We start from the raw sequence: 72,089 nt of genomic DNA, 5'->3' as shown, positions 1-72,089 counted from the left end.
GCTATTTAAGAATGCTACGTATTTCTATATCATTCAGAATTGTCGTTAGATTCAAAAGCGAATATGAGGAATATATGTGATACAGAGTTAAATGTGGAATTATGCGAAGAATTTTATTCACGAAATGAAGCTGATATTTTGCTAAATGAACTATCAAATTATGATTTTAACAATATTAGTTTTGAAATTAATGGGACTCAGTATGTTCCACGAAGAAAAGTACTCGGTTTTGGTGATGAAGGACTTAGTTACGAATTCTCTGGAACGAGCATTTGTGCAGAACCATGGACTCAAACTCCTCTAAATGTAAAAGATTATGTTGAAACGATAACTGGCAAAAAATATAATTTTGCTTTATTGAACTATTATCCTGACGGAGTGGCGAAAATTTCAACGCATAAAGACAATGAAACTTGTCTCGAACCTGAAAGTGATATACCTATCATCAGTTTAGGTGCAAAACGTCAAATGGTATTTACCAGGCGAAATTTCACATCTCGAAGCGTGGACTTAACTCATGGAACTCTCCTTGTAATGAAACCCCCAACGAATCAATTTTGGATGCACGGAATACCTTCTCAACCTGACGTTAAAGATCCTAGAATTAGTATCACATTCCGAAACATAAAAATTTCGAAAATTAAAAAACGACGCTTGGAAGATAATGAGGATGAACTTCCAGAGGATGACTGGTTTGCCCACTATATGAAGTCTGTTCCTGAAAATATCTTTATGCCGAATAATCGAGAACAGAAAAAAGAAAGTTCGAAGTTGATTGCACAGTGGACTCTTGGTTGGGGATATTTTGTGTCCATAAATCAGTTTGAAAACAGAATGAACATTCATATACGTGAATGTGTGGAACAAAATAAAATATTATACCCTACTACACGCGGTGTTGTTATAACTCCTGCAACATGGCAAGAATTTTCTTCAAAAATATATGAATTTAATCTTGTCTATACGAGTGCTAGCATCATTTGCAATAATGAGTTGGTAGTTTTCAACAAAGAAGGTGAGTGTATTTTTCAACAAGTTTTTAAACAAGATGAAAATTCTTTTAAACTAAAACCTACATACCTAAAAGTAAACTGTGATATTTTAAAAAAATTGAAAGAAATTATTCCTGATGTATCTAATACTTTATATAAAAGTATTTTTGAAATTATTTTACCGTTGCAAATCAAATGTAAAAACAATTGTTCGGATATGGTAAGTGATGATGATGAACTTTTTAAAGAACTCATAAACTCTATCAAAACTGAATTAAATTCAGTGATAAAAAAGCTATATAAATGCGAAGGTTGCATTGTAAATCATCCTTCACAAACAAGACATGATTGCATTATAATAAGTGTTGAGGATAGAATTAAATATATTGGTGAAGATATATTTTTATGTATTAATTTTAAAAATATAAGAGATTCTTTAAGGCAGAAAAAAATGTTTCATTTATTTTTTAATAGGTTTTTTGAATCGAAATGTTATGAAGATTATAAAAATGCACTAATATAAGTACAGCTATTCTATTTAAATTTCTGTCTTTGGTTGATGTTATGAGTATTTTTTTTTTTCCTTATGTTTTTTTAATAGAAATATATTGAAATTTTAGTTTTAATTTTAGAGCAAACATGTATATCAAATATCAGTAAATGGATATTGTTGTTAATTTGATATTAACTAATGAAAGAAAATTCTAAGTATATTTTATGTATAATACAGAAACTTGTTCTTTGGAAATAAATAAATGTATTTAAATAGAAAAGCTTCTTGGTGAAATGAATGTATTTTTATTTTTTATAACAATTTTTTTAAGTATTGTATGTTTACAGTGCAGTATATGCTTCAAGTGATTCACTCGTGTTCAAAATTTAAGAGTTTATGAAGCGATTATTCGCTGAACTTATGTTATATATTTGCGAGGTTTCTTGAATACGACTAATCTGAAGAGATATTTGAAATCTCATGAAAGAAACATCAGATGTAGTGTATGACCTAAGAAATTTAAGTTTATAGTTTGAAAAGTCGCGAAGCTTCTCGTCTTAGAATTTTGTAGTGAATAATCACAAGTTCTTTTCATGTAAAAAGGATATGAAAACTAATAAAGTTACTTTTAAGAGTAAATCATGATAAAAAATATTTAGTGAGCATAAGAATTTAAAACAATATGAATCTTTACATCGTATTGAATGTTCGGACATTTTTTTCAAGTAAAACAGAATTTGAAAAAAATCTCACGAACCTTTTTTTTTTTTTTTTTTTTTTTTTTTTTTTTTTTTTAATTTTGCTGGTGTCAAAAGAAACAGAAATATGCTGATGATGATGTTTTGAAACAGCATGATACTTCTCTTCTTATAAATTGCATCCATTGTTTACAAGTGTTTAAAAGAAAAAGTGATCTCTTACACCACATTCGAATGCGACATGGTTTGATGCGAATCTTACAAGAACGAAGAAACGATGAGATCGTTAATACATGCAAGTCTTCTAAAATCGCAAGTCTTAATAGTATGTTCGCAATTGAATCGATTTGCTAGAACATAGAAAATGATCATGTCTTAGATGTACTTCTTGAATATATAAAATTGTAGTTAGTAGGGAAAAAATGAGTTATGATGTAGTTTTACACTGAGTTATGATATCGGTGTTTGAAATGGTAATCAATAGTTACATTTAAAATGTGTCGTGAGTGCGAAAATGCAGAAATAAAAGAGCTATGGCGAATTTAATAAACGTGGTTCAATGTGGTTGATGGAAAAATTTGTTCCATGTGAATTAAATAGTGTAAGATATGAACCTCTTTCTCTCAATAGTTAATTATTCAATTGTAAGACAATTAAACTTTAAATATATATGCATATAGTATATGTAATGATTAATATTACATTGATTAATGTAAATAACTGATGATATGTGTATTAACATAGTGAAAGTTCGCTTTTATGAAGCTCTCAGCATTACTTTAAATACCATTCATAAAACTTTTATCTCATATATACAAACATGACAATATCTATTGACTTTTCGTTTATTCTTTGGAATGTATGAAAGTTTAAATATTTTTTTTAATTTAATGTAGATTGGAGTAAAATATCTGTATCTTTCTTCATTTCAATCGGTAATATCTGTATGCTGGTAAAGGTACGTATGTTCGTAAGAATTATACTGTGTCACATTTTTGACAATCTTCTTTCATTCATATCAGCTAATAAGAGAATTATTGAAGTTAGTAAAGTAATCAAAATCAACGTTATTGAAAGAAAACTCTAAAAGCATTTACATTTCCAGAAATATATCAAAGTTCCTTTTCTTAAAAACAGCAGGTGTATCGTAGTTTTTATTTCGTTAAAAGCTGAACTTGTAAAATAAAAATTTTCTATTAGTGTAAGGTAAACAAAAAGAAAATCAAGAGACAATCCGTATCATGAATGAAATTCAAGTCTTACATCGGATTAAAAGAAATATTCTGAATCTAAATGTTTATGCCTATTTAGCACAAAATGCGTTTATTTGTGTTATAAATTTAACTAAAACCATTCTTATAACAGTATGTTGCCTTTAAACTGGGTAAAAGTGTTAAGTATATTTTCTGATGGTATTGATGTACTTGTCAAAGAAATTCTAGAAACCTCAAATGTCGAAAGAGCATATGATAAGAATCTCCTTTCCTATCGCTACGTCAGTTACAGGTTAAGGGGTGGCTTGAATGGATAAAGGTAATGTTTGTGCAAAAATATAGTAGTTCTATTTTGAAATGAGAAATAATTCGCTTTTTGTCAATTAAGGAAACTAGTGGTATTATTAAACAGAATGTCAGTGAAAGACATTGCGTTTGCATAGTGAATTATGAAGGTACTGAAAGGTAGTAAAGAAGGTGAATGAAAGAATTAATTTTAACAAATAAGGTAAGGCTATCATTAAAAGAAAAAACTGTTCAAAAGATGTATGTTAGAATTAAAAGTAAGATGTTAAAATTTAAAAAGATGTAACAGAGTAAAACCAAAGAATACTGGTAATTCCCATCTGGAAAACAGTAATTTGAGTACGATATTGAAAAAGTTGGTTTTAAGAATTTCTTTATGCATGTGATGCAAAACAATTGCTAGTTTATCATGAGTGCTGACATAGATGCAATTAGTGCAGGAAAAATAGTAAAATTAGTATAGTTAGTGTCTCTAAAACATGAAAAAATAATAGTGTGAGCAGTGTAAATTCATTTGAAGTACTGAAATATGACATAGACTAAATATCAGAAAATGTAAGAAATATTTTGGTATGTGTGGATGAAACACTGAACGTGGTTGTAAAATTAGAAATGAAAATTATCAACACACTTAAAGGTAATCGGGATTTAAAACTAAACATGATGTTAGAAACTTAAAGAAGACCATAATATTATATGAGAAAGAAATACATTTAGATATAAATGGTATTAAACTGTAAAGTTGTGAATGGAAATTTCTGAGTAAAACCTGTAGATGATCCATTATGATCGAGGAACAAAACAAGTATTATAAAAATTGTAAGGAAATATTTGAATATGGAGTAAATGAAAACAATCCATATCGTTAAAATGGATAAAAAGGGATAAAATTTTGGAATTACGAGTGACGAGACGGAAATAAAAACATTATGATAAATAAGTTAAACTAGAATTAAGAAATATAAACACAGAAGGGAAATCGTGAACGTAAAAAAAGCAATGAAGAGTTATAGAATTAAGTTTTAAAAAAAAAAAATATTCCGTAATGTAAGGAAGATATTGTTGAACATGTGAAAGAAGTTAGATATTCTGTAGAAAATTTAGTAAAAGAACTAAGATCATGAAAAATAAACGTTTCTTTCTAAATAGAATTTCAAACCACTAAGTTAAAGTGTGTATAGAATACTAGAATGGTTTAAAAAATGTAAATGAAGTTAAAATTCAGAAAATATTGAACATTATAACGTTAAAAAAAAGTGTGAAATTGCATCTAAAATTAAGCAGTGTAACAAATAAAGAGCATGCGCGGGAACGTTTGTGAAATATAACATATAAATTAAAAATCAGGGTATGCTGAAATTTATGAAAGGTATGAAAAAAAAATAGTATGAGGAAATTAAATAAAATATTACAAATTAGAAACGTTAAGTATTAAAAAAAATATGACAGTAAATGAATATGTTATTATGAACAGAAAACCTAAGAAATAAGTTAAAGTTTCATTTAAAACTGGAAAGGATAAAAGTATCAGAATAAAATTGAGTAATAAAAACAAATTATCTTGTAGTTTCATTTTCATGACATGATGAACTATCATTAAAGGAAAGTCTTTTTTATATTTATTTCTTTTACATTGTTTTCAGAGTCGCGCATTGAATAATTTTAACACCAGACTTAAAAAATATATTTCTAAAACATATAATTCACTTTTTCGTCAAGAGAGGGCAGCATCGCTATATCATCAAAGTTAAGATGCAGAAAATATTTCCTGTTGCCAATATAAAAAAACTATCTTTAAATGAAAAGCAGGAGGTCTACAACTCAATCAGCAATCTACCAACACCTCAACTCCACTCGTCACCCCGCCTACTAGTGTGATGATATTGCCTTTGGCCCCGCCCTCTGTGTGACATCATTGACCACGCCCACACCCCACACCCCGTGCAGCAGAACCCCCATTTTCTATCTACTTGCATATTATGAAAGTGGTATTCCAAGCGAATTATTCACTCGGAAGTTCTGTCCATTCATTCTCTCTATACATCTAGTCGTTTTTTTACATTTTCCCCCTTTAAGTTTATCCAAATCACATTATGTTTTTTTTATATTTGGATATTTTTCTGTTTATACCGTTTTGCGCTAAAAGTATATAAATTCTTTACTATATACTTTTTAAATTGAAATATTTTGATTTGAGTTTTAATTTTATTCAGTAATGAAGATTTAGTTTTGAAAGTTATTTGAGGAAAGATATGAAATATTTGTACTTTTCTATAGGTATAAAATTTAAAAAAAAAAAATAATAAATGAAAAATTCTGAAAGCTTTCAAATTTTACGTTACGCCCAAAACATGTTTTTTTTTTTTTTTTTTTTTTTTTTTTTTTTTAACGTTTTGTTGGTTTTCTTTAATTATCAAATATCATGTTCTTCGCACTTAAATAATAAAATTCAATTCAACAGCAATGTCGCAACATAATTTAAAAATGAGCATATCTTTAGAATTTCCGATACACGGTCTCGCGCGTCGGAGATAATTTTTTTTCCCCCGTACAGTGCTGCCATTGGTTAAAATGGTTGCGTTTGTTAATAAAAAATTCTTTAATATCTAACAAATTATAAAATAAATAATAAATCAAATTCCAAATTAGGGCTTCCAGATGCTAATATTCGTTCGAGGATTACGCTATTCAAAATTTGATCGCTCTAGGTACCATTGTTTTATCACAATGCTAGAAACACACATACATTTATGCAGATTCGTCATTATTTAATTTGCTTAAATATAATACAAGGCAGTAATATTTGGTGGCAACAGTTTTAAAAGTGAATCAACGCAAAATGCCAGATCGAAATTAATAGCCCTTCTGGACTATCGTCCTTTGGCCTAATAACTGTTAATTCTACTTCGGGGTGTAGGACTGTAATCTAAAATTTATAAACGACAACTCTTTTCCATATTTCAAAAACTTTTTTTTTTTAAGCCCAAAGGGCGTTAGCCGAGAAGGGCTATTGATTTCGTTTTGGCAATATGCGTTTATTCACTATAAATGTCGGTTTACTTTTCAAATTCTTGCCATCAAGTATTATCGCTCTGTGTAATATTTGAAAAATTAAATAATGAAGAGTCTGCATAAATGTAGGTATGTTTCTCGCATTGTGATGAAACTACGGTACCTAGAGACATCAAATTTTGAATAATGTAATCTTCCACCGAATATGGGAATCTGGAAGCCCTAATTTGGAATTTTTTTTATTATCGATTTCATTTTTTTTTGTAACACTACAACGAATTTTTGATTAACAAACTGAACGATTTCAAAGCGAGGAAGGGCAACGCTGTAAGAAAAAAACCATTTTTATCTCCACCGCATGAGACAGTGTACCGGAAATTCTAAGGATATGCTCATTTAAAAATTATTTTGCAATATTGCTGTTGAATTGAATTTTATGGTTTAAGTGCAAAGAACATGATATTTAATAAATAAAGGTAACACACAAAAGGTTAAAAAAAGTCCCTTGGGCATAATTTAAAATCTGAAAGCTCAGAATTTTTTACTATTATTATTTTTTTTACGAGATTGTCGAGACATTAGGTATTTTGGAAGCAAGAGAGATAAAAAAATTGGCAATCGCCTTCGTCGGAATCGAACCACGGACCTCTGAAACACCGGCTCAGTGTGCCACCACGAAGGCACGCTAGGAAGGAGGGAGAAATGCCTTATAAGATCAATCACTTAAAAAATTTGATAGGTCTTAGACCGTTGCACGCGTAAAATCATGTCAAAATTAATAATCCTGTAAAACCAGCATGAACTTTCTGTAAATTTAACCTATTTGACGTAATTCTTGGAAAGTGTATAAAAGTAATTTCCTTCTTTAAACACTGAGATCTACATAAGAGTAAAATCATGTTGAAATTAGTAGTGTTTTTCTGCGAAAACAACACCAATATTCTACCGGTGATGTTATACTAATCATAATCTTCTATCTCACGTTATCTATTTCATATACAAAGCGTTAATAAAACGCCCCTTTGAGCGTAATTTATAACTTTAATTGATGTAATTTATAATATAACTAATTAATGAGATTTATAACATATTTAAGTGCTAATTTTTATAAATCTTTGCATTTTTACTGTAAACAAAAAATATTTTTTACATTACGTACAGAATGATCTCTTTCTCGCCTTTTAATAAGGAAGAATTTAAGCGGCTTAAAAGTTTAATAGACTCCGAATTGAGCTGCAGTACGATTTTTCACTTATCTAATAAAATAATTGACAATCTAATCTAATAATTAATACCTAAAACAATAATAAAAAAACTAATGCTAAAATAAACTTTTTTCACAATTTAAAAATTTATTAGCCCATTTTTATTTCCTTGTACGAAGTAAAAATGAAGTATTGTAATCGCGAAAAGTTTCAGGCAGCATATTTCAACGAAAATATCCATTTCGACCGCTATCGAATGCAATTTAACGAAGTTTTTGCGTGATATCTGTACGTAAGGACAGAATAAAAGACTCTTTTCCTCCAAAAAAAAAAAATTATAAAACTGCTTTAAAAGGAATTCTGAAGAGAATTTTTCGTGGCGTCTGTACGAACGTATGTACGTACGTATCTCTCATAACTCAAAAACGAGTAGCCTCAGAACATTGCAATTTTGTATATAGGACTGCTATAACATGTAGATGTGCATCTCGTATTTTGGTTGCAATCGGCCGCACCAAACGTATATAAATATATTTATATATATATCCACTCTGTTACCCGGCTCAGTGATCTCAGTTTCTTTACTCTTATATGTTTGTAAATTGTACATTTTTTGCTTTAAAAATGATTGAGCTATGTTGTTTTTATCTTCCGGTTAAGGTTTTTATGCCTTAAGTTAATCTGTGTGCAATATTTTTAGAATTATCAACAATTTTAAAGTTGTTTAAATGCCGCTAAGCATTTTTTTTTTTTTTTTTTTTTTTTTTTTTTTTTTTTTTTTTTTGACGGCGGCCATTGATTGTTTACATTTGAAACAGTAGACTAGTGGATTTGTTGCCAATCTAGAGAAACTTAGCTTCGCAACAACAAAGATAACGTCTTCATTTATTATTGCCAATTAAATAATGCTTAATCCTTTCTGGAATTTTTTTCGAGGAAATAAGTGTTTAAGAGTTACTTCGTGATTTTTAATGCAGATATTTTGAGTTTTTATGTATTTTTTTACCTTGTCGCGAAGTGAGAACTGAATTAATTGAATGAGAAATACTCAATCTTCTGGGAAAAACTTTTTCTTTTTTTTTGTTTGCTTAATTTCTTTTATACATCGTTCTAGCTTTATTATGGTATTTGAATAGAACATGTGGCAACGATTAGATAATTCTATTCTTTAAATGATATAAATTTTGTGCATTCTGAGTTATAATATGAACGAAATATAATACTTTTACGTGAATTTAGCGCCAGAGTGTCGCTATGGTAAACAAATAGGGTGAATTTTAAAGAATGCATTTATTCTATTGTGGTTTATGTGCTGTCGGCGAAGTAAATTTAATTCAATCCAATAAGTTTAAATGAAATGCAAGAAAAAATGCGTATAATTTAATATTCCGTACAAGGAAATCATATGGTGTACACATCAGATTTTTTTATTTTATTTTTTAAATTTATTTTTGCGTTTATTCACTTATTAAACGTTATCTGCTGTAGATCTGTTACTTCACTTTTAAATCGAGACTCATGTCATTCGGCAGAATGTAAGATCTTTGAAGTTTAATCTGTCAGTTACTGATCGGCAAAATAAACTATTTAAAAGCAGTAGCTGCAGTTCTCAAGAATATTATTTTTTGCATTTTAATTTGATTTTACACTTCACCCCTTTGGATGTTTCTCGGTCTGTGGCTAACATTCGCCACTCTCACAGGGATGAAATCTTTCGAAAGGTCTACTAATGAGCAGGCCACTAATACCTCTCTTAAGCTATTTTCAGAATATTCAATTAGTCCAAATCTGAAGCTATTTTTTTCTATGGATCCGGCTATTAATAATTCTGTCATCGGAGGGATGGTGACATCTATTTTTGTTGTTACTTGGTGAGCTGAGGGAATGTCGCTCTTTATTTCAAACACATTTATATCTTCTTTCGCAGAGTGCGTTTCCAACGTAAGTCCAACGTAAAGTCGTACTTTCGCAAAAAGTCCAATCCGAGTATTAATTCGTCAGCGATGTTAGCGACGAAAGCTAAATGCTGATAGGTCTCATTTCCGAAGGTAATGATGATGTTAATTTTACCTTCAGTTGGAATCTTATCACCTGTCACTGTTTCCAAAGTCACACAGGGCGGAGTCCAGTGCAAAGTTTCGCTCAATTCTCGAGCTACATCTGTTCTTACGATGGTTACATTTGCTCCCGTATCTATGATCATTTTACAAGAATGCTTATTCACGTAACCTTCGGCGAACAGTTCGTTATCTCCGCCGCTCATTGAACAGATTTGAAGAACTTTCAGAGGGGCTGCATCTTTGCTTGGCAACCTCCGCCCCGTCAGATCCCTGGTTTTGTTTCGCGGGAGCTCTCTTCCAGTCTTGATTCACGTGACAGTTCCTGCTGAGATGTCTTTCTAACCCGCAGTTCCAGCACTTGACAATTTTCTTCCCAGTATTGTTTTTATTAGGTCTTTTTAACGCCTCCCGAATTTCTCTTATTTCATTTTTTAGTTTCGAGATATCAAAATTTGAATCTTCTATTTGAGCCACTCTAATAGGATGGCGATATCTTTGAGTCGCTTGTTGAGCCGACTCGAACTTCATAGCGTAGACCAAGGCAGATTTCAGGTCCTTCAGATCCGCCAATCTGAGAGCTTTCTGAATTTCCGCATCCTTAACGGCATCGATGAAATACATCAAGGCCAGATTTTCTCGGACATCAGGTGGACAGTCCAGATATGCTTGATGCGCCAATCTCTCGATGTCAGTCGCCAGTTCCTGAAGGCTTTCCGTGTTTTTCTGCCGGCGAGATTTCAACTGCAGACGGCTACAGTCCTTTGCGCACTTTTCCCCGAATCTCATTTCCAGCGCATTCGAAAGGGCGTTGAAGTTAAAAATCTGGTATTCGGAGAGGACCCCTAAGATGTCTGCAGCATCTCCTCGGAGTGACGCAGCCAACTGCGAAGCCTTCATGTGGGAGTCCCACTTGTTATTTTCCGCCACGATGGAAAACTGGGTTTTATATACACTCCATGATGATTTTCCATCGTATGTGCTTGGTTTGATTACCGTATGAGAGTACATTGGGGGAACATTGAAATCTTCAGCTTCGTTCTTGGGCTCAGTCCGGTTTCCATTCGAAATATCTACTTCTTTTCGGAATTCTCCCAATTTTTTTCAAATCGTTCTTCCACAGCTGCTATTTTCGCTCCAGTATCCTCTCTAAGCTCCACGATCTCGTTTTTAATCTTTTCTTATCCTTTTTCTGACACCAAAATGTTGCGTTTTTCTTTCGTCTGACACCAGTTACGTTATTTTCTTCTTTAACATTCGTACGGAGTTCGTAGATTTGGAGTGAATAACGACGACACTGGATGAAGTATCGAAACACACTTTATTTATCAATATTAATCAGGACAGCTCCGAAACACTTTTACAGTCGTCGAAGATCTACTATAAACAAGCTAGAACAATCAGCGACACAGCTTTCACACTGTCAGGCAATAACGGTGGAGACAGCTTCCTGCAAAGCACCCGACTCTGCTTTCCGGAGTACAGCTCCCGACTCTGCTTGGTCGTTCTCGGAACTCCATGTACTCTCGAGACTCTCCACACTACTACTCGCAGTGCATTCGACGACACACGAGCACAGCTCCCGACAATTTTGATTCAGTCGTTCCCGGAGCTCAACACGCTCTCTCGACGATGCACTAACCGCGATACACTAAGAGACACCTTCGGTGCATTCGACGACCCACTCGGCACTTGTTGCCCGGCTGTCAACTCGATTGACTCCGCACGGCTCGCTAGTCGAGGCGCACTCTCTGAGACACACTCACTCGATGAGAGACGCACACTCTAACTGACTGCGGACCATATAGCTTTCGGCTTGTGTTCGGGAACATTCTGGGCTAAACCGGTAAGAATTCGTTCCAGAAGGTTCTCCAACCGTCCATTGTATATCGCCAAATGGGCGATTTCGAGCCAAATGTGGCAACTCTGCCCTTCTTTGCCATTTTATGGCAATCCTAAAACTGCTTTGCGGGGAAGCCATCTCACTGCGCTTTTACATTTCGTAACAGTATTACTGTCAATAGCAATGTTCTAGAATTGAATCCTCCTACCTTCTGTCGTATTAATTAATAATTCTGTCATCGGCTTTTTTGTAGCAGGAGACGTGAAAAATGGGCAAAGCCCTTGCCGGAATTCTAGCCCTGTACCTCTCGAATACGCGTCGAATATGTTTCTAATTACACTACGAAGGCATGCGGAAAGAAGGGAGAAAATACCTGATATACATTAGGCTACTGGGAAATGGGGAACCCAATTGCCAAATCCAGTTGCTGACGAATTATTGTCCACCACTTTTGAGATCACACACTACTTGTAGAGTCAATAGGGTTTTTTTTTTTTTTTTAATCGAACCCTGGACCTCTTGAATCTGCATCAAATTAAACCACAAAGGCATGCGGAAAAAAGGAACATAATACCGTATACCATCACCGAAATCCGAAACTTTGGTGTAGCTTTCGATTGCTTTCAGGCTTATTCCAAATAAAAAACACAATTTTGAATCTAACTGCATTTTCAGAAACTGCTCCTATGCATTGAATATAAGATGCACAACTTTTAGAAACGATGTCGACTTAATTATCTTCTTCTAAGGGCTTGTATTTTGAGAAGGTTCGTCTTTTCTATAGTAACGTTTACAATACCGTGGTCTAAAGGCTCAATGACAGAAGCTGTATTTGCAGAAAGAAACACTAATATTGTTCATCAAAATATTAGAGTAGAAGAAACACTAATAGTATTAATCGGTATATTGCAAGCATGGGTAGCAAATTCAAAAATACTTCTTCCAGTGATTTGCTCATATCCAAAGTTCACATTTCTAGTCAGGAGAAATATAGCACTTTGTCAGTTAGGTCGATCTCCCACTTCATGGTGGCAGACATAACCAATGTTTTCTGTACTTCTCTTTAAGCCAATACCGATCAATTCTACTGAAGAGCTTGACGTGATAAGATTATACCAGGAAAACATTTCTTAAAGTTTTCTTAGAACTTCCTTCAAGTTTAAAGTGTGATCCCAATGAGGAGATTTTTGAACGTAGAAGGATGTAGAGATTACACTTCCATCCCCTTTCAGCTGATGTTCGGGAAAGAAAAACCAACTTTGGTTTGGTATGAAACCTTGGTTTCATACTCTGTCATTTAGAATGTCTCTAGAAAACTGCTCTTGCTAACCTTAAAATAATGAAATTTTGTCATTGTCAGCTCCAGTCCGAACAAAGAATCTTAGAAACTGTGTCTGACAAAGATCGGGAAGGGCAGAATCTGATTTACGTTAATTTCCCACATTCGGAAATCAGTTACTTTGACGTTTTCTTAAAAAAGAAGATACATATCAGCCAACAGCCCCTTAGTAAGATATGTTGCTTGATATTCTGGTTGGTCAACATTGTTGGTAGAACCATACTGACTGAAATATTAGTTAAGCCCGCTTTGCTGAAGAATTACACATTAGACGGTAGAAAAGCCTTGGCCATCAGAAAGATAAATTGATGAATCTATGATACAGCTTTCATAGGTGTAAGTAGGATATTTTGGCACTGAAGAATCATCTTTTGAAAGTATGAGTTTTATAAACATATGAGTAATAAAAGACGTTTTATTTTACCTCCATTAGTATATATTTGTTCCGATTTCTGGACATTTTAACGTAATAAGCAGTTCATTTCAGTAAACAGCAAGTATAATACAGCGGGTGCATACATTAAATATCATTTAAGTTGTAATATGACTACCATTGAATTGAGGGGGAAAGGTTTACAAAAGAGTAATTATTTTAGCATTTTTAAAATAAAAAATAGCATAAAATGAATAAAACTTGTAAAAGTTAAGTTATTGTTGTTCTTTTATGCAATGTCTTTTGAAATCTTCCAACTCAGAGACGTTTCATAGCTCACAGTGAATCGTTTCATCTAAATTATAATGCAAATAATATTCTCAGTTTTTTACACTCATGACCATAAATTAAGGATAATTCGGAGTCACGCGGAAATCGAACTCTAAAATAAATATATCATCTGTAAAATCACTACACACATCTTCAAGAATCATATGCAAATTTCAGGAAGTAACCAGATGACACCGATGGTGCGTCACAATGACGAGAGTGTAAGAGAGTGATACATAAGGAATACAAGCACAGAAGTAAAATTGTTCGCATGCGCTTTATAAGCATTTCAGTGCAATAACGGAACAGTTATGACACAAAGGACGCATTTGGATGATTTTTTTACATGGTAGAATTATCGGCCGTCTGGAATGTGGGCGTACCCAACTGGAAGTATCAGACGAACTTGGAATTGCCCAGAGTGTCATCTCCAGGCTTTGGCAACGATTCCAAGATGATGGTAATGTGAGTAGACGTTACAGCACAGGTCGCCTCAGAGTTACAACGCCGAATGAGGACCGGTATTTGGCAGTTACTGCCAAAAGAAACAGGCGAAGCACAGCCTCAGACCTGTCTCGTCAGCCACGACAATTTCAAGGCAGACCGTTCGTACAAACGCTTAGGGCAGACTGGTCTATACGCTCGTAGACCTGTCAGATGCGTTCCACTTACTGCAATTCACTGTCGCCTGCGGTTAGCCTGGAGTAGAGATCATGCATTGTGGGCACCGCAACAGTGGGCTTGTGTGATGTTTTCCGACGAGTCCAGGTTTAGCTTGCACTCTGATTCTCGCCGGGCTTTCATATGGAGAGCTCCAGGTACCCGTTACCACCAAGAAAGCATCATTGAACGACACCGTTACGGTGGTGCAGGAGTGCTCGTTTGGGGTGGAATTATTCTGGGTTCCAGAACTGACCTGCATGTTCAAATTGGAACCACGACAAGCCAAATCTATCGGGACGTCATTCTGGAACAACATGTACGTTTGTTTCGGGGCGGCATGGGCGCACAATTTGTGTTTACGGATGACAAGGCCCGTCCTCACCGTGCAATCATCGTAAGCGAATGCCTTCAATCGGAGGATATCACCCGTATGGACTGGCCAGCATTCTCACCGGACTTGAATCCAGTAGAGCACGTGTGGGACATGCTTGGCCGACGAGTTGCAGCCCGTCAACCTCCTCCTACATGTCTACCGGAACTTCGAAGAGCATTGCTTTTTGAGTGGTGTAATATACCCCAAGATCAGATCGATAATTTGATACTCAGCATGCCTAGGCGTTGTACGGACTGTATTGCATCGTCTGCAACCATGTAATATTGGTTTTTGTAAATAGGTGTTTTTTGTAATTTGCTCCAGGGAGACAAAATCTCTAATTTTTTTTAATAATATCAAACATATAGCATCTTTTTTTGGTCTTTACCTTTTGTTTAATAAGTAAGCTTAAGTCAAATTTGTTTTGCTTCTAACTCTTCCTTTGCCTGATTTTGCATTATCCTTAATTTATGGACATGAGTGTATTTTTGCTTTTCAGTTACTCTCACTTAATAAAAATCGTTTTTTCTTTTTCTTTCTTTTTTTTTTTTTTTTTCTTTTCTTTTTTTTTTTTTTTTTTTTTTTTTTTTTTTTTTTTTTTTTTTTTTTTTTTTAATTTTTTTTATTGTTATTATTTCAGGAAAAATGAGAAAATAAAATGAGTCCTCAGTTTTCTTTTAAATAACCCTTGAATAAATGATGTTCAAAACTGTAAATAAAAATAATACTTCAACTCATACTTTTTAAAGTTCATACAAATGTGACACAAAACGAAGTTATTTACTAAGAGACAAGTAGAGGCTCAAATTTTATGTACCTACAGGAACAGTATTTTTCTTGCAAATTTAGCAAGTTTATTACAAATTATTCCTTTTCATGCAAAGGGCACAGTAGTTGTCTGGAATTAAAGGCTTGTTTTTTAAATAATTGCAAGTAATTATGGTCATAGTTTAAACGACGAACAACATTTTTTTCGTTGAACATTACTTATTTCTTTTAATTATTATTTTTAACGTTAAGTACAGTTTATGGAAAAAGGAGTCCATTCTTTTTAAAAATAATTAATGACAAATGTCATTCATTATTAGCCTTGACTTAACACGCTTTATCCAGGAAATTGCACTCTAATCTTTTTAGAATTTTAGGACTTAATTCTTGACCTGTTCGCCGAATAAAGCCAAAGCGTGGTTTTATCTTTTAAATAGCCCCAAAGAAAAAAAAAATTCAGCCATTAAACCAGATAATCACGATGATTAATTTAAATTAAAGATTGGGTAATAATACGATTGCGAAAAATTTGCTTTATTATTTGTCACATCACATTATTTATTATTTGTCAATATTGAATCAATCTATAACTGTTAGAGCACCATGCGTGTTTCGAACAAGGCTGTGGTTTGCTCGCTGAATAAAAACTATACAATTTTAACTTCTAAGTTAAATAGAACAGTTTTCTTTCTTGTTTGGTGGTGAATCTTTCTATCAGAAAATCTCCAAGTTTAAGCTGTACAGTAAAAGTAAAAATCATACAAGAATATGCAAGAATTTCTTATAATATAAGAAAAAATTATTTACATTTAAATAATAATGCTAACTAATCGCTATAAATGAAATACACGATAATGCAAAATGAACGATACAGAACGAAAACACGTATCTTATTTTTGTCAGGAATTTCTGTCACAAATGTAGATAAAACACGAAGGAGAAATTTCAGTTTTTATTTCATAAAACTGGAATGTTCGTCTTTGCGAAATGTTGACTACGTGATCCTCAAAATAGCGACATTATCCAAAGAAAACTTTTATTTGTGCTAGAATACGCAAAAACTTCATGATAATCTTAGTTAAAAAAAACTTTCCGAGCTGCTTATACAAGGAAAAAAGCACAAAAGACGGTTCATTCTTATGTCTGAAATCATGGATCAGCCCACTGATTTGCCAGTGTCTTGCTGCACACACAATTTTTAAATTGTTTCCAAAATATTTATTCTACATCCTGGATAGGTTAAACAGGCCACTGGGGGCTTTATGTTTAGAATGCGACATGCTAAACTGCCTGCTCTCGGAGTTATGGTTGTTGTTACTTCTAGGCATTACATCTTATCTTTCGGAATACTGCACATTAAATTGAAAAAAAAAAAGTGTGTTATAAGAACCATCTTGACAACGTAAGAGTCCGAAGATAATGATTCATTTATGCTGTTATATTTAAATTTGTATGATATGGTAAATATTATTTTTGATTCCAGTTTTAGTTTTTAAGGTTTTAATTTTAAGAAAAATTTAATTTTTAAAAAGAATTTTAAGTTATTCCCTTTATTATTTGCAGTACCATTAATTTGCTCATTTAATACGTATTTTATTGTTTGTTTTTCTTTTGCCCATTTAGCTTTAATTTTAACTTAATCTATATTTACAAAAAGAATTGTTTTGTAATTACGGAATACAATGAACAGCTATTAGCGCTTATACTATTTTAATAGTTTTACAAATTTAGGGAATAGAACTAACATCACAAAGACAAGGGTTAAAATTTTCCTCCATAAACTTTACCGTATATGATTATTTGAAATTTATTAATTATGAATTTTAATTTCTGGTCTTTGTGAAATATTAGTTGTAAATTTTATACTTTATGTCTCTACAAATTTGTATATATATATACAAACACAATTCAACAGCTGAATAGTATCGAATTGATAACTACTATAAATATAAATAAATGTCGTGCAAAATGCTGCGAATATTTAAATAACAGTTGCTATAAATGTCTCTTAAATTCTGCAAATAATTAATTGATGTCGCACAAAATGTTGCTAACATATATGTTTTAAAATTTAAATTATAATCATTATATAAAAATAATAAATTAATATATTATTTTCATAATTCATACTATATTATTTTCATAAACATTTATCGTTGTAGTTGAAGTCCTTATACGATTTATTTTAAATTTTGTAATATATTTTAATTATTTTAAATTTGAACTTTTTTTTTTTTTTTTTTTTTTTTTTTTTTTTTTTTTCCAGATTTGTTTCAACAACATGGTTCTGTTGATAATTCTTCTAACTACTCCATCACAAAATCCAGAGAATTATCAATTAAATTATGGGAACATTGTTTTATATTTTTATTCATTTACTTTTATTTCAGTTTCGTTTTTCATGTCATTCACTCCATTGCTTTTAATCTGTACTTTCCTGTTAGAATTTGAGTTTAAAAGACTGAGATATTTAAAAACATTATGTGTCTTAATAATTTAAATAAATATCAGTAATAGAATATTTAAAAATAATGCCCTTTGTATTATATATAAGGTTACAAATATTTACACCATTTATATAATTAATAAAAAATTTATAGCACCATACACTTCTGCACGAAGTGATCATTTTCTTGCGTAAGTAGTGCACGTAGTAGTTTGCATAAGGACTGCATATTAGTTTCTAGTCTATTCTTTTCTTTCCTTTCATAAGTAGTGCATATGTGTATATTATTTCTATTGTCTTTACATTCTTATTTTTAATCAATAGTCTTTTCTAATACAATTTCATTTCCTTACAAAATTTATTGCCTCCGCAGTTTTTCTGTTTCTTGCGAATCTCAACAAGGCACGACAATGCCAATCATCATGGCAGCGATGTTTTTTTCAAACAATTCTCACGTCCTGTTTAGTGAATTTTCTCAGCTACGTAATCCACAGGCTTTCGGAAAATAAACACTGCTGAACACTGTCTTCGGCTCTCACCCCTGTACGTACAGAATCCTGGCCCCTCCCTCTCTCATGCAGCTGGTTGAATTGGTATACCGTGTGGACCACCCCGGATGACAAACTCGGTATTGTTTATTGTCCTTAAACCCCTTTTTGATCCTTTTTCACCACCTCAAGCATGAGGTATAACTCAGTTCAAAGCGCCTGTTTATTATTCCGAACACTATCTGGCATTAAACGATCAGCGAGAATAAAAAATGTATACAATCCATTGTCATGGAATCTATTAATAAACTACAATAGAGAATTTATTGCCATGATAATGCGGCCAAAGTTAAAACAAATACAGAAGATAGTAGCTTTTAGCTTTGTTTAACAGTTTTAACCTGCGAAAACAATTCGCAACAGTTATAAACTCTTCTATTGCAAATAGTACAAAGAGGTTTTTCTTTCTTTTCCATAAACCTTGTTGAATTCACTAAAAGAGATTACAGAAAATGGAAATTTAAATTTTTACTTCCTTGCACGAAGTAAAGGAAGTATTGTAATCGCGAAAAATTTCGAGTATCGTATTTCAACGAAAATATCCATTTTGACCGTGGACGATGTTTTCACGTTACGTCTGTACGAACGGACAGAATAAAGAACTCTTTTCGCACAAACGGATTGTAAAATGAATTTAAAATGAATTCAGAAGAGATTTTTTTTTTTCCGTGACGTCTGTACGTACGCATGTATCTCGCATAACTTAAAAACAAGTAGCCTCAGAACGTTGAAATTTTGTAGACTATTATAACATGTAGACGTGCACCTCCCTTTTGGTTGCAATCGGCCGCCCCAAAAATATACAAATATATGTTTATATTTATATATACACATATATTTACATATTTTTGGGGTATGCATTTGTATATTTATATATATATATATATATATATATATATAATTTATTTACTAAATAATATTGATTAATTGGTTATATTATCTCCTAAGTTTAATTATAATAGGATTATCTTAAAAGAGTGAATCCATATTAGTAAGTTATATTTTGAAAGATGTTTTGAAGTAACTTGAAAGTAAAATGTTAAAAATGTTTAAACGGGTACTGGAATTAAATCATGAATAACAAAATTTCAATTGTAAAAGGAATAAATTAAAGACAAAAATTAAATTAAATGCATGTAATCATTGTCATTGATCGGAAATTATATACTATATGCATCCACTCTGTTACCCGGCTCGGTGAGCTAAGTTTTTATTCTTATATGATGGTGAATTGTGCATTTTTTGCTTTAAAAGTGATTGAATTATATAGTTCTTATGTTCCGGTTAGCGTAATGGCAGACCGCACATTGAGTTAAACAGTGTTAAACGAATGTCGCATACTGCGCATGCTCAGAAAAGAATTAGGCGTAATAACTATGTTGGCGCGATTTGAAAAGAAGATAAATACCGCATATGGTAGATGTACCGCCATCTGATTGTAAACAAATTTGGCGTTTAAAACTCCGTAGAGTATAATGTAAATGTAAATTAATTACTGTGTTAAAATACTATTTTTTGCTGTACTGCTCAAACGACTAGAAAGCTGAAATTATTGCGAAGTAATGTGAAGCAGTGTTTGCATTCAAAATGTAATATATAATACTTATGAAATTCTGCACATTCCTTTGGAACTGTACAAATTTTCTTTCAGAAAAAGACTGAAATTTAGGATATATTAGTTGAAAATTTATTCATTATACATTTAAGCAATAAAAACAATTCAGGATTTACCATACGTTCCATTCGTACATACATAAAGAATATAACAAGTGCTTGCAAATAACACTGAATTTTACAATTCCTTAATGCTAGTTATTAAATTCTTTAAAATGAGAAAATAAAAGCGCGGATATACGTTAACAAACTAAGCTAGAATCACCACTTTACAATTACTGAATTATAACATGTGAACAAATTACATCTAAGTAACGAATTATTACGAACATATGTTAACAAATTTTAAATGCACTGTTATTAACAAATTAAAATGAAACATATAGTAGAAAAATAAGCAAGTGCAATCGGTATGGACGTTAAAATAACTAATTAGCAAAGTTCCACAACATTGCAGTTGTGGAATCACTCGAACGCACTCGACAGCCATGGAGATCACGAATAAGCTAGCGTAGGGTTGCTTAGTCGCCAATATTTCTCCCCGCGCCAAAGGTACACCATCAAGCATGCGCAGTAAAAGAAATTAGCTTAACACTGTTCAACTCAATGTGCGGTCTGCCATTACACTTCCGGTTAAAGTTTTTATTCCTTTAGTTATTCTACATGCAATAGTTAGTTAGTTAGTTCTAAGCACTAGCACCCAGCCCACCTAGCAGGCGAAACCTGCCATATGGCTATGAGGGGACAGGCCAAGCCACAAAGGCATAAAATAAAAAAAAAATAAAAAATAAAAAAAAAAAAACCGTAAAGTAGATACATACATTCCAAACACTCTCGGTGAAATAGTATATAAGTATGTCGTTTCCATTTCTGTGTTTTTTCTTAAGTTTAAAATATTTATAAGTTTTATTTTCAATTAGTCATTATTATTCAAATCTTCTTTATATTATCAAAATTCATCTTAAATTTATAAAGTTACCTCAATTATTTCTGTTTTCAGTATGATTTTCTTTGTTATATCTCGATACCAATATTCTTCTTATTCTCATTCACAGTTTGCATAATATATCTTACAAATAGTTATAGAATATGCAATAGTTATAGAATTTTCCACAATTTAAAAGTTGTTTAAGCTCCGCTAAGCCTAACGCCGCCGCCATTTGTTTACATTTGAAACTATTAGTAGCGTAAAGAATTAAGTCAGTTTCTGCACCAACTTCAGTGTCTTTTCACCGAGTGGGGACAAAAGTTTTGTGCACCTATCTTTCTGCCTAACTTTTATTAATTTAATCTCTAAGTTTAATTATAAAAATTGTTTTTTAATGGTTTTTAACTGTATTTGGTGTTTTAGGTTTCTCTGTATTTTACAATTTTTAATGAAGATGTTTTGGCATTTTATTTATTTTTCCCTTGCCGCTAAGTGAGAATTGAATTGATTGAATGAGAAGTATATCTCTAATGAAATTCGGGGAAATAAATTTAAATCAAAATGCAGCAAAAATGTGCGTAATTTAATAAGGTCCGCAAGAAGTCATGCGGTGTCCACATCAGATATTTTTCTTAACAGAGGTGCCATTGTTTTCTGTCTGCAATAAAATCATATATGATATAAATATATATAAATATATTTTTGATGATTGACGATGGATAAAATTTAGCATTTATCTTCTATATTATAAAATTGAGCTGCTGAATACTGTAATGTGTTAATCATTTAAAAAATCATTTTAACTGGACATGTTAAAACATTTTGCAACAAAATTTATATAATTAATACTATAATTCAAATCGGTTTCTAAAAACCTATTAAATGTAGTTTAAAAATTAATGTATCTACTTCTTGGGTATTCTAACGGCTGGATCTAAGATAAAATCTACGAATTACAATTGAATTTTATGATAATTCTGTAATGTTAATTGCAAATCTCTTCGTACATTTGGCTTCCTTTTTGTTCAAACCGCAATATGCATTTTTAATATATTGGTAATTTTCTCTCTATACTTTTTTACGTTTAAATAAAAGAAATGTACAAACTAGCTTTTGAAAACGAAATTCTCTTTGGTTGAGTTTTAATGTTATTCACCCGCAAAAATTTAGTTTTATGAGTTCGCAATTGTTGATATTGCTTTAAGTTAAGAAGAAAGAGAAATATTTATATATTTTTTGTATCTAAGAAATTTTACATACATTTTACATTTTAATTTTGAACAAAATATTTAATGTTATTTAATGTTTTGAAGTGTTCAAAAGTTAAAAAACAGGGTTAAAAAGTTAAAAAGTTAAAAAATTAATTAAAGTGATAAAAACATTTAAAATTAATAAAAGTATTCAAATTAATTAATGCATTACTAAATAAATTTATTCAAAGATTTTTTTTCGTAGAATAGTTAGTGCTTTTTTGATAAATGCTTGCTTGCTGTTTAAAAATTCAATCATATAACGGGAATCAGAAAATATTTAATTGTTTGCTTTAACTGCTATTATTCAAATGTTTCAAATAATTTAAATATTCAAAATGTGCGTATTATTTCAGTTAGCTCATGACTGGAAGGGTTTTTTTATCATAGTAGTATCGTATCACTTCATACCTGTTTTTATTTCGTATTAATTTTATAACTAGGGCAAATGGAATTTATACCTTTTAGGTTATAATATTACAGGTCCAGTTACTTCAAAATTAGGATATTGGAAAATGAAACTTAAGCAGAGATATGTATGCCGAAGCTTCTTCCCGCCTCCAGATTCCTCTGATTGGCTGAAGAGGGAAAAACAGTTTCTGCGTAACATAGCAACGATGAAGGTAGTAGCTGATGACAGGTATTCTCGGGGACCGTTGACAAAAATGCAAAATATGTTTCCTTCCTTAACTTATTCTTACTGGTTATTTTAAATAATAAGATAAGTTTTTAAAATATGAGAAACACCTAAAAGTGCGTATAGAAAGGAAGGAAAGATCTACGTATATGAATTTAAAAATTGCACTTAAAAATTTTTGTTTTTCATAAATATATAAAATTAATATTCATACATTAATGACAGAAAATACAAATGTAATAATAATTTTCATTGAAATTTTCAGTTTTCAGTTGGCTCGTACGAATGCAATACAAAAATACGAATACTTTTTTTTTTTTTTTTTTCACTCTCTCGTTGAGCTGGAAGTCTACTAATCTGCTCTTAAACCCTCTTTCTTTTCTTTTTAGCTTTATTATTGAGCATCGTTTTCTTCGCACTTATACCACATATAATTCAACAACAATATCATAAAATTTTTATTATTTATTAAAATTTTTATTTTTTTAAATTTTTTAAAAATATTTAAATTTTTTTATTTTTTTATTTTTATTATTATTTTTATTTTATGTTTAGAATTCCCCGTTCAGTGTTGATATATATTTTTTGTTCTTTTTCAGTCTTTTCTCAGTTCAACGTAATAATGCTCAGCTTCCTCAGTACAAACTTGCAAACAGCTTACAAACTTTTTTTGTCTTTTCATTATTAACTTTTTGTGCGTTAACATTATTTATTGAATATCACGTTCTTCACACTTACGCCACAGCAAAATCATAAAATATTAAAAAAAAACATAGCTTTAAAATTCCCGATAGAATGAATATTAGAGATTGCCATGTATAGTGTTAAGAATTTTGCATATGTAAATAATTTTAGTGAATTTATATGCGAAAGTGTAGTATTTTCTGTATAATCTAACATAAAATGCTTGAAAGAAACGAAACTCAGCCGTAAAAATAAAGCCGACCTATTTAACATTGAAGTAAATGGCTCTCTCACTAAATCGGCGATATATCGCCAAGTGGTTATGGTTTTTGCGACTGACTTTTGTCGCTAATTTTGGAGAGAAATCGCCTACCATCGCCAAACTTGACAACCATTCGACGAGATTTTGGTCCGATCCCTTTATAACTGTAATTTAATAACTGCAACTGAACAACTGTAATTGATCCTTTTATGTAGCTGTAACCGTACCGGCCTTTATATGCCTTCCAGTAATTTTGAGAAGTACTAGAGATTTCTAGACGATGAGGAAAAAAACATTATAAGACCAGAGAGAGAATCTGTTTTGACACCTGTTGTTGGTTTGGAGCTGAATTCGGAGTACTGAGATACACATGAGAGCTTCCTCTTTTAGGTGCGCTTTCCATTGCGTTGTGTTTAATACTCTTAGTAATTTGAAGTGTAACTACTGATTGTGCTCTGTGATACTGAGAAAAGATGTACGAGTATTTTTGTGAAAGTTCCAGAACAGCTAAATGCTTTCTTTTGGTAAAAATAAATTTTATTAAGCTATCATCAGTTCTGTGAGCATTCAATCCATTACGTACCCTTACTCATGTAACAATTTTTGGTGTCAGAAGTGGGATGGAATGCCGGTGACGAGAGCGATAGAGAATCAATTATGAAAGTTGTTAACAGCCTTTGTTGCATTGAAAGAAGAGGTGAACGTGAGCCAAGAATCCATTAAAGAAGATATAAAAGCGGGCCAAGTAAGAATGAAAAAAGTCAAGAGGAAATGAAAAGAGAAATTTCTGCCATAACAAAAAACAAATTTGAAACTATGGAAGATAGAATAGACACTGCTGAAGTCAAAATTGGAGAAATTCAAGAAAGAGTTCTGCTATCGAACAACAAATGAAAGAAAGAATGTCTGCTCTCCAACAACATACTGATAACAGAGTTTCTGCAACTGTTGCCAGTTGCAGTTTAAAGTTGATAGTTTAAAGAAATCCATAACGACAACTGGTCACAGTTCTAACGCATTTAAATTCGACCATATGTCGTCCCAACCCTCTCTATCCACATATGATGGAAGAATCTTCTGGCAAGTGTAATGACTCAGTTCTCTATAGTGGCAAACGCAAATTTCGAATCCAAAGCCTGCCATCTCGCCGCTACTCTGACAGCAGACTCAGCGGATATCCTCCAAGCTCTGAAGAAGTGTTTAAAAGATTATAGCAGGCTTCACTTAAAATGTCGCCAGGAGAAGCCCAAGGAAACACTTCAGTAGCTCACCACGGATGTTGAAAGGCTGTCTCAACTCGCCTAAAAGGACTGCCCATCAGAAACAAGAGAAATCGTTTCACTGCAGTACTTCATTGATTGCATCCGGATCCTGAGATGTAAAAAAACCCCTGGGAATGGCGAATGTCAAGGATCTAGTAAGCGCCATAACGTACGCCATGAAATTTGAGATAGCCCAACAAGCTACTTGTAGAAATCGCCACCCAATCAGAGCTGCTCAAGTCCAGAAACCAGTGAATCAACTGACTGCTCTTCTAGACGATTTAACCAGACAAATGAATGTCTTGAGCCGGAATAGGAGTAGTAACAAAGCGATTCTAAAGTGCTGGAACTGCGTTGGTGAACGCCACGTACGAAGGAACTGCAGAACACCCAAGGCACAAAAATAAGAACGTTCCCCAGCAAGGATGCAGAAAGCAATTAATAGTCATCTCGTGGGTCGCAGATTGTCAGGTATTGAGAAGTCCCATTTTAAAGAACTTCAGATTTCTACAATGAATAGCAATATTAATTGACTTTTCATCGTAGGACATATCAATGCAGTTTTGCAGGATAACCATCGATACAGATGGTAATTTTACCATCATTCGGAAAGATTTAGCTCAATATTTGGATGGTAAAGTCATCTGGTTACCCTCCAAACAATGTCCAGTGATAAATTCGAAACTGATGGGAAAATAAACGTTAACACCCCATTTGAGAGCGCCGCCTACCATCACACGACATATAGAGCAGATATTATCGACCTCTTCATGCTCGGATTAGGCTTTCTAAAGAATGTAATTTTTCATTGGACTTAAAAGTAACAAACTGCTTTCTGCTCTGAGGACATAATTCTGTTTGGAATTAAAAATGAAGGAGTTAAATCCGTCCACCAAATAATAGCTCAAGACTATATCACAGTACTAGCAACGGCCGAATTTTTACTACCTGGGTCCATAGCTGAAAATAGAAATTTCCAGTACAGCATCATAGAACATACCAAGAACTGTAATAACCCGAAAAGAGTACTAGTAGACTTGGAGCTCGTCGACTTATCAATGACTGCCATCCCAGTGGAAGTTGCCGGCGTAAATTAGAAGGAGAAAGTCATTAGGAAAGGCGAAGGGCTTGTAGCATATACTTCATTGACCTGCACTAAATGAACAACTAGTCACTTAGATTCTGTGTCTTCGGAGAGCCTGATCTTGGAGTTATTGCAGAATGCATTTCTAAGCAATGAACAGAAGAGTGCTGCCGAACGTGTCATTAACAAAAATTTAAAAACGAAGAAACAAAACTTTTTTTAATAAGGTATGTGACAACCCCGTATCTTCATATAAACTTTAGACCTATAGCCCATACTTTCAGCAAGGTAAACAGACATCGCAGATGTTAGCAGGAATCAGGTCCCTATTAGGGCGGTTTCTAGCTGTCTAAGATTGGCTGGAAGAGGTGCACAGACAACACGCCAGAAAGCATCCTATATATTTTTCAGTACGATTTAAGGTTGGAGAAATGCGCTGACCATTCTATCCGAGAAATGTTCTCACTCTCCAGGCACGATATTGGCTCGACAGAAACGGACATTATCATCTGCAGAGAAGAAAATCAGAATCAACTGCTGCAATGAAGTCTCGCAATAGAGTGTAGGGCTTCATTACGATACTGCAAAGCCGTCTCTGAATCGGTTTTAAATATGTGCAGTTGACTGCCATATCCCATTGAAATTCCAGCCGGCACCATGAAGGCGAGATGTTCGATGTTATTCTGAGACTGATTCCTTGTATCCTGCTCTCTCCAGACCCTTGAATGCTTATCATCTGATTCCAGGGCAAATTTGTGCTCGTCTGTGCTGCACCAAAATGGAACAGTCCAGTTAAGATGTTGAGAACACCACTTTTTTCTTTCTCCTCTAGACTGGGTGTTTAGTGGAACACAAAAACGTGGTACTCGTGCGTACGGTCCCTTCATGTGAAGCCTTCAGAGCAGGGTACTGGCAAGTATTGTCTAATCAAGTGACGTTGAAACCATAGATGTAACAGTTGTGGAGGTCACCTATCGTTTCTGCTCGGCTATAGCAATATATCGATCTTCAGAAGGGGTGGTAACCCTCGATAGACCGGACACAGGTCTTGAGACTGCGTTTGATCTGTTTCAAAATGTTGTTATTTTCGAGAAACAGCCAACTGATCATCCAAAGATAAGACGGACATCTTTTATTAACTTTCCTTTTTCAATGCAAGCCATCGCTTACTATCTATCATTAGTTTTCATTCAGCCACAGAAACACAATTTCATCAAACATTATCCTATGCAATTTATAAGTACTTCCTACCAGCATTTAACTCCTCAAGCCCTTCAGAACGCTGATGTCTTCAACGACTGACTAATTAGCATATGTTTAGAGAGTCAATCGCGATTGGCTGCAACATACGATATTTGCACATTGCTATATGCGTCCTGAGTGATTATTAGCCACTCAAATTCAGCTATACATTTGAAAATTGCTAATTTACAGTACGTGCTTATATTCTAAAAATTAGCACATTATTTTAATTGTTTTTCAGAATGATAGTTAATAATTTAATACTTAATAAGCTTCATCTTATTTGGCAGTTTTATACTACATAATATTAAAATTCTTCCATTCAAGGCTATTTTAAGGCTATTTTTCAAGCAGATTTAAAGACTAGAAGAAGTTCTACGGCTAAAAATTCTTAAAAATAATCTCTGCTTACTCCTGGAACTAAACATAGAAATTTTTTTTACTAGATTGATTCCCTAACGGCTTCTTGCACTACAGCAGCATATGAAACAAATGCCTTTAATTGTTTACAATTTTTATGTGCATAAAGTATGGAATTTAAGCGCTCTTTATTCAAGGTATTCATACACAAAAACCATCGACTTTCTGATAGGAAAATTTCGTTAACAGAAACAAAATTGATTAAACACCAGGACTATAAGATACCTCTTCAAAGCGTATGACAGTTTACTAACGAGTAAAGAAAGACTTATGCAGTTATAAAGAAAATTAAAATTAAAGCGAATTTAGATCTATATGTTTAAATGATGAACCTTTATGACCAGTAAGCTAATAGTGGAAGGACACAATGGAGCAAAACTTGAATGCAAATACAGTTGCGAGAGTGGAATAAAGTTCCGTCAAACCGTAAGATTTACTTTTCATATTTTTACTTTTTTTACAAGAGGGTGCTTAATTTTCGATAATACCAGTTCAAATATGGTAACTATTTCAGTTTAGGTAGCAGACTCACTCCCGATTATTAATCATACGATTATGGATGATATGTTCGTGTAATAAATGTGACAGTTTCTATGATAACAAGCAGCACAGTCTTTTCAGAGACACAGAGAGGTAATATACTCATAATGTAACCAAACTGATCTGAAGACGGTACTAAACGCCATTTTGATTTTCAATGTAGCTTCGAATTTTGTTAAGAAGCAAATATCATTCATGATTTTAAATAAATCTTTTAGAGATCATCTAAAATTTTTACCGTGCTGACTTTTAAATTTTTGGATTATTTATGTTAGCTAGAGACATATTTGGGTTAATACCTGCGGATGAATTGGTTTCAATCGTGCCAACAGGATTTTAATAACGATCTTTTTTTATTAAATCTGGAAGCTGTCACTTGTTGCTAGCAGCGTTGGATTTCTTACTAATTTCTGCATGTTTCTTTGGAATTTCAAGCATTATTTGTAGCCGGGGGTATGTGCACCTAGGCCATTTATGCTCTTCGGAGAGCCAGAGGACCAGTGTTTCCAGCAGTGCAAAGAGTTACGAAATGAGCCAAAACATATTTTGGTCTAAAATATTTTCTTCAAAATGAAAATTTTATTGCGTAGCAAATCTTTAATATTCGACTAAATCACAGTGCTCTCCGAGTTATATTTTAAAGTATTCTTAGACGATAGTAATAGAGGGTGCAAGTTGAAAATATTTAAATTCAGTACAGGCAATGAGCTGAGGCTATAGTAATGATAGTGATCTATGAGTTTTGAATTTTATCCTAATTGTACAACTTTAGAAATGTATCAGTTTTTGGTGGCATACCTTCATAACAGCCTTTAAGAATGCTAGAAAATTCTTAAAAATAATCTCTGCTCACTCTTGGAACTGAACATAGAAATTTTTTTTACTAGCTCGATTCCCTAACCGCTCCTTGCACTACAGCATCATATTCTTGCACTACAGCACTAAATCAGATTTATCAAATAAGTTAAGAAAAATTGAAAAATTAACGCCTCTTTTTTAGGATGGGGGGTTGATCAGATATTTTAACAGGTATGTACTGCAGCCCAACCGGAATAGTGGTTAGCGACGCTGACTGCCGTACGGAAAGACCGAGTTCGAATTCCGGAGATGGAATGGGTGTTTTTAAATGTACAGTGTCTGTGTGGCATGGGAACACTCCAAATATGCGACGACCCGAAAGTCCTCTCTAGAGGCTGAGGTAGGGGAAGCGGGGTGGGAGACCGTCGGACCCGTTCCCCAAGGGTGCTCTTCATCAAAACTTCGGGCGGAACTGAGCACGGTCGTACTGTCACCTGTATGGCGCTCAAGTCTTTTGCCCCGATGAATTTCGTGGGCTTGTTCTGATGTCAGACAAGTGAGAAAAGTCACAGTAACAAGAACAACATATTTACGGACTGAAGAGAAAGTTTTATACATTCCCTAGAAGTTTTGGTATTAAAATGAATTTTACTTCTTGTTTTGGAAATTTTTTCAAACAAATGGAATGTGTAGGAAACATCACGAGGGAGGTCATGTTCGCACTATGATACCTGTAGAAGATAGATACTATATAGTGCTATCGAAAAAAGAAACCGGAGCAGTTATAGAAGTAGCAGATCTGTTAGTTGCTGCAGTTGGCAAGCGAATCTCCCGAAAAACTGTAGCCAGACGTTTGCATCGAGTAGGACTATATGCCCGCCGTTCCTCCCGTGTGCAATGGTATCGTCAGCATTTGAATTACAACGAAGACGACTGGGCTTGTTAACTATTCTCAGATGAAAGGAGGTTCAGTCTCCTATCTGATTGTGGATGACATCTAATATGGCGTGGCAGTCGTACTGCATATAGTTCGGTAAACATGCAGAAAAGGGACCGATATCCCACACGTAGTGTCATGGTATGGACTGGGAACATGATCAACGGCCGCACGGTGTTCTAAGTGTTTTCAGCTGAGACTATGACCGGTGAACAATACATTAATGATGTTCTGCTGTCTCATGTTTGAATGTTCCGCGGTGTTGTCGGTGATAAATTTGTTCTCATGGATGACAATTCAGCCTGAAATCGAATAGTGGCTGTCCAGAACTGTCTACAGAGCAAAGATATCCAACTCTTCGCATGTCCAGCACGTTGTCCAGACATGAATCCCACTGAAAATGTTTGTGATGCTTTGGGGAGGAGTCTTGCTGATCGACAATGCTCTCCAATAAACAAGTACACCCTTATTCGAGCACTGAAAGAGGCATAGGATAATTTACTCCAAGAGCTGCTGGATAATGTTTGCAAAGGCCTGCAATGCATGGCACGGCCTGTGGAATCTTGCATTGTCCTCCCTTGTGGCCATATCCCATATTAACATCTTACGCCAGAGTGCCTTGCGGGGACGGTAACTGTATTTTTTCATTTTTACGTATACAGCTCAAAATGACCATTTTGACACTTGAACACTTTTCAAAGCCTTCTGGATTTCAGAGCCCAATAAATTATCTTTATTGTTATGTCCTAGTATTCTGGCATTATTTTTTCCCCTTGCCATCCAACCACAATTATTTTCTACACGGTATTTAGCCGTTCGTAATCCGTCCTTAGCAATTGTCCAGCAGTGTAAAAGACCTTAAGAAAGTTTTCCAGTTGCCCCTTTTGATCTGCAAGTCCTATTCAAGACTTTTGGATTCAGTTGCTTTTGGAGACCGTGAAAGATTCTTCTGAACTTGCCAAGAAGAGCGACACTTCCCAGTTTTTGGAAACTGGCTCTAAATTGCAGGCTAAAACGTGGCCAGCAAGTACAGTTTTGTTCTGGAATTAGAAGAAGTGTGTTGTGAGAGGGGGGGGCAGTTATAATCTGCCGATGATTTACTACATAAAAATTAATTACGCTTTTGTGTATTATGTGCAGCATAAAAAAGTTCTTATGAAATTATCAACTATCTTACTTGAGACTGGCGGATATAATTGACTTTAGTTGTGCGGTCACTTCAGGTTTCTTTAATACTAAGTATGAAAGTCAGCAACTCAAATCAATTTGGATTTTGACTAGTATTAAATATTAGAAAGCGTGATGACGAAATCGCACTGATGGGTACTGATAATTTCAAGATTTAGGATGACTCACTATAAAAATTTCAGATTCATCATGTCAAGTAAACAAAAGGACCGTTTTTGGCTTACTATCTTTGAATATCCTTACCGAATACTGTGTTATACGGAGTCAGCAATAAATGATTCATTCGTTTTAAAAAGGCTATATTTTCAAAAGTATTTTACGTACACACATGAAAGATATATGAAAAGAACCACAAAATTAATCAAGTTTATACACGTTCTACAAATATTTAGTATGTGCCCCTCTGGTGACACGACAGACGTCTAGACGGTAATCGAGCACATTCCATACATTTTGTAGCATTGTTGTCCTGATGTTAGTCTTTCCAATTCACCAGATATTCGGTATACCACAAAAAATCTGTGTGGAAGATTTTGCATCTACGGTTGCATTTCAAACTGTGCCATGTGTTAACTCCTGCAACGGTTAAAGCCGGAGAATTACTCCCGTCGACTAGATTTCTGCGTCAACAATGGAGGACGAAGATTTCTCACCAAGATGATATTCAGCGATATAAGCAATGTTCCACTTATCTGGGAAACTTGGTGAAATAGTGAAAAAAATTTGGTGAGATTGTGGTTCTTCTCATAAATTTTCCCATGTGCACCCATAATACTTTTGAAAATATAGACTTTTCAAAGTGAATGAATTATTTATGCTAAGCCTGTAGTTGCTTTTCGATGAAATATGTCATTTCTTATCTAATATTTTCCACAGTGCTTTATGGAAAGATATTCCCCATCGCTGAAATTAATTTTCCTACTTGATTCTTCATATTCTTCTGGGGTTAATTCGAAAACGGTAAAAGTGGGACATAGATGAATTTCTGGTAAAGTCGGTATTACTAATGTATCAAAGACTGAAAAACTGTTGAATCAACATTTGTTAATATAATTGAGAACAACGGCTTATACTGAGGCTGTTATATCTTATCTGCGGAAATTATTTCTATTCATCATGAGCTTTTATTCAGAAGCATTAAAAATTAATCTTTTATTCCGATTCATTCAGTTTTTAAACCTGAAAGTCAGTCAGGACATGTAGCTGAAAGTCATTAATCTAAACTTAGGTTTTCATAGCCGAAAATACCATATTTTGAACTAATGAATTCTCAACAATGGTGATATCAATGAGTTAATAGCTATTGTTTCCAAATCTGTTGATACTCTGTGTGAACATTATATCCCATACTTGTCATCGTATATTATGTAGCATCGTAAATTATGTAAAGTAGCAAATTCTTCAAAAATGGCATGTGTTTATAAATCAACATAATGTTATGTAAAACTTTAATTCAAATACTGGAACATTAAAAAAAAAAACAGAAATCCAAATAGGAAGTTCTGACACTCCTATGAGTAGATCATTTGTGGCTTACCCAACAGCCTTTTCTAAATGAAAAGAACACACCTGCAAGAAGAAATATTAAAATTTCTTTATCTGTAATACATATTTTAATGGCCACAATTTTTTATAATTTTAAGGATGAAATACGTTTATTCTTTTAATCCATTTTTATTTCAATTGATTAGAAATACTCCATTAAAAACTGCAAAAATTTTTAACTTTTATTTTATTTAAAAATTTTAAACCACGGGTATTTTTTAACATTTTACTCGTATAACATTAGGTATTTTTAAATTTAAGATTAGAGCAAACTGTTTGGTATTCAGCTAAAAATACTTTTTAAAAATATTTTAGGGATCGTCGCATGAGTCATCTGCCGCACGACGATCGTCATGTAATATTGAAAGAAAAAAACTAACAAATTATTCATTAGATTGCATTTGGGATGTACGAGTAAGTTCTTCAGGTGTAAAGTAAGCGATAAGCTTTTGTAGTGTTTCGATTCTTTTAAATGTATGCCAAGTTAATGGTGGCCATAGCTGAATTATTCATTAAAAAATATAAAACATACAACAAACATAATATATAAAAAACAAACATAATTCATTAAAAATATAAAACATACAACGAAAAAAAATCTGAAAATTTCCAGATTTTATATTACGTCCAAACTCGAGTTTTTTTCATTTACGAACACATACACGTTTAGAGAGCATTTGGGTTAACGCGTCTTTGGACTAAAAATATTTAAAAATCTTTAGAATATATGATAGAAAGTCTCGCTCGCTGGAGATAAAAGTGTTTTCTTCTTTACAATGTTGCCACTGTTCACTTTGAAATCGTTGAGGTTTTTAATAAAAAATTCGTTCAAGTTTTACAAAATATGAAACAAATTCCAAATTCGGGCTTCCAGGTCAGGTGGAGGGCTACGCTATTCCGAATTTGATGGCTCTCGCTACCGCTGTTTTTTCACATTGTGAGAAACATACATGCTTTTACGCAGATTCTTTATTATTTAAGTTTTTAAATATAATACAGGGCAATAATATTTAGTGACAACGCAAATTCCCATTTTGAGACTAATAGCCCTTTTTGGTTAACGTCATTTGGGCTAATGATTGTAAAAAACAAAACAATCAGTTTCTTAAACATGGACGTGTTTATTTAGTGCCATATGATTACTGAAATTAGCGAAATTAATAACCATGACTCTCCATAAGTTGTTTTAAACACTACTTAAGCATTATTTAGATACTTAACTCCTTTAAAAAAAAAAACTGATTTTTAAAAACTTTCTTAATGCATTTGAATTCAGCTTTCTTGTAAGCATGGCATGTACATTTAAATATTTATACTCATTGTACGCTTGGTGCATCATAATTTTATAAGTTATGCGCCGTAAAACCCTGCCACTACCAGTTTTCTTTGATGCAAGTTCATTTTGCTTTCAGCCGCTGCCTTCTCTCTAGAAGAATCCAACGCAATCAAATGCTGTTGGAGGAACAAATATAGGCTGAAGCAAGCCTGGCACCTGTGCATCCATCTAGGCATATTAGATATCATCTTGACTTACTACGTGTTTAGCTTCCGCCCCGGATGGAATTCCTTGTGAGAACACACGGATCTCGATTCAAGGGTCTTCCTCTACCCTTTCCCTACCAACAATCTCTAGAGCGGATTTCGGCTCCCTGGGCGGCTTTTGGGTACTCCCTTGCCGCTCACATACTATATGCTTACGTACATCCATGCCCTCTCAGGGAACGGAACCCTGGCCCTTTGGTATGACAGTCAGCGATATTAACCACTGCCCATCTGGGCGTCAAAATTTAACACTTTGATTAATTCGCAAACCGATGGAGTTAGACATTGAAGTAAGTGGTACAGGTAGAAGTTAGGCCAGCAAGTCTATAGTATTACAGGTGAGCAAGGTGTTGCTGCTCTACCTGAGCAAGGTGCTGCTGCTCTGGTGATAGAGGACGCTACCTGGGTCCTCTATCACCAACCTCTCAAGAGAACTTTCGGCTCACCGTGTATTTTGAGTGCCAGCTTGCCGCACAGACAATATGCGTTTACAGACATCCATGCCTTCTCCAAGATTCGCATCCGAATCATTCGACACGTCAGCCTCACTAACCACTATATCGGCTGGACGGCTGTTGGAGGAAAAATTTCAGTCCATCACCAAAAAAATGCTCTATAGATCTGAGATTTGAATGCAGATTTTCATCTAAGTTGCATACGTACGCCGCCTTGCAATGATTTTTATGAATGTTCACAAATACTTTCAGTTCCCGTGCACAAAATCGACTGCAGGAGATGGACATAAAAATCATGTACATTAATGCAAATAATATGTTTCGAAAAACTCCCATGGTTATGCAAAGCAGTTACATTTCTACATAGTGCAACCGTAAGAAAAATTATGAGGAACAGTAGTCGACAAATGCTTAGCTTTAGTCAGCGTTGCAAATTAATTGAAAAGAAAGAAAAAATGCTTTCATACGTTCATCCCCAAGAGTGTTCTTGATCTGAATTGGAGTAAAGCTGGAAAAGTCACGCTATTATAAATTAAAATTTATGACTCAAAACGGATTTTCTCCGTGACAAATTCAAGGTTGTTTTCGAGTCTATCGACGACATTCTTGAATTTAATAGATGAGATAATAACAGCATCCATTTCAATACTTTTATAGGTACGCGGATTTAAAAACTATGGCATTTCCTTTAATGTGAAGCAGTTATAGTTTTTCAGATATGCCCCATTTGAGGATCAAAATGGCAATGACATTTCATAAATATGAAAAACTTTAGTTTGATAAAACGGGCAATATATTACTTTTCATAAGAAAAATTGCATTCTTCGCGCAGTGTAAAATCGTTATAAAATTGACAACAGAGTTATGAAAGATTATGAATAGGACTGATAAATGGGAATTCAGAATTAAATATCTGTTTATTTAAATTTGTTCTTAACAACATTCCATTTCAACAATAAAGATTTAACATTTAAGAATTATTAATAATTCCAATTATTTAATAACAAATACTTGTGAGTAATATTCGTAAAACAGGAAGTAAAACACTTCCTTTTTTACGAATACATTTTAATCGACGACGAAATTTTCAGCTAACGATGATGATAACTTGGTAAGAAATGTTAAAATCATTTTTGTCCTCTGCAAGAATTTTATTTTCTGAACAAACAGCGTAAACTCATTTTGGTGAGAGGCCCTCATGGACTCCCATGCCATGGATACCAACACGCGAAAGAACAGCGCATTATAAAAAAAATTAAAGCACGTGCGCAGAAAGCACCCATTCGGCCACACCTCTACACATTCTATTTGCTCCACCCCGGTCGGACGACAGAGCGACACTTCATCCCTCACCATACGTCCCGCATCACTCCCTCACACGAGTTCGTTATTTATGTGTCCCGCGACAGTATTGTAGATAGGATGTTCTTCCACCAACTGTATTAAAGGTTTTAGGGTTCTTTGCTCTCGCAGTGATTCGTTTAAAAGATGTTCATGGCATGATAATATTTTAATTTTACACTCCTCCGCCATAAAGGAAGAATTGAAAGCGTCTGATCCATTTCTGTCAATGGGCAAAAATTCATTACACAGACGAAACTTTTCAGTCCAGGTAGTTGATTTTTCCACTACTCAAACGCAATTTCGATGCATCGAGGTAGAATCTGTAGTAATCGTAGAAATGCAGTTTGGTAATTAAATTGTATGAATAGAGTTAGAAAACCTGTCTACAGATAGATTATTGTGGATATAAAAAGTAGAAAGCGAGATTCTGAACATGAGTTTGAACTTAGTAAAGTTTCTCTCCGAAATTAAGTTTTAAAACTCCTTGTAAATTTATTTGCCTCAATTACTTGGATTTAAAAAAAATAATTGGGAAGTATAATTAAAATATGAGTTACCAGTAATTCATGGTTGTCAAAAATTTACTCTCTCCTAATGCAGTGTATTCTTTCTGGTTAACATTATTTGTTCATCGTTTCTAAGAAAGAAAGATCTCACTACCGGATAGGGTATTTTATAGAGGGGGAAAATAGCCATTTATTTTAGGGAAGGTTATCATCAAAAAAAAAAAAAAAAAAGGCAAAGGGTATTATCCTCTCAATTATCACCTGTATCTCAGAAGCTTCTTAGTCAGTCTACATCCTTCCCCAAAACGTCACAATCTACAATCGCAGAAGTGCTAAAGAGGTCTGCTCTCTGTCATTCAAGTAAAGAGATAGACCGCACAAGTCGACCCCCTTGTCCCACAATCACTGACCCTCGACCTACGCTCTCGCAACCCATAAACTCAAAGGGGAGCAAAGCACCACCCCCGCTTGTCGGAAAAAACACGCTGTTGCCGCTCCTGGAACTGAACCACAGCCGAAGCATGGCTTTTAGAGATCTAAGCGGCACCCCTTTCTCTATATTCCATATTTTAAAGCAGAAATCTCAACTCGCTTTAAAGAATCACCGCCAGAATCACCTAGATAACACTGAGCATCCTCATCAAAACCCAGACAAGATCGAATCCTTGACGAAAGATGCTACTAATGAAACTCCGTCAAGCAACAGTAATTCAACACCTCAACTCAAGCAAATGGACACACGGGCACTGATGTCCTTCGGTGACACAAACATGATCCATGAATATGAAGATGACCAGTCATCGGAAGACACCGAATCTCTCAGCCAGTATCGAGTAAGCGACCTTTCTTCTGCAAACTTCATGCAATATAAACCACAAACGAGTTTAAATCTTCGAAATTCGGACGAAAGACTGAGAGAAGACGTAAAGCTACATCGTTACAAATTTGATTTCAAGCCGAATCTGAAATTCTCAGAATCGGATACAGAACCGCAAGATGTTGGTAAGCCGTACTTTCTGTTCTTAATAAACCTAACTGTTCTTTGAAACTATGTACTCATTCTTCATGCCTTAAAATTTCTTCAAATGCAAAACACAGTATTAAATCTGTAATACCACTACAGAGTAGAAACAAGGCATGTTTGAAACTTAATTTTATAAATGCTTCCCGTTTGGTATAAATTTAGATTTTCTCGCTTTAATAAAAATGTTTTTTTTAAAAACAGTGCAACTGTATAGCTGTATCATTTTTAATACCAGTGCTAAAAATATAGTTTTTCAGAATTTTTCAAAATGTTTGGAAAAATTATTTAATCTTGTTTATAAATTTTATATTTATCTTATTAGAATATTTAAAGATTTTTTAATTTTATTGAATGTGCTATGATAATCTTTCCTAATTTAGAAGAAATTACAAATAAAAATAAAACCTACAAAAGAAATTTCTTTTAAAATTCTGTTTTTACTGCAAAAATTTTTCTAAGGTTAATCTTTGGTTTTAGTTCCGTACTGCACATCTGTTATTATTCTTACTCTCTAGAGTAAAAGTCACATATTTACTTGATACATTTATCAATGATACATTTATCAATGATACATTTATCAATGATACATTTATCAATGATAGGTTGCCACTTTGCCTGAAATGTAATAATAAAAGGGAATTTTAAGTTACTATTACACTATGTTTTTATCTATGAAGTTCATGCACACTATAATTTTATTTAAGCAATATGGTGTAGAACTATAATTTAGAATCAATAAGTTCGGAAACTAGCTGTGTTTAGTTGTTTTAAAACAGTTTTTTTTTTTTTTTTTTTTTTTTTTTTCATTATCTTTTTTTTAGAGATGAATACACTTTTATGTATCAAGAGATCTCAGTATTGAGTGCAAAAATAAGGAATTGTACAAAATTTGCTTGTACTGAATTTAATATCAGTTGTTGAGTTAAAATTTGCTTGCACTGTTCTTTAGAAATGATTCTACTATATGAATAGAAATAACAATAATTTAACCAAGTTATGAATTTGACAGTAAATTCCAATTTTTAGCATTATTTGGTAATAGATTATAACTGGTGTTGATATTATCCCAAGAAAAGGTTTTTTGAAACTAGAAATTTACAGTTATCTGTGATTTGATTTGCCTTTACTTTTCATTTCATATTTTTATTAAGTTGTACTTTTTTGAAATGGTCATGGAGCTTATTATAATTAATTTATTATACTCTTTACCAATATCAATACACAGTTATTAATTTTCATACGAACTTTCTAGCTTAATTTATGAGGTATTAGTTTCATTGTTTAAAATCTGTAATGATAATTATAATGTTGGTATGCATTTTTTTTTTCAGTCGTTTCTCAGATCATCATATCAATTTTCAGTTTTCTTAATAGGATAGCTTAATAAAACTTTTTTTGTCTTCTTTCTAGAGTTTTATGCATTTACTTTATTTATTAAATGCCTCGTTCTTGACGCTTACGCCACATAAAATTCGATTTAACAGCAAAATCACAAAATATTTAAAAATGGCATATCTTTAGAATTCCTTACTGTGTTACCACTGCTTGCTTTGAAATCTCTGAATTTGTTAATTAAAAATTCTTTAAAGTTTTACGAAATATGAAAGAGATAAGAAAACAAATTCGAAATTCAAAACTCGGGCTTCCAGTCGACCATGTTCGAGGAGAGGACTACGTTATTCAAAATTGATGGCTCTAGGTACCGTTTTTTGTCACTATGCGAGAAACATTCATACATACATGCAGATTTTTCATTACTTAACTTTTTTAATATACGGCAATAATATTTGGTGACAACAATTTGAAAAGTGATACGCCATTTGCAATGATTCAAAGCAAAATGCCGTTTCGAGACTAATATCCATTCGGGCTAATGCCCCTTTTGGGCTAAAAATAGAACTGCTTTTTAACCTACTTAAACAGTCTGATCCTCAAGTTTAAGGTGAGTAGAAAATTTGACAAAAATGCGATGCGCATAGTTTTATGGCCCATATATTAAAACAGGCTAGTTCTCAATATAATTGTAAGCAATGGAAAATTAAAGAATGGAAAATTTGAATTTTGCAATTAAATAACCAAAATCCAATTTAATTCATATCGCAAAAGATTAATTACGAATTTAAAGGACATAAATTATCTTAATTTATCTATTTTAAAAATAATCAAATACCTTGTAAAATTAAAATAATCACTTTTGCTCGTAGCATTCAGAAGCATTCCTCTTTCAACCGATTTGGCATGGACAAAAAGACTGAAATAAAACATATTTCAATTTAATATAAATCAAATAATAATATCTTTTCCAATATGATTCACTAGTTCCCAGTTCAATGTCTAGTCGAAGCAAAAATTTTACCAAAATTAAAAAGATTTAGTTTTCAAAAATCTTTCCATTATCCTAAATGCAAAAATGCCTGTTTGATAGTCTGATAATAAACAGCAAATTTAAAACTATTTTTGTAAATTAAAACATAATTTAGAATTGCATTTTATATTTTCTTTACTCATTTGAAAGATAATTCCAAGTGAATATTTTGTGATATATACCTCAGGTGATTGTATCATAATGAAATGCATTTTAATTTATATTGTCATGTTTCTTTCACTAAATGTATACCTTGTCTCTTACTGCATATTGTATTTAATCCTCTAAATGTCTATGAATATTTTAATCTAAATTTATTACAATTTATATCTGCATAACAGAAAGGGAAAATGGTGAGACTAATACATTACCATTTAAATAATACATTACTCTTTAAAAGCATTTCTTGCACACATAATCTCAAGATTTTATCCATTGCATAAAAATTTTGAAATTGAATTTCATCGAGTTAAGTTCGATTCATGCAGCTTCAGTGGTTGACACAAAAGGCGTCATATTCTCGTAAAACAGAAGGAGAGAATAGAACTGTCCCATTTCTTTTCTTTTTCCCGCAGTATACATGAAACATTCCCAATTATGTAAGGAACATTCTCCTTCCTTTCCGCATTCCTTCGTTGTGAAACTGGAAATACGCCGGACGCGTTATTTGGGAGATCCGGAGTTCGAATCATGGCGAGCGCACTGTACATTTTTTCTGTTCCTGCGTCGAACCTAATGACTGTACAAGCTCAAAATAAAAAAGAAAGGAGGGATGGAATTACTTTAACTAAAAAACGAATTGCGTTAACCCCCTATAAATGTAAACAATGTAATTACAGTTAGATTACACTGTAATGCAAAGTTTTGCTAAACTGCACGTAGCATATCAATAAAATCTGTAAACAGCCTATTCCCATGCAAATGTAAGTAGATACTCGAAACACTAGCATCAATAAATTTCACTAATAAATGAGTATCTGCTATAGTTTTTTACATGCATTAATATTTACAAAACTGCGTTTTATAATGTGTTATAAAATAACGACAAGTGTTTGGTGATTTAAATTTGCAGCTTGCTCTTATTATAGAATTACTAATTAAATAACTATGTTACAATTAACTAACTGAATTAATTAAATTATCATTACTTGTGTGTTAGCCTAGTAACCAGAAGCAGTTTAAAAAAAATATTTGTAGTTTTATAACGCCTTGGAGCACGAAATATAATTAAATAGTAATATAAATAGTCATATATATATATATATCTTCAAACTTCTCTTTCAAATTTTGAGGACCTCGTGTAACTTAAGACCAAGCATGCTGAATAACGTTGAACATGTTTGAGATATTAATTAAGGATTTAGTTATCTTTCACACTTGGGATATGTACAAAGTTAAAAATATATCTTTTATGGCTGGATTCCCTTTATTTGTGAAAAAGTTTATTCTTCAGTTGTGCTTAAATGTATATAAAATTAACAAAGAATTTTTGAATAGGTTCCTGCCCACAATTAAAAATAAATTTTATCTGATGAAATAATATTGCATCTATTTCGATAGGTTTATCAAACTGGTTTTTTTTTTTTTTTTTTTTTTTTTTTATATATATATATATATATTCCACTAATATATTGTCAGAATCTAAGAGCGTTAAAACCCTATTTTGGTGATTTATCACTCGTGAAGCATTAACATATTGTTTTGGTTTATATGATTATATGGCAGAGCACGTTAGGGGTATCTAACTTAGGTGTAAAGAGCCTTTTCGAGGACTTTCTAAGGGAGACTGCCTCGTATTCATTAACACATGGGGAAAACCGCGAAAACGCCCGTACAAATAGCCCATTCGCCTAGAATCGATCCCAGATCGAGCTACCAGTGGTCGCGTCTTTACCGCTTGGCCATAGGTCGGCCACCTAAGTATTGTATTTTCTGGACTTTCCATCAGATGATAAAAAAATATTTGTGAGTTTTTTTCACTTTTGTTAAAGTTTAAATGCTTATAAAAAATCTGTTAAACCACAATAAAATATGCAGAAAATCTAATGTATAGGCATTTCAAAAGTCCTAGTAATGTCGATTAAACTCAAAGAAAATTATGTTAAATTAATGCAGTATGAATGAATATGTAAAGGAATTTTGATGTTAGATAAATATCGTTTGACCAAGTAAAGTTTTAAACTCAACTCGACTAAATATATGTTTTTCATAAAATAAAAATTGAAAGCAAAAACGTTAAATTCTAATACCAAGTATAAATAAGTTGTATTCTGATTTTAAAGAAAAGAAAATTCTAATAAATTAATTAAGCGTAGTAGTAAATGCAAAATTAACTATATCTGTATATTTTTAAATCCAATAGTTCAAAAAATTTTTAATTATCATAATTCCATAACTCTTTTACTATTTTTAATCTTAGTTTCATTTACTAAGGAAAATAATACATGTAAAAATTTGAAAATTTTAAATGAAAATATAACAATCGCATTTTTAATAACTAAAAAATAACAATGATGTAATGTAAATAATAATGCAGTTAATGTAAAAAACACTGCACTAGCTTCAAAGCTTTTTTTTTTTTTTTTTTTTTTTTTAAGTTTTTCGGTTTAATTGCTCTTGCCTTTAAATAAGAACGATCAACAAATGAAATGCCTTCGAAAATTTATTTAATTGCAGAATTTATGTTATAGAGAGAAAAGAACCATGTTCCAAAAATTTTTTTCTCTAATCAAGAGAAAATTTAGTATAATACTTTTTAAGTTCGCTGAAGATTCTTTCACCGTTAAGTGTAGTAAATGGAGTAAACTCAAAAATAAAGACCCAAAAACACAGATTAAAAAAAAAATTATAATAAACTGTACAACTGAATTAACTTTAAGAAATCTAATTCTGTTTCAGCGATCAGAATTATTGAAACAGAGTGGGTTTTTAAAGTTACAAATTTCGAATCAAATATTATATGGAGAACATACATCATTTTTGGACATTCAAGTCAAAAGCAGCTTTAAAATAGCTAAAACTAATAACTTAAATATTTCACTAATTAGAAACAACTTCAATAATAAAACAAGAAATCAGAAGGAATCTTATTTCATTTTTCATACCTCTATTTTAGTGGCGAGAGTAAGATATTTTCACTTTTATTATGAAATTGTCGTTTCTGTTTAAAAAATTTCAACTTTAAAGATGAATTTTCACATTTCTCAATATTTTATTTCCTTTACTGTAAGAAGAAGATAATCGTACTCTTATCTTTTCTCTCCTCCCCATACAGAAAAAAAAAAAAAAAAAAAAAAAAATACAAGACCTATCTTTATTTAAGGCAAAAGATATTTTCGCGGGCGACATTCTAAGGGAAACTGGCTTGTTTTTACTTTACACATGGAAAAAAACCACGAAAATACTCATGTGGTAACGCATTCGAACTTGACGTTATGTGTTGTTTTATGTGAAGCTGTTTCCCAATGTGGATTTTATGGCCCACAAGTGAAGTAAGAATATTATTTGAGAGTAAGGAGATATTGGAGATGCCTAAGATTAATGACAGTCTAAAGAGAAGTAAGAATATGATTGGAAAATTGGATTGCATAAACCTTTTTGAAACAAACATTTAAGCATTTTCACTTGATTATATAAATATTATAGTCAAGTAGTTACTTTCACAAACATCACACCAAATCATGTCAGACGAGTTTTCACAGAAATGATTTAGGTTGCATGCAGTTTAATTTTTTCTATTTCAAGAGATCGGAACTTACAAACTATCAGCAGAAAAATCTAAAAACATTATTCTAAATCCACACTAGCTATGATATATCGAGGAATTAGCATTTTATTTATGATATATACTATTGTTCCTGCTGTGACAGATTTCAGGCATGTTTTCCAGATATATTATTATACATGTTTGAAAATTACGCAACCATTACCATTTTATTTCCATACTGCAGGAAGAGCTGGGCTTTAGTTAATAATTTGATGCAAGTACAATAACAATTTATAAGTGATTTTCAGCCAATTCCTACAGATTACACCCAGATGACATCTAATATATCATTGTTGCAATGGAAAAGGGAACGCAATAAAAAAATATTAAAAAAAAAAAAAAAAAAAAAAAAAAAAGGAGCCGTGTGCCAAAAGGTTGGCAAAATATGGTATGCAGTTACAGTTTTTGATTACAAATCTTTATTTACATTTTTTTTTTTTTTTTGTTTTTTTTTTTTGTTTCTTGGAGTTTGCAGTGTTGAATTTCACGAAAATAATAGAAATAAAATTTTTAATTAATCAGCGTTAAGAAAATATTATTTTAACCATTTCTTAGGATTTGTCATTAGACCTTATATGTAATTTGATGCACTTGTGTAAGTATAAAGCAATAATAAAGAGCTGAAATCTCTGTAAAATACGTACCAATTATTTTTGTGTCTGACTTTAAATGAAAACTAATTTTAAACTATTAATAATTAATTAAGTTTTGATTAGGTTTGATTGTCTGATTGAGGAAAAGGATGCAAGTATTACCTGCTTAACGTAGGAATGGCATAATGGGCTTTAATCTTTATTCAACGGTTTTATCTATTTGGCCACCGATGAGAAATTAAATTTACGATTGCAATTATTTCTTAGGAGTACTATTTGTTAGTTATTGACACCTTTTTACATTAATTTTAGTTCGTAATTTAATACAAACGCTGAAAAAAAATATTTCACTTTTTACCACAATTATTTTTTCAAAACGATGCTTATTTACTACCATCATTTAGCGATACTGGGGATATTTGAGGAGGAGATACTATCAGTATTGGCAAAAATTTTTGGTTTTTGCATTTTTCTAATACCATTTATCTAAGAAGCAGACGAAAAAAAGTTGCATTAATTTTTCCACAACAAAATTCAAGATTTTAAGCTTTCTTTATTTAGTTGACAAAAACCTTCAAAAACGCTCAAATGCGGACTGTCATGTCTTATGTTATTTCTTTATGTTCCAATCTTGATGGAATATTAAACTACCGTAAGTATCCGATCGTTTAATCCGTCAAGCAATAATTGCATCTATTCTATAAGTAAAAACTAACTCTACAGTACTGAGAGAAATTCCACTCAGTACTGTACAGTTAGTTTTTATTAAGGACAAAAGCTAGGATTATGCATCTCATTCAACCACAGGCTTTAGAATGGAAATTAAATAAAAGTAAATGAGAAGTAAGTCTACATGAAAGAAGAAAGAAATTACATTTTCAGATATCATTTTTTAATGTCTTGATACCATTATATACCATTTACGCGTTAGATCTTCTGAAACGAGCTCCAGGCAACCTGTGGTACTCTAGGCACACAGTTCTTGGACTTTGAAAAACATGTTATAGCAAAGATGAAATAACTGAATACGAACGAAATTTCTTATTGTAGAAAATGCAGTAACTTGGGCAATATAAAAGCACTGATTTCGGCAGCATCATGTTTCCTGGTTTAAATTTAATGCTGTTCATTATCTTAAAGGAAAATCAACGTCAACAACTAATTAAACAATGAAATTTAATATTAGAAAACAGTGTATGCAGTACTATGAAACCGTAGAACTCTTGAGAATAAATTCAAGTCCTTAAGTCTTCTCTTTTAATTCACCTGGAAAAAATACCACAATAAAAATATTTTCTAAAATTCCTTTACATGAAATAACGGAAATCATGCAATAAAATTTTAAATTAAAGAAATCTGATTGCAGGGAAGTAATGAAGTAAGCTAATTCATTCATAGGTAAATAATAGGTGCTTATTACACTGACATTATGCCCTGTAAAATGTAAACTCACAGACTCCATCCTAACTGAAAATATAGCTATTAAACATTATTAGAGGAAATTAGACAATGAGTCATATAGTACTAAGAATGAAAGTAATATCAAGAATATACTGCTTTCAAACTATCATAAACAGTGCTGTCAAAATTTTATTACTTTAAACTGAGATTCTTGCGGTTTTCCCTGAGTGCGAGTTGAACAGGAAATTGTTTTTTATAGAAAATCCTTCACGAAGGCATCATGCCGTTACAGATACAGCCTTTGTATGCTTTACTATTATTTACTAGCAAACTGACATTTCTCTGCCAATGGCAAAGAAGATAAGATCACTGAATTCTGATACTTCAACGGAGATTGTTTCTCGCTGACCGAATGAGATGGCTGCAAGAGGTGTGATTTTTTCAATGTGTAACGGGACTACGAGAATGTTTCCATTAAGAAGTCATTTACGACAGTTGGTTGGTTATTTGATAATGGCAAAGCATAAAAAGGCTATATGACTTAAGGATAGGAAGCCTTCGTGGAGGATTGTCTTAGGGAAACTGGCTTGTATTCCCATCATACTTCGGAAAAGCCACAAAAACCAACCATGTAGCCAAGTAATTTGCCTGGATCCGCACCCAGATGAAACTACCAGCATTCATTGTTTTAACCTCTTCCAGTAGGGAACCTTCAAAGAGAATTTGTCGTAAACGGATTCTCTTTGAAGACAAGTAGTCCTTAAGTACTTAATGTAATAAGTAATATAAATAACTTGAGTTTCTTTTTCTTTTGCATATTGTTAAATCACTTAAATAATTTATTCCTCACATCTACCTTCAAATACATTGTAATTTCCTCCCAGTGATATCAGCTAAAGTAATCTTTTTCATTCTCTGTTTATCTTTTAATTTTTATATTGTAATAATTACGGATTTTTACATTAGTATCATTTTTATTTTTAAAATTTATTTTACTATAATTATATAATTAAATCATATGTAATAGATTTTTCTGTTTGTTTGTTTTCGGCAGCAGAAAGTCCTTTCTTCCGTAGGAAGTTTTTAAAATGTGTGAATCTAAAATGTATTGTAATTATATTCCCTCTTGCTGTTTAGAAATTTCAGCTTTTTGATTCATTTAATCAGAAGCTCACCAATGGCCAAAAGGTACGTTTGCTGAACACTAGTAGTTGGAATCGGGCTTGCTGCATGAATTCTTTTGTGGTTTTGTTTCCATGTGTAGCGTGAATACCAGTCAATTTTTCCCTTAAAAGGTCCTTCACAAACGCATCTTCATTTAAGAAGATAGCTCTCGAGAACTTACAAAAGGTGTTCTAGTTCGTTAGGATATGTACTAAATATCTAACAAAGATATGTGCTAAATTTCGTTTCAACAAAGCAGTTTTGAAAAACCTAAATCGTCACTTCACTGCATTGTTATCCACAATGATTGTCTGAATAAAATATGAGCTCGAGAGCTTATCAAGGAATAGTTTAATACGCGATTGCTAGTTTTAACCGTAGTGATAAACACCACGAGCTCATAAAAATCCAGATAGTTAATAATGGGTGTTAAATATTCGAAAGAAGGGAGGAGTTTTAGAAAATTTGCTGAAAAAATCAGAAATTACTTTTAAAATTTCACATAAATAATATTTAAAAGATTTTTCTTCTCTCTTTCCGATGAAGCAAGTAGTAAAATTCGGAGACTTTTGCTAGATTACTAGTTCATTAAATGAAAATATGTGCGAAAAATCGTTTCAATATTAAATTTTTAAAAAAATCTAAATCAGATTTTAAAAACAATTTCTTTACCACATTACACTGTCATCCACAAAGAATGTGTGTGTGAGCAAAAATACCTATAAGTTCGATAGCTTATTAGTATATAGCAGAGGTGGCCAAAGTGCAGCTCGCGAGCCGGATACGGCTCTCGCAGGCAATTTGTGCGGCTCGTGCATGTAAAATATATGTATGAAATATGGTAAACTAAGACTATTCAGTGTCCAAAAAGAAGTCATTAATTAGTTTAGACTCTTTTTACAAATTTATCAGGGATTTCTTTCTATTTAAAACCTCATCCACTACTTCTATAATGATGTAAATATGAACTTGTGGCTTTTAGAAAATCTAGATGCGGATCTAGAACATTCCTGAATTCAAACGTGTGGCTCTTACTGACATGAAGTTTGGCCAACCCTGGTATATAATTCAAATATCGCTAGCAAACTTTTGCCATAGCAACAGACACCATGAATTAGCAAAATAAAAGTTTTAAAAAAGTATTAATTGTTCTAAAAATATTTCCATTATTATATGTATTTTACTTATATGATATATTTAACCTTTATTCAATACAGATTATTCATAATATGATACTAAAACTAAACATTCTTTTTTTTTTTTTTTTTTTCAAAAATCAATCTTATTTGCTTACATATTACTTATACGAGTATATAGTGCGTTTCTCATTATAAAAGTAGAGCTATTTAGTATATGTGGAGCGAAGACAGGAAAAGTTAGAAAATTGTATATTAGTATATTTATAAATTGTCCATGTTTTATAAATCAATAAATTCTGCTTATACAACTGATAATTATATCATGCTTTTGTTATTATTATGAGCTTATTTTTATTTAGGTGACTCAGTTTCGACGACTACCGTCGAAGATTCCAGCATTACCGCTACATCCAAACCGAGCGATGACGGCATGTCCTACGGCGGCCAGTCTCCGTCATCCAAACCGCGGAAGAAACGATCACGGGCCGCGTTTTCTCACGCACAAGTTTACGAACTTGAACGTCGCTTTAGTCATCAACGGTACCTCTCGGGGGCTGAACGAGCAGACTTAGCTCAGGCCCTAAAGCTCACTGAGACTCAAGTCAAGATTTGGTTCCAGAACAGACGTTACAAGACAAAAAGGCGACAGCTCCAGCAAGAGCTGGGAACTGGTATGTCACCAGCAAGAAGAGTGGCTGTCAAGGTTCTGGTTAAAGATGACCAAGTGCTCTACCAGCCAGACGAAATAGGAACCAGAGGACCCTTGTTATATCCATCATTCCCACTACCGGGTTTCGCACTCAGTTATCTGTATTCTCCTTGGTTGTTCGGGTGTGGTCAAGGACCTTTCCCACATCCTCCTCCCCCTCACTTGGGGTGAAATAGTACGATATTTCTCCAAGCATATTTTTATGATCTCTACACATCATGATTGTTTTAAAGACCGAATTAATAATCAGTCACCAAGCTCTGTCTCAAAATGTTAAAAACAGTTAGCGTAATTAAGGAAATTATGTTACCTGAAACTTATTTTATAGAACTGTTCATAGCTCAAAGCATTCGTGAGAAGTTGCGTACAATCTCTTTTTTTCATTAACTTCTTAATTTTTATAAAATTTAAATATAAAGTATGAAAAAAGTGTATATTTAATAGAATATTATTGATATTTTTCGTCAAATTTACTAATTTATATTTTATTTCTAAAACTTGATCTTAGACTGTCAGCATATATTATAAAGGATTTCCTTGAGTATTTTAACGATGATAGATAAGCTTTTAGGATTACGGAAGGGCAGCTTTCAAATAGTTGCTTATAGCGTGCACTAGTGGAATGTAGCTGATAATTATTCATTAATACCTTTATCCATTTCCTAATAAGTTGGCAAGCAGGCAGTAATTAGAAAAACAAACGAACTATGAAAACTCAATTCTTGCCTATTGTGCCGAATGAATCTCATAGTTTCATTTTCATGATCTTCTCTTGTTAGTATTTTTCCATTAGTCGCCGAAGAGAAAAATTTTCTTTCATTTCTGAAAGTGTCATTTAATAGTAATACAGATCAAAATTTTTTAAGACTTTGCTGCAATCATACATCTCAAATAATGTCGTTGTGCAATTCATTGCATAAGAAATGATAATTAATACATTCTAATAACAAGTGTTAAAATAGTGAGATAATCTAAATACAATAATATCCATCAATTCTGTTTTGTACACTTCTAAAACATTTTTTAATTCCTCAAATTTTTTTTTTAAAGATTGTTATTCTAATACTTAGTTTTAAATCCGGTGAAAAGTATAATCTACTTCTTCTTTCGACAACACTAGGTTAGGAAACAGCAGGCTTTAGATTTACTCATAAATATTTGAATAAATTTGAAATAACATCCGAGAATTACCCTAAAATACCATATTTTTAACAGCCAATGTACTTGTTTGATACTGTAATTATTAACAAGTCGTTTTCCAAGTTCATTAGCTTAGCAACAGAATTCTGAGCTCAAAGTGAACGCATTTTTAGTCTTTTCATTTTAACAATAGTTTAAAAAACAATTTAATACATTGAATAGAACATTCGATACCAAGAAATAGTTTATTTTTTTTCCTTTATGAATCTGAGTGCTCGGCATGAAATGAAAATTACAATTGCAGGAATTTTCTCTTCTTGAAAATGTCAAGTATTCGCAGGTCCACACATTTCTCACTTAGTTCCTCTAGCTGTTGAACTCCCTGCTTATGTTGCATCATTATAATTGTTGTATTTGGGAGTACCACATCTGATGAAATTATCTAAGTTGTGCGCAATCCATGAAAAATCTTGCTAATACTGCCATAATAAATAAGCACGTTACTATTATAAATGCATTTCAATAGCATCCGTAAGCAGCAAATCATGAATAAATGTTACTAAATTTTACAAAATTAAATCCGCGGTTCGTGTAAAGAGGCTTTTTAAAAGATTTTGTTTTACATATTAAACACATATTAAGTAATGATTATGCAAATGCCAGTGTACTAGTGTTGTATATAAATGTCACTCTAATCAGCTTTTTCATAGTTCTGTGAAACATTAATACGCATTTTGACCGAATGGTGTAGTATGATTTTTACTAAAATGTTTTGAAGTGTTAATATATCTAAGATTTCTAGAAATAACGAATATTGGAAAATAGTCTGTCTCACTGTATACTGTTTCTAGATTGCATTTTATAAAGAGAATTATCACACATTGCAATTGTACGCTTTTACATTTAGATTTATGTCTAACACCTGGTACTAGAAATTCGTGAAATTTCTAAATAGCTGATGAGCCCCTGATTTCTGTTAAAAGAAAATAGAAAAGAATTTGTGTAATCAAATCAGTTTACTTCCCTGTAATGCAAGAGTATAAACAACGAAATGCAGTATTTATAATGCCGTAAAATATAATTCAGAAATATTTAACATGAATCTTAGAATGTAGTTTCAGACATGACACAAATAATTCGGCATCCATAAAGTTCTCTAAATTTCATCATGCTTGAAAAATGATAGAAATATCTTTATAAAGGAAGAACTGCTTCTATAATTATTGAGTGTATAAAGTATTCTCTGTAGTTAAACTTGAGAAGCTTCTATATATATTAAATGGGTATAATTTACATGAAATGAGGAAATATAACTGCGGAACTAAACGGCATGCTTCCCTCATTGATTCAGTATAGCACAGAGGCTCTCAATCAGGAAAGAATTGGGGAGAATTTTAGAGTTTGAAGGGAGGTAATGTGATCAGCCTTTTATTTATGAGTACAGTTATTTTTATTATTTTATGAATTTATTAGTTTATGAATATAGGACATTATATTTTTTTCAATTTCATATTTACCAACCTTTTCTACACTTTTTTTTGTTTAATTTATCAAACACGTTGGAAAATACTTTAAATCTATATAAATATATGCATTTATTTTTATTTTTCGTGTTTTAGAAAGGAGAGGAAGTGAGCTTCTAGCAGTGGTAAAAGGGGTGCATGGGGAAGAACAAAATTAATTATATCAATAATTTTTAGAGCTATAGAATGACTTAACAGTTATTCTGAGAAATTTATCACATTTGTGACATAATTAATAGTTTCATATGTATCAATCAAATTACCAGTAGTAGGTAGTTTCAAACGATTTAATAGAAATGCAAGATTTTACGCTGTATTATTACTAGAAACTTCAATTTTGTATTAAGTTACTCAGCCTCTTGTACATATTATACGTGTTGTAGTGAAAGCAATTTCGGACATATATATATATAATTTAATGAGAGTTGCTTCTAAACTGAGTACGTAAGATAATACCTGTCCAAAGTGCAAATACCTATTCTGCAAAAAACTAAGTTTTGTTTCAACATTGTCATTGTTACTGTGATGAAATGCTTGTATGTATCTAATGTTATCTAATGTGAATTAAAATTATGTACATATTGTATTGTGTTTATGATTTATTACTCATGTAACATACATGTTCATATATTAACAATTCAGCTGTTTTATGTAACAGCTATATGCAGAAATTGCTATTTATATTTTAAAAATTACGAACTCATATTAGTCATTCTCATATTGTTGTAGATCTATTAGTGGAGCTGGGATTAAATGAATAGTGTTTTAAATTTTTTATGCCTAACAACATTAAAAAAAATGTAAAAATGATGCATAAAACTTTAGCTAAAAAAGCTGATAAATGTGAAATAAAAATAATAGGAGCAAGAATAATGGCAATTCTTAAAAATTGTGCTTTTGCGATATAGGTACGATTAGTTGAATATCAAAGAAAATGTTTCCCAGCACTTTCCAAGCACTCTTCATATATCTTATGCTATGCTAACAAAAACATTTACAGTTAACAACATGAGTTAAAAGTCTAAAATAAATACGAGTAATAGAAAAAACAATTTTCTTTTAATTAATTACATCAAGTATACTCTCGGCTAATTACCTTTAGGTTGCAATGCCTTCTGAAGAGGTAGATCAAAAATACTTTGATGAAAGTTTGAAGAAAAAAACTGAATTCCTTAAAAATCCCGTTTCCCTGTTTAATTTTGCAAAACAGAAAATATTTTAATTTCAGTACTTGTAATGCATATATGACTTTAATACTGATTAACGGGATTCAAAAAAATAATCAAAAATTATTAATATAATCCTGGAAGTATTTTTTTAATTTCTAGTAGCATAACAACATAAATATAAAAATTGTAAATTAATTATTGTAAAAATTTTATTACATATAGAGTAATAAATGATCCATTTTTATCTTTCATTTATTCTTTTAAAATCTTGAAATTAGAAGATAGGTAAAAAATTAAAACACGGGATTTATTTCATATAACCTTCATATGCTTAATGAGTTATTATACATTTTAGAGAAAAAAATTAATTAAACATATACTATAACAAAAGAAAGTATATTAACTAATATTATAGAAATGTTTAAATTGCAAATTCAATGAACTTTTAAATAAACTTATAATTACTTTTCAAAGCCTTTTGTTGATACCGAACGTAAGCCGTTTAGTGAAACGTAAATGTTACGTGTCCCGGTCTTCGATACAAACGTTGTGTCAATCCATCTTTCAGTAATCCCTTACAAAACGCATAACAATTGCAGGAGCTAAAGCCACACGAAGTGCAGTTGTTCTTTTCTTAGAGCATAAATCAAAGAAAGGTTAAATTTTATAAATATGAATAACTGTTGAAATATATTAACATAAATGACATTTTTGTTAATATATTTCAACTTCCTATTTTTTTAAGTGTTTAAAACATGTATGAGAAATTATACTAATTAAACCACAAAAGTAAAAAAACGCAATAAAATTGTGTATAGATTATGTGAATATTAATATTAATGTAGTGTTATTTTTTCACACATATTAAGCAATTTTTCCTAAACTGTTAATAATAAATGCTAGAAATATGAAATATAAACACAATATGCTAACAGAGCAACTTTATATCCTTTTACAATGAATAAAAATAACAATGGATTATTAAAAAAATAATTTTTTAATACAGTCAGTATTCAGAATTTTCAAATAAATTAGTTTGACGTTTTGTTAAACTGAGTTATTAATAAGTTTCAAACTGCTTCAGGTTCATTTTTTAATACTGTTAATCAATCACTTTCGTGCTAACCATTTATGAAAAAAGTTACTGAAATATTTTCCACAATGCAGTCAAATCCCTATCTCCTAGTTGCTCTTTTCTCTATTTTGACTGACTATCCACTGTGCTCTGATTTGTTGCTAGCCACGAATGTACATAAGTTGCTGGCTGAAAGTTTTCGAGTGAAGGGACGACAAGTCTAATGAACATTAAAAAACGGAAAAACTTTTAACATGAAGAGATGTGCGGCTTGCAAATTAAGTTTATTGTGGAAAATCCTCTCTTTTACACAGCAGTAGAAACAGGTATACAATTTACGATTACAAAAGTTTCCGTAACACAGAATTTATTTATATTCCTTTAGAGTCTTTAAAAACTCTCAATTCCCTTAAAGTTCTCGTTCATTTACGTGGAACCTTTCAAAAATATTTTCTGTTTCTTCTTCTCCGTATGTTACATCAACGAGTAAAAAACACTAAAATTTCGGGTTGAGTACTTTAATTTCTTTTATAATTTTTTCATATTCAGAGTGCCAATGTTTCAAACACGAAAAAACAATAATCTACTTTTTTATCGAATCAGCAAGACATCTGTATAGTTGTCTGTAACTCTTCTGTATAGTTTTGTGGATAGAATTCCCGCATTTGCTTAGGCTCACATCTTTGAACTTCCTATTTTATTCATCATTTTACAAAATAACAAAAGAATTTAGCACTCAAAAACAATTACATTCTAAAATAATAATAATAATAATAATAATAATCGTCTCTGTAGTTTATTTAAGAAATTTTCCTTTCCCTTTATCGATTGTTCGCACTTTATCCACTGCATTTTAAACTGTTCGCACACCTCATCAATATTATATTGCATGATTATCGTATAGATTTCACCTGTTGACCACAAATTATCTTTTGTCGAAACACATTAGTCTTTCCTGCATTTGTTCTCATTTCCTCGTAGAATTCAAGAAAAATTCGATCGATTTTATTTCATATTTATACTTAGGTTACTATTTAATTTTTTCCCAGATGCATATTGAACATTGGATTCATTTATTCAATTACTTGTTATCAGATCACTCTTTCCTCGGTCAAAATATTCACTTGATATAGTTAAGCCTTCCTTCATGTTTTAAACGGATTCCTTTAAAATGTTATAGATTATTTAAATGAACTGCCCATTTTTCAAGTGCGAAATGCAGTGGCAATAATAACCATTCTTTTGAAACCAATCCTTTGTATGCACCGGCGGGCCTCCAGCGATCGAGTGGTAAAGTTGCTGAATGCTGGTAGTTCGGTCCGAGGTTGGAATCCCGAGAACGGGCTGACTGCATGGGCATTTTCATGGTTTTTTCTATGTGTAAAGTGTACACGAGCTATTTGCCCTTAGAAAGTCCTCCTTGAAAGCATCCCTCCCTTTAGGCGGGTAGCCGTCAAGTGCTTTGTCATAATTAAATAAACTAAACCAAATTATGCACCTTCGTTCTATCTAAAAAGTGTATATCTAGAATATACCGCTATTCATTACTCAATATGTCTGTATTCTCATTTGACAAAAATATCACCATGACTACATGTAACAAAAATCCCCATGACTACATGTAACGAAACCAGCAAATTACACATTGATAATTTACTAAATCCGGGAATATTTACAATATATAGTTGAAGTACTGGCATTGTTTTGCAAAATCTGTGTGTGTGTATAATTATGGCAAAGCCTCGAGGGCTATCTGCCTAAGGGGAGGGATGCCTTCGTGGAGGACTTTCTAAGGGAAACTGGCTCGTATACACGTTACACATGGGGAAAACCACGAAAACACCCACGCAGCCAGCCCGTTCGCGGGATTCGAACCTCAGACCGAACTAACAGTGTTCAGCGACTTCATTTGCAAAATCTAAGATGTCTTATATCATTTTAAGTTATCAGTATAAACTAATTTAATTTCAGGATAAACACGTGACCTTATTGTTCATTCACCTGTCCATTTCAGCTCGTCATGCAGCGAATACTGACCGCCCTGTCATCCGATTATAAAGGATGCTATGCTAAAGCCTAAGAATAGAATACGGGCCACGCGCGAAGTTTTGGGAGAAAATTTCTATCACGTTTTCAAAGACAAAGCATTTAAATCTGCGAAACGAATGGAAGCTATTCCCCAAATTTTTCACACTGTCGCTTCCATTAAGCGGGAGTTTTCTGATTGTATGGGAAGGCCCTCGAAAGGTTTAATCGGCACAAGAAGATTTTGAAAGGTAATTACGAGCGCCAGAGTGGTTCATAATCCGCTCGCAGTGAGGATCAGTGTCATTTTCTGCTCAGGGAAGAGATTCGCTTTCATATTGCCATGGTAACTGTCAAAACTTGGATGAAGGTAGAGAGACACAGGGAGGATGGGGTTTGCCGTAATTAATTCTTTAAAACATCGGGCAGATAAGCAAAAAACTGCATTTTGAAACTAAATATCCATAATAGTACGAAGATCATACTTCATGGGATCATAGGATCGATAATAGTACAGGTATATCTCGTTTTATCGCGTTCCACGAATACTTTTGTTTTTCTTTAACGAATTTTGCATTTGCGTGTTCCTTATGATTTTATGCCACATTATAATCTCATAGCACATTGCTTCAAAACTAAGCGGAAAATAACATTCCTAAGAGGAAGTACAATCAATTCACATCATTACAATTTTTTAAACAAAAGCGCTTTATCATTGCTCAAAAATGATCAAATTATCAGATGGTCAAAAGTCGCACACAAAGCGTAACAGTAACTATTCCATTAAAATTCCAAATAGCCGAATAATAAGATCCTGATTGTATTTTATACACTTAGAGTTATAATGATTCTTAATAAATTAAAATAATTTTAAAATGTATAAGCTAAAATCTCATATTTCGAAATTTTATTTAACTTTTGAAAAGTTAAATAAATAACAAGATTTAATAGTTAAATAATAAGATTAAATCACTTATTTATAAGTTACATTGTAGAGACATTAGGTATTTTTTTGGAAGCAGGCAAGATGAAAAATTAACAACGCCTTCGCCGAAAATCGAACCGCGGACCTCTGGAATACGCGCCCAGCGTGCAGACCACCACACCACGAAGGCATGCCAAGAAGGCCGGAGAACTAGCCTATAACATAAGATGAAATCATTCATGTTGTTTCATGTGATTTTTTGAACACTGATTTACTCATTCATTCAAGTATTAATATAAAATAATGGCTAGAATATTTTTTATTTACTTCTTGGAAGGAAATTTGCAGCTCTCCAATTGCATTTATTCCATCTTTTATTGATAGATACGGCTATTCTTCCTTATATCTTTACCTATATAGGGTGGTAGCATAACCCTAGGTATTAATATCGCCCTTGTGTAACGTATGTGAGAAATACGTCTTCTAAACTCCCAAAAAGGTGCTTGTGGGGCCAAGGAAGGGTTAAAAATTTGCATTTGAGTAGTGTTCGTATAAAGTCTGTGCAGTGAAGAATTTCATCAATTACAACATAATCTTCAAAGGTGAAAGTTTTTGGAATATTGTCTGATTTCCATTTATATATGTATATATATAAATGAGTATAATAAGTGTTGTATGATCTTAAATTCATTTAGTGCGAAAACAAGTTACTACTACTTGCGCAATTGCTGCAAAGTAAGTTAACCTTTTAACTGTCATGCCCGAGATTATCTCGGGCACAGCACTGGTGTTCGAAAATGTCACGCCCGAGTATTTCTCGGGGTAATTTTTTTTTTTTTTTTTTTTTTGAGTGCATCGTATTGTCATACCCGAATATATATCGGGAGATGTTTATTTCGGCTACATTTGGTTTTTCCAATAAAAAAAAATTGACAATTTGTGTACCGAAATCATCAAAATAACTTGACAGTTAAAGGGTTAATAATAATTTATTTCCTAAATATATATGCGTGTGTGCCTGTGTATAAAAGCTTCATATTTTTCGACTGCACCAGTAGATGATTTGACAGTCTTGAGATGTTTCATCAATATTAAAAAATTCTTGAACAGATTTTTCTTTGGACAAACCAGAAATCCATCGTGAAACTTTATTCCAATCGACTTTTGTCAAATGGAGAGTAATTGGCATATTAATATACCAGATACAATTAAAGTTTCATTCAGTAGTCAAGTTCAAGAATTCTTTTGGAAGTTCAGAATTACCTCTGGATTGTGAAATTATAAAATCAAAATCATATTTGGGAAGAAGAATTGAGATTTTTAGTTTAAAAACATTTTAAACTAAAAGGCTAGGAGATAAACATCTAAAATCATAATTTCTAAAGCAATAACCATTCACAAAAGATTTCTCTGAGCTAACGGAGTCGGTTTGGTTCTGTTGTACGTGAAGTTCAGATTTTTCTATTGAAAAACTGGTCTTTGGACGTTCGGCTATGCCAGATATCTCACTTAGCTCAGATGAACAATACTGTTAATCTCCGTTAAGAGGGTGGTATGAAAGTCATAACAGCATAATCATAAGGCATAAAATGCCGGAATTCCGGTCACACCTCCGAGACAGGGTATAAGCCGTTGCCAATTAGAGAAGATAAATTTCCGCATGCGTGGATGTATCTACAGCATTCCGCTCTGTTTCTCCGTTCAAGTTTTGCGCGTACGTTCTGATTGGTCGACTCGTACACCAAGTCGGCATAAAGGTGAAAAAAGCAAGATCTGGTTATTTAGCAACGAAGCTCGACTTCAGCCAGTTGTGACACAGATACCCCGTTTTGAACGGAGCCTTAGGCTGGAGTTTTCGCAAGAGGAATCTGTATAACTTAATGTTTTATGGTATCTTTCAGTTCTGAACATATCTCATAGATTTGGTGTGTATACCTTAGATTTCAGATAATCTCAGAAGCAGAAATCCATGGGATTGAGGTAGAAGGATCGTAGTGGCTGAGAAACTACAAGTTACGGTATATGGCTATATTTTGAAACGTTGTACACCTTAAAATCTTATGATTCAAACAAAAGTATTTTTTCCCCTTTAATTTCTAAAGTTTTACCATATGTGTATTATTTCAAGGCTGTTTGTGTCTTTTTAATGCGCTGGTCAACTTGCGTACGAAAATGGTGTTGCCATTCCAAAGTTTCGAAATTTTTTCAACGGTTTAATTTTAAATGTCTTAAGATAACCGATACAATTTTTGTTCTACTTAACTTAAGACCTTTATTAAATAAAAGTTTTGTTATTTATTAAATAAAATATTTGCTTTGAATGTTTCTTTTTTTAAACTGTGCTAGATAGAGGATAACATACTCAAAACGCTTTAGCTTTGTGTTCAAATATTTGATGCACAATATATCAAATGTACACTGCACAAAAAAAAGGGGGGGTCGGGGGACAGTTCTATATTTCTTCTGGGTCGATTGACAAAATTCAAATTGTGTTTTTCATGTCTCGAAAGCGCGACTTAGGATATATATTAGATTTATATAGCATTGTTCTAACATAGGTATTTTGATACAAAATCGGACTTTTTCTGAAATATTATACAATTTTTTCCCATATTTCGATTCTACGACTCAAAATACGCCTAGATATTAAATTCAGTAAATTTGGTGCAAAGTTTACGGAGAAATTCAAAAATAAATCCTGGTGCAATTTTTTTCAGTTTGCGCCAAGAATAATTCACTTGGCGAACTGCTTAATATATGGCAACCTATTTTCCTTACCCTTCCCTTATGCCGGAACGGAAAAGAAGGCACCTCTTTCCTATCTTTTTACATTGTAGATGAGCGGAGAAAAAGTCACCTCGTTCTTACTTTCAAATAATTTTAAAAGTGCGTAAACCACATTTTCGTTGTTACCGCTTGCAACAAATATGCCAAATTTCAAAATGCGCCAATATATAAATTTACGGATATCTTACAAAATTTTGAAGGAAAAAAAAAAAGCACTAATTTTTTGCAGGTATGCTTAAAAATACATCTACTTTAAGATGATTGTAAAAATTTTATAGGTTATTCAAAATATTTTTCGAAAAATTTGGAAAAATTATTTAAAAATAAATCTTAAAAAAAGGGTGAATTTTATTTGGAATGAACCTAAATTTCGAACTGTGTAAGAAGGAATCAAATAAGTTTAATAAAAAAGAGATATTAATGAATACATACCAAATTGAATTAACATTGAGGAGCTAATTTTTTAAAAACTACTCGTGCGATTTTTACAAAACTTTGTAGTTTGTCGTAATTTGAGACGTAGAATCGAAATATGGAAAAAAATTGGCATGTGATTTCAAAAAAAGTCTTATTTTGTGTCAAAATACCTATGTTAGAACAGGGCTATATATAAATCTAATACATATCCTAAGTTGCGCTTTCGAGACATGAAAAACGCAAGTTGAATTTCGTCAATCGACCCAGTAAACGGGAGATATAGAACTGTCCCATTTTTTTCGCAGTGTACATATCTGTTGCTAGGTAATGCGACGTATACTAATATATATAAAAAATCTGTATTTTACATAACAATTTAATGCAGTGATATATATATTTATATATCTGTCACTGCATAGTTATATATCGGGTGCATATAGATGAATGGTGCGGCTTTAAAAATTAATAATAAATTGATGTATTGTCTTACCCATGGTAAAATCCTATACCGTAAGCACTAGCAGCTGTCCAAGTTTATCCTGCACTACCTACTGTTTGCTTGTCATACTTACTACGCAGCCACAGTGTCAGTTCCGAAGACGGCGTAGCAGCAGCAAAAGGCTTTCTGTGTGCTCTATTTTGAGATGTCCAGATTTGTTGTTACATTGCAGCGTGAGTTTCGTGAACGGTTTAGGAAAGACCAATCACACAAGAAAACCATAAATAGGTGGTTACGACTGTTCATGAAAAGTGGATGCCTGTGTAAAGGCAAGAGTTCTGATATACCTCGTGTGTCTGATGCAAACGTTGAAAGAGGGCAAGAGGCGTTTCAGAGAAGTCTTCGCAAGTGACTTAGTAAAGCAAATAGGGAATTGGGGGTGCCAAAGAATGTGGTATGGAAGGTATTGAGTAAGAGGCTATGTTCTAAACCGTACAAGGTGGGATTAGTGCAAGCCCCTTTTCACCAGCAGGCAAAGTTAGAAAACATGACTTTTGTGAACAGATGCAGTTAAAAATGGAGAAGGATGGTTTTGTAGAAAGACTCAGATTCTGCGATGAAGCCACTTCCCGTGTAAGTGGGAAGACGATCAAACACAATATCCGTATCTAGGGCTGCGAGAAACCGCATTCACAGAGATAGAGCATCAGCATGATTTGCGAGAAAGTGGACGGCCCATTTTTCTTCGAGCAAGATACTGTGACCGTTGACTCATTTCTAAACATGTTGGAAACCTGGTTGTTAACTCAGCTGAACACCAATTATGATGATTATATTTTACAACTGGACTGTGTTCCCCATTTTCACAGGAATATATGAGAGCTGTTTGCATTAGACGTGCTGCAACAGCAGGCAACAACATTTTCCCCCGACCTTCCCGGTCACCGGATTAACACCATGTGATTTCTTTTCTTTGGAGGTTTGTTAAAGACGAAGTTTATGTACCGCCAATGCCTGTGTACCTTGAGGAAGTTTGTGATCGAATAAAGCAAACACTGTATACCATCACGATGGAAATGCTACTCCGTGCATGAGAAGGATTTGATTAACGTGTAGATGTGTGGTATGTGACCAAGGGTACACATATTGAAGGATTGTGATTAATGCGTCAAAAAATGTGGGCAGTTGCCACTGCTTATGTTGTAAGGTTTGCTCATATAAAGTAATACATCGATTTAATATTAACTTTAAAACCGCACCTTTCATTTATAAACACCCTGTATATATCAAGATATAACATATGAAAGAAAACTAATTGTTTTAATTTGACAATATCCCTATTTATTCTTCATTTGGGTTTGACTGCTTCCCATTCCTAATCAGCCCTAATCAATTCCTAATCAGCCTAATTAATTTAAAGTGCGTCGCTTCAAAATTAATGTCATGCTATCTTATAGCACTGCCAATATTTTTGATCCAATCACAGTTTAAAATTTCAACAAAGATCCGACAATATTCTTTCGCCGCTGCTAAATGTGTACTTTACTTTTTGCTTTCTTCTCGCGCTACTAGCACGTGTCATACGCCTCTCTTTGTCGTCCGTAGTCTAAAGATGTGATAAGCTATCTGCATATCGCATCCATAATGATGTGTGATTGAGAATATACTATTATTAGATGTAATTATCCAACAATAAATTATGTCTCCTCTACGGCCATGCCTGCAAGTTTTTCTTCTCCGTTATGCATCCGTGACGCCACTAGCTCTTACCAAGTTATACAAAGAGTCATTCTTCTATCTGCACAGTAAAGAGTCTCAAGATATTACAGTAAATATTACACGCACACACACACACACACACACATATATATATATGCATAAAGAAACATAATAGGATGATAAAGATTAAAAACAAAATTTTTATACCCGTCCTGCGCTATAGCTGCAGGACTGAAGTAAAATAAACTTAAAGCATCTAAAGTTAAAGGTAAATTGGAGTCAAAGCAAGGCAATTCCTCTACAGTATTAATCATTGCAACCGTGCATAAAAGGTTTAACACAATATCTTAACAAATCAGATTTAAAATAATAATTCATATTAGTACAAACTCGAAAAATAAAAATGCAAAAGGGAAAAAAAATATCCAAGATAATAAAAATATAAAAATTAATTCCTTTTTCAGAGCTGCTTTGAATTCTACAAGAAACGCAGTTTGGTCGTCTGAAGAATTCAGTAACTTTTCGTTTAGTAAGTCTTCCTAAGATTTCAGTAAGTTTGCGTTTCTTTTAAATTTTTTTTTCTAGGTTTTTAGCTGATGAAGGCTCAAAATTGATTTTTTATTTACAGAAATATGAAAGTTTGAAAAGTTTTCCGTTTTGTTGGCATTAAAAGTTTAGTTTAGCATAATTGGGGAGCACCCACTTTTAGTGTTGTTTAAATGACAATTTGATTTTATGTATATTTGTTTTTTCTTTATTTGCATTTGTTTTTGAATTTAGGATTTGCGTATAATGGTTTCAGACGATTTTTTTTAATGGTAATTTTACACAATGTAAAGTTTTATGGTTTCTTTGAGTATTCATTTTGTCACAATGTTACATTTTGTTCCAAGTGTTTCGAAGGCGTGTAGGGAAGATTCTGGTACACATGAGATTCGATTTTTCGGTTTTTATATGAATTTTAATGTCTTAAATGAAAATTTAATTGATTCTTTATTCGGTTTTTGATCTCAAATAAACCAATAGAACGAAACACATTTTCGAAACATAATATGAAGCGTTAATTCATTTTCCCCTGATGAGTTCCGAATTGTAGTTTCAGTAGAAGGAGATTAATTTTTATATTTTTATTATCTTGTAAATTTTTTCTCTTTTGCATTTTTATTTTTCGAGTTTATACATTATTACATTATTCTCCATGACTTATTACATTATTCTCCATGGCTGAATTATTTTTTGCAAAAATTATTCTGAAAATTTTCTTTAACAGACAGACAGAAGTACGTTCACTCAAGTTCAGAAATTGCTTTAGGAAAGTTCTTTCATCAACAACGTCAATTTACTCAGAGAAAAACTACATCTAAATGCTTATTGCAAGTACGTATTCGTGAGGGGAGAAACAATTTTTGGCATGGTTATGATTGAAAATTCAGTTCTTTCGAGCACTTTTCGAGCTTGAAACTCAGGAAGCAGGGCTATTAAAAAGGGGAATTTCAAACGCGTTCGATATGCAGAGAAGGAAATGGAATTCTCAAAACACTCTCAAAGGAAAATGGAAATCGTGAGAGCAAAAGGGAGTAGGAAATATATTTCCCTTTTTTCTATGAAGTCAAAAACGTGCAGAATGGTAAAAGCGAAACCCTTTTTTATTCAATCGAAGTTGAGGTAGCTTTCGCGCCTCGTAAAAGGGGAGGACACGGTCGAGTAAAAGGGGTTACAGACATTTAAAATATTCGACGCCAAGACTGCCAGATAAGTTCGAAATTTTGTGTCAGGTTAAATTCTTTTTTCTCATATTTTAAGGATAAGAATTTACAAGAGTGTATTTTAAAAGAAAGAGTGTAAGTAAGCTAGCATTATATGAGGAAAAGTTTACAAATAATATTGCCTTAAAAATTACCCTCCTTTCATGATTACAGCAGAAACTCAATTATCCGGACTTCACAGTTATCCTGAATTAAAATGATTTTCGAAGACCATGTAAATTAAAGCTTTTTTTTTTTTTTTTTCTCTCTGTTGTTGTTGTTGTTTTGACTTTTTATAGTTCATTTAAGAAGTATACAAAACAATTCAATGCATAGTTTTAAGAACTACTAAAGCAGTTTAGATGTTTCTCCATGAGATATACGTTGTCTACAGTTGTACATGACTTACAATAAAAAAGTGCCGTATTACAAGCTGGTAAAGAAGACATACTCATTTATTTAAATAGCATGTCATGACATTTGGCAAATTTATAATTTATAAACATTAATAGAAAAGCAATTTCTGACTGTACGTAGGTCTATCGTTCTTCCTTTACTCATAATAAATGCATCTTTTTTAAAGAACAGGCTAGACAAATAGGATATCAACCAGCTTCTACGCTTTAAAACGATGAATTTAAAATATAAAATTAAAGCATATCGTGATTTTACATATTTAAGCTCCTGTAAACTGGGTATCTCAAGCTATTTTATATGCACGGCGTATAGTACTCTTTTGCTAGAGTGGCTTAATACACATTAATCAGAGAAGGTGGGCCTTTTAAAGTTCTTACCAAACTTATGTTCGGATAGAACAAATTTATAAATTTGCTACATGAGTCCAGAGTGTGCACTACTGATGGTCGGGATATCACACGCTCGAATTCTCCTCTGATAAAATTATTCAAAAAATAGTCTTTAGTTAGTAAATAAGACTTCGTAGAGACGTCTGAATCTATAAAGAAACGCCGATATTCATTGCCAACTTTTTAAAAGAATCATTACTTTTTTGTTTCTAGTTCATTTTCTCACATTAGATGGCATTAAACGTTTCATTTTTTTTGGGGGGGGGAAGGAGGCAATAGTTGGAAATTTTTAAAGGGTTCCGATTGATCTTCGAAATTATAGCACTAGAATGTAACTTAATTTTCTCAATTTCTGTTGCTAATTTTTGGTTTCGGTAGAATTTATTTCACTTGGCGTGTTCTCTCTTGCATTTACTCCGGAATTATATACTTTAGAAAATAAATCTTTTTGAATGCTCTGTAATGAAAGATACATACATTGGAAAATCAACGTAAGCCCTATGCAAGTAGATAGTTCTTTCAGTCACAGCGGAACGAACGCCATGTGAGATATTCGATGTCGTGAACTGTTTTCTGCATATTTCGTCGATATCTGAACCAAATGAGAAAAACAGTTTTCATGCAATGTTGTGAAATTTTATGATATTTTCATGAACCTCAATCTAGAAATGGACTTCTTAAAGTAATTCCTGTTCGGCAGCTGCCGACGAATGTTCCACATCAGAAGTAATAAAATATTTTTTTTTTCATTTAACTTCTAAAAAATGATACAAAAAAGGGTTAGCTATTCGACCACTGTTGGAATTTAAAATAACATTAGATAAATGTACTTTAATTAGTACTTTGTATTTTTAATTGAAGCAAATAAAATTGCTAATAAAATCAAAATGGCTGCATTATAATCAGCTGTTTTACAATATTTGCGTATAGGATATGCCACAAGCATCTGAAGGTTTTCAGATTAAAACCAACACAATAAAATATTAATTTATTTTACGAAACAATAGTATATTTAATAAAAGTGTACAGCAGTGCAATCGTCTTCAGCCCCTTATTTTTTAAGAAAGTGTTTTTTTTTAATCATTGGACACTATTGACGGGTACAAATACAATTGTTTCTTGCAATTATAGCCTGTATTCTCCAATATTTCTAGGTTTATTCATAGATACTTATAATTAAAGATAGCTCCAGTGAAGTAAATCGCATACTGACAAGGCCAGAAATGAAAAATCTCCACCTTTATAAAATATGCAACTGAGCTAAAGCCCAATCACGGATTCTTTATAGTTAGTGATATTGCTTTATCTTGCTGGAATCAAACTCTCGAGCTCATAATATTGCCATTCTATACTGCTAAAAAGTTGCCATATTTTGAAGAGAGAGTTTGAAAAATTTAGTGCTCCAAAAATAGACAGCCGAAACTAGGAATGGCAGTTCCATTAAATGGTGCTATATGGCCTATTGCTTTGTAAAATAAATATTTGAGTTCCATGGTCATTTCAATATCGGAAACGTTAGATTTAAAAGCCCATTTTATGCGCATCTTTCTACATAACCTATTTATTTCGTCTTAATAAAAATACTTTCTGAAAAAGTTCAAGATTGGTCAAATACTGGGAGACAAGATATGTTTTTTATAAGAAGTACAATTCAGATGCCTCAGAATTCTTAAACTTTCTTTAGGAATGAAAATAAAAACCGCAGCCTTAAATTCCCATTGCCAAATTCAGCGATAGGAAGCCAAAACAAGACATCCCTTTCACACGCACGTGAGTGACAGTCAAGCGATGACAAATGGTGCTTAAATGGTCCCCGCAAAAGCCATTCTGAATATGGAATGGTGCACAGGAATAATAAGATCTCCAGTATACGTGCAGCATAATCAGTTCTTTTTTTTCGGTGGAGCTTGAAGAAGAGCATAAATTAAAGATTAATTGTAAACCACAATTCATTGTTTTGTTGAGAACTCTTGGTATGTCATCATCGAAGGTTAGGAAATTTCCTACCTGTTGTGATATATAAATAAGTAATAAACAGTAATAAAATATCTTATAAACTTAAGACTTCACATTGCAGACAACGCTTTGAAGAGATTAATCATTGAATAAATAAAACGAATAACTACTAAAAACTAAAGTAACATTAAAAAAAAAGCAATGTGAAAGCTTTCAGATTTTATATTACGCCCAAAGCGGCGTTTTTTTAACGTTTTGTGTGTTACTTTTATTTATTAAATATCACGTTCTTCCCACTTAAACCATAAAATTCAATTCAACAGCAAAATCACAAAATATTTAAAAGAACATTTCTTTAGAATTTCCGATACACAGTCTCACGCGCTCGAGATAAAAATGTTTTTCTGTACAACGTTGCCATTGCTCGCTTGAAATCCTTGAATTTGTTAATCAAAAATTCGTTTAAGTTTTCAAAATATGAAATCGATAATAAAATAAATTCCAAATTTCCAATTTGGGCTTTCAGATGCTTACATTCGCAATAGGATTACGTCATTCAAAATTCGATGGCTCTAGGTACCCTTGTTTTATCATAATTCGAGAAAAATACATACATTTATGCAGATTCTTCATTATTTGATTTCTTCAAATATAATATAGGGCTAAAATATTTGGAGGCAACAGTTTGAAAAATAAAACGGACATTCAGAGTGATTCGACGTAAAATCGCAAACGAAAACAATAGTCCTTCAGGGACAAAGCCCCTTTGGACTAAAAAAACGTTTTTGAGTACTTTTTTTTTTTTTTTTTCGGGGCATGTGTGCTGGAATATTCTTTGTATGATTGAGAAAAAGTTACTGGAGAATTCATTTAATTGATTGCGATCCCTGCAGTAGTTTATGCTATTCAAAATGGAAATTTTTTCTTTAGCAAGGAGATTTTTAAATTTCTTGATCATTTCTTGATTTTAAATTGTGAATGAACTTACAATCCGAATAATTTTCCTCGTCCAGTATCTTCCAGTTTTTAAGAAAGGTGCTTTGAGGTAGTTATAATGTCTCTATCAATTTTGCATACAGTAGGGTCTAGTTGTTTGCTCGTTACTACAATGCATGCCCTGTTTTTTTTTTTTTTTTTTTTTTTTTTTTTTTTTTTTTTTTTTTTCCTGGCCTGGAAAATCTTTGCTTAAGTTTTTATATAAAATATTCCATGATAAAGGGAACCCTCTTATCTCTCCTTTCACGCTGTATAGCTCCTGGATTAATAAGATATCGTAATTGGATTCCGAGACGAACTGCACAAGTGAAGATGTGGCTTCCTTGCATCTCCTAAGATTACACTGAAGGCAATTAAGATTCTTGAGAATCTGAGAATCAACTTAACAACATGCTTCTTTGCTGCCACTTAAATAGGAAACTTTCTTACATATAGGATTTTTATAAGATTTACGATTTAATATTTTCCCCAGATTTGCGAGCCTAGGTAAAAGAAGGTAGAACTAAAGATAAAAACGATTTAAACTCTATTTTTCTTTAATTGATACATTTAAGAAAGATGTTTTCACATTTCTTCAGTAAGGTTATAAAAGAAAAATTTGTTATAAGCATTTTAAGGTAACTTTGACAAAGTACAAAAGAATAGGTTGCTTTGGAAGGATTTTCTGTGGAAAATTACCTCATATCTGAGCATATGAAAAAAAAATTAAAATCTTAAAAAAAAAAAAAAAAAAAAAAAAAAAAACAGCAATTAAAATCTTTGAGCTTTTTACCCTGGAAATCGAATCTCAAAAAACTATCGATGATTAGAGAGTTTTACTGCTTGGCCAGTGGTGAGTTTACTTAAAGCAAATATTTTATGTAAAAATACTAATTTTATTATTGTTAAGAATAAAAGTTCGAAATCGGAACTTCTGTTCTTATCAACAAGACACAGATACACCAGACTTATCATCTAATTTAAAATTGCGGTTTAAGCCTGCTGAAATGGAATACATAGCACAAAAGAATGCTAAGCTTACTAAATTTAAAAACTAATAAATAAATATTAAATAAAAAAATAAAATTATTAAACAAAGAAAAAGAAGCTTACTAAATGTTGCTACTATATTTCCTACACGTTACACTATGATATTTTTCAGGATTTTTTAGCTTTTTTCGATATTTTTGAGGCTGTTTTAGACAATTTTTAAACTTTTACGGTATTTATAAAAATTGCTTTAGTGCCAGAGGCATTTTTAACTTAAAGTTTAAACTTAAGCTTCATTTTACGTTTCTCACACCAAAGACATAACAACATAATAATGATTTATAAAAAGTGTACAGTAAGGTAAGGAATTATTGCATTCCTCCTACTTCCTCTTCTGATGTAAGTGGTAAGAACGTTCAAATAACAGTTGAAAGATCCATGGTTCGAATCTCGGTTAAAGAAAGTTTTAAAATTCCTGCCTCTGGAAAACACAATTCGTCTGTACGTGAATTAAAATGAGAGGGACGATAATTCCACCATCTGGATTAGGTCGAATACGATATGTTCTGGAAAGGGATTCGGTCGAATGGGATTTTCAGCCGAATGGAATTCCAGTGACCCTCTAAAGAGGGAATTACAGAGAATTATTGCACTTCATCTGTGCGTCAGTATTTTAAGTACACTCTTGCGCAAAACTACAAGAATTTGCCCATTATGCGTAACATCTGAAAACCTAATGGATAGATTTTAATGAAATTTGGTATGAATGTACATTTATAACAGATAAAGAGATGTACCATTAAAAAGTCATTTTATATACGCATGTCCAAAATTAACGTTGTCATATCGAAAAACAAAATGAGTCTAATATGAGTATGATACCCTCTCACAGCCAGACAGGTAGAACAGGCTAACTACGAGTTGGTTCTTGGAGGGCGATGGTGAGATGAAATTTCCCTTCCAAGAGCGTCCTAAACATGCTGTATGGAATTAAGCTGTGGATATCTGGATGGTTAATCCATGTAGCGAATATCCTCGCTTTCCAGGTAATCGTCGACCAGCTGAGCCTAATGTAGATAAGCATTGTCGTTCACTAACAGGAGCCTAGGACGAACTGTGCCCCTGAAAAGTCGCACATAGCACTTTAAGATCTCCTCTCTGTACCTCGTAGTAGTCAGGGAGCGTTTGTTAAACACATGCAGGGGAATGCAACCGTCCAACACAACGCTTGTTGAAACCTTTACACCTCCACCACCGTAATGATCCTTTTCTTTGGTAAGGGAGGAATCGTTTTGTGTTCCAGGCTCTCTCCATATATATATACAAGTCAAAAATCAGTGTCCAGGCTAAATCTCGACTCATCTGCGAAAAGCACGGTGCTCTGCTGAAGTCTGATTCAAAGCGCATGTCATATGTAATGCTAAAGACGCTCTCTTATAGGCTGCAGTAAGCGAGACGCAACAGCAGGCCTTTCGGCATGAAAGCCTATCTCATAAATCCTTCGGGCAACGGTAGACCATGAAACTTGGGTTCTAGTCGCAGCATATAGCTCATGTGAGAGCTGTGAAGCTGTAGCAGTCCTGTGCCGTCGAGCTGAAAGTGCCAAATAGCGATCCTCATTCGCTGTTGCAGATCTTGATCGATCCTGTCCATGTGTTCTTCATACGGATCCAGTGTCCTGAAACTGTTTCCACAAACTGTAGACGAGACTGGGCGTTACATAGAGCTCTGAAGACGTGCGCTTATGACTGGCCTGCCTCCAATCTACTGACAATTCTACATCTCATTCCGTCGACCATATATTCGTGGCCTATAAAATTTACCCAACTCTTGCGATGTCATGAAGGAATGCGAACACACAAATCGATGAATACTTCTCTTGTGCTTATACCCCATCCACAGCCACAGCTCCGCAGACGCGCACCTGTATTCTTACGTATTCGACTATGAATATTTTCCAAATTCTTTAGCGGTATAATTAGTAAGTTTGGTTCAATACTTTTCATAAAAATATGCATAATTTCCAAATTCTTCACACGAGTGTAGTTTACTAATTACTGGCTGTGAAGAGCTTAATGCATTTCTGTAGTGATATACAAATTAAAATGGGAATCAAAATGATAGTTCGTTAACACCTGGATTTGGTAGGATGGGATTTGCGGTAAATGTGATTCGGTTGAATGGAATCCCAATGGCCCTTTAAACGGGGAACTATTGACAATGATTGCCCTTTTCCATGCATGTTTTCGTATTTTATATAGTTAGCCTTTCGTATTTAAGTACCCGTCCGTGCGTCCTTTCTTGGTTTAAGCATTTTAGTAATTCCTGACTCTAAAAATCGTAGCGCATCTCTACAGTAGTGAACGAATTAAATTGTGATGGACGATAATTCATCACTGCCTGAATTCGGTCGAGTATCATTTTCGATAGAATGGAATTCCAATGGCCCTTTGAATGGGGAACTATTGAGAATTATTTCTCTTCCTCGTGCCTGCATTCGCGTTTTAAGTAATAAACACGTTCAGATGGCAGATTGGAAGACCTATGGTTAAAATCTCGGTGAGGGTACAATTGACTTTTCTCATGTGTAGGCTTTAAAAAAAAATCTAAATAGGCTCTGTCAGAGGTTTTGGAACTAATATATGGTGGCCAATAAACCGTCACCGCATAAGTCAACTGGATTTCTTGCCTCCATTCAGTCGCCATATAAGTGGAGGAGGATGGAAGAAAATATAGCATCACAATGCGCACTTTCATGGTGTAAATGGTTAGTATGTTTGTTTAGCAGCTGGAAGCTCCGTGATTCGAACCCAGGAATGGACACAGTTAATTTTTCATGTTTTCCATTCATGCGCGTATTCTTACTAATCATATAGAGAATATGTAAAGATTTATTGAATCTAAGGAATGAAGAAATTATTTTTAATTCTTTCTTGCCAAAATTTAGAACATGCTTTGAAATGCAAATGCAGCAGGCATTTTAGCAAAATTTAATGAATTTAGAGTTTAAGTAGATGAACGGATGAGTAAGAACGAATATTATCAAATAAATGCTATTGAAGATTGGTTAAGTTGTGTAAAATCGTCAAACATCTAACTTAAATTACATTGAATAATAATTTTTTCTTTTTCCTCAGTCGCACAAATCAGAATACAATGCGACCTAGACTGTTCGGCACAATTTTAACTAACTATTAGCTACTGAGACACTCCCGGAGAGATAAAATGGATCCCCCCCCCAAAAAAATAAACTATGTAAGATAATTGTAATTTAGAAAATAACCTTATCATTAATAAAATGAGGTTTTGTGGTCCTAAAGACAGCTAAGTTATTGTTTT

General features: G+C 32.7%; 1 protein-coding gene across 1 annotated transcript; it reads left to right on the top strand.

The window, feature by feature from the left end:
* Window positions 1-36,417: 36,417 nt before the first annotated feature.
* On the top strand, window positions 36,418-52,275 carry LOC118195690 (uncharacterized). The gene is made up of 2 exons (XM_035367020.2): window positions 36,418-37,900; window positions 48,710-52,275. Exons 1-2 carry the CDS (start codon window positions 37,420-37,422, stop codon window positions 49,228-49,230), a joined length of 1,002 nt encoding a protein of 333 aa, XP_035222911.1. The 5' UTR covers window positions 36,418-37,419; the 3' UTR covers window positions 49,231-52,275.
* Window positions 52,276-72,089: the final 19,814 nt, after the last annotated feature.

This window comes from Stegodyphus dumicola, chromosome 5 (genome assembly GCF_044657685.1).
Source record: "Stegodyphus dumicola isolate Sdum_Otavi_A_Nest chromosome 5, ASM4465768v1".
Taxonomy (NCBI): Eukaryota; Metazoa; Arthropoda; class Arachnida; order Araneae; family Eresidae; genus Stegodyphus; species Stegodyphus dumicola.
Note: the sequence above shows the minus strand (reverse complement) of the source record. Positions and strands in the feature narration are given on the sequence as shown.

What these genes read in the sequence shown, in the direction of transcription:
- LOC118195690 (XM_035367020.2), top strand. Translation starts at nt 37,420, where the DNA reads ATGGCTTTTAGAGATCTAAGCGGCACCCCTTTCTCTATATTCCATATT. An exon ending in TACAGAACCGCAAGATGTTG is followed by an intron (nt 37,901 to 48,709) that starts GTAAGCCGTACT and finishes ATTTTTATTTAG; the next exon opens with GTGACTCAGTTTCGACGACT.